Below are 72089 nucleotides of genomic sequence, written 5' to 3' on the forward strand. Positions count from 1 at the left end.
GAAGAACAACTTGCATGTAATTGGAGTCCCAGAACAGGGAGGGATATCAGAAAACAAGGAGAGAACAGTTGAAGATCTGTTGGCAGAAAACTTCCCTGACATCATGAAAGACCAAAGGATATCTATCCAAGATGCTCATCGAACCCGTTTTACAATTGATCCAAAAAGAAAATCACCAAGACATATTCTCCTCAACTTGCCAAAACCAAAGATAAAGAGAAAATTTTAAAAGCAGCCAGGGATAAAGGAAAGGTCTCCTACAAAGGAGAATCAATAAGAATAAGTTCAGACTACTCAGCAGAAACCATGCAGGCAACAAGGCAATAGGATGACATATATAGAGCACTAAAGGTGAAAAACTGCCAGCCAAGGATCATATATCCAGCAAAACTCTCTCTGAAGCATGAAGGCGAAATTAAGACATTTACAGATAAACACAAGATTAGAGAATTTGCAAAAACCAAACCAAAGCTACAAGAAATACTAAAGGAAATTGTTTGGTCAGAAAACCAATAATATCAGATACCAACACAACAAAGTTCACAGAACAGAGCATCCTGATATCAACTCAAATAGGGAAATCACAAAAACAAATTCAGAATAATTGAAAAAAAATGCTCAAAACAGGGAATCATTGAAGTCAATATGTAAAAGATTGCAATAATCAAAAAGAGGGACTAAATACAGGTGGCATAGAACTGCCATATGGAGAGGGATACAGGCGATATAGGACAATACAAGTTAGGTTTTTACTTAGAAAAATAGGGTTAAATATTAAGGTAACCACAAACAGGTATAACAACTCCATAACTCAAAATAAAAACCAAGAAAAACATAACGACTCAGCAAACATAAAGTCAAATACTATGAAAATGAGTAACACACAATCTATAAAGAAAAACGTCTCAGCACAAAAAAGTAAGTGGAAAAATGAAATTGTCAACAACACACACAAAAAGGCATCAAAATGACAACACTAAACACATACTTATCTATAATTATGCTGAATGTAAGTGCACTAAACGCACCAATAAAAAGACAGAGAGTCTCACACTGGATAAAGAAACACGATCTGTCTATATGCTGCCTACCAGAGACACACCTTAGGCTTAGAGACACAAACAAACTAAAACTCAAAGGATGGAAAAAAATATAACAAGCAAACAATAAGCAAAAAAGAGCAGGAGTAGCAATATTAATTTCTGACAAAATAGACTTTAAAGTTAAATCCACCACAAAGGATAAAGAAGGACACTACATAATGATTAAAGGGACAATTGACCAGGAAGATATAAGCATATTAAATATTTACACACCCAATGACAGGGCTGCAAGATACATAAAACAAACTTTAACAGAATTGAAAAGTGAGATAGACACCTCCACAATTATAGTAGGAGACTTCAACACACCACTTTCGGAGAAGGACAGGACGTCCAGTAAGAAGCTCAGTAGAGAGAGACACGGAAGACCTAATTGGTACAATCAACCAACTTGACCTCATTGACTTATACAGAACACTCCACCCAACAGCTGCAAAGTATACTTTTTTTTCTAGCACACATGGACCATTCTCTAGAATAGTCCACATAAAAAATATTAGCTCATAAAACAAACCTTTGCAGAATCCAAAACATCGAAATATTACAAAACATCTTCTCAGACCACAAGGCCATAAAAGTGGAAATCAAAAACAGAAAAATCAGGGAAAAGAAATCAAATACTTGGAAACTGAACAATACCCTGCTGAAAAAAGATTGGGTTGTAGAAGACATTAAGGAGGGAATAAAGAAATTCATAGAATACAACGAGAATGAAAACACTTCCTATCAAAACCTCTGGGACACAGCAAGAGCAGTGCTCAGAGGTCAATTTATATCGATAAATGCACACATATAAAATGAAGAAAGAGCCAAAATCTGAGAACCGTCCCTACAACTTGAACAAATAGAAAGCGAGCAACAAAAGAATCCATCAGGCAGCAGAAGAAAACAAATAATACAAATGAGAGCTGAACTAAATGAATTAGAGAACGGAAAAACAATTGAAAGAATTAACAAAGCCAAAAGCTGGTCCTTTGAAAAAATTAACAAAATTGATAAACCATTGGCCAGACTGATTAAAGAAATACAGGAAAGGAAACAAATCACCCAAATAAGAAACGAGATGGGCCACATCACAACACACCCAACTGAAATTGAAAGAATCATATCAGATTATTACGAAAAACTGTACTCTAACAAATTTGAAAACCTAAAAGAAATGGATGAATTCCTAGAAAAACACTACCTACCTAAACTAACACAATCAGAAGTAGAACAACTAAATAGACCCATAACAAAAAAGGAGATTGAAGCGGTAATCAAAAAACTCCCAACAAAAAAAAAAACCGTGGCCCGGATGGCTTTACTGCAGAGTTCTACCAAACTTTCAGAGAAGAGTTAACACCACTACTACTAAAGGTATTTCAAAGCATAGAAAATGATGGAATACTGCCTAACTCATTCTATGAAGCCACCATATCCCTGATACCAAAACCAGGTAAAGACATCACAAAAAAAGAAAATTACAGACCTATATCCCTCATGAACAGAGATGCAAAAATCCTCCTGAAAATTCTAGCCAATAGAATTCAACAAACATATCAAAAAAATAATCCACCACGACCAAGTGGGATTTATACCAAGTATGCAAGGCTGGTTTAATATTAGAAAAACCATTAACATAATCCACCATAGAAATAAAACAAAAGACACAAACCACAAGATCTTATCAATTGATGCAGAAAAGGCATTTGACAAAGTCCAACACCCATTTATGATAAAAACTCTCAGCAAAATAGGAATTGAAGGAAAATTCCTCAACATAATAAAGGACATCTATACAAAGCCACCAGCCAACATAACTCTAATGGAGAGAGCCTGAAAGCATTTGCCTTGAGAACGGGAACCAGACAAGGATGCCCTTTATCACCACTCTTATTCAACATTGTGCTAGAGGTCCTAGCCAGGGCAATTAGGCTAGACAAAGAAATAAAGGGCATCCGGATTGGCAAGGAGGAAGTAAAATTATCTCTATTTGCAGATGACATGATCTTATACACAGAAAACCCTAAGGAATCCTCCAGAAAACTAATGAAACTAATAGAAGAGTTTGGCAGAGTCTCAGGTTATAAGATAAACATGCAAAAATCACTTGGATTCCTCTACATTAACAAAAAGAACATCAAAGAGGAAATATCCAATTCAATACCATTCACATTAGCCCCCAAGAAGATAAAATACTTAGGAATAAATCTTACCAAAGATGTAAAAGACCTATATAAAGAAAACTACAAAGTACACTACAAGAAACTAAAAAGGACCTACTTAAGTGGAAAAACATACCTTGCTCATGGATAGGAAGACTTAACATAGTAAAAATGTCTATTCTACCAAAAGCCATCTATACATACAATGCACTTTCGATCCAAATTCCAACGACATTTTTTAATGTGATGGAGAAACAAATCACCAACTTCATATGGGAGGGGAAGAAGCCTCGGATAAGTAAAGCATTACTGAAAAAGAAGAAGAAAGTGGGATGCCTCACTCTACCTGATTTTACAACCTATTATACAGCCACAGTAGTCAAAACAGTCTGGTACTAGTACGACAACAGGCACATAGACCAATGGAACAGGATTGAGAACCCAGATATAAAACCATCCACATATGAGCAGCTGATACTTGACAGAGGCCCAGTGTCAGTTAATTGGGGAAAAGATAGTCTTTTTAACAAATGGTGCTGGCATAACTGGATATCCATTTGCAAAAAAGTAAAACAGGACCCATACCTCACACCATGCACAAACACTAACTCCAAGTGGATCAAAGACCTAAACATAAAGACCAAAGCGATAAAGATCATGGAAGAAAAAATAGAGACAACATTAGGAGCCCTAATACAAGGCATAAACAGAATACAAAACATTACCAAAAATGACGAAGAGGAACCAGATAACTGGGAGCTCCTAAAAATCAAACACCTATGCTCATCTAAAGACTTCACCAAAAGAGTAAAAAGACCACCTACAGATTGGGAAAGAATTTTCAGCTATGACACATCCGACCAGTGCCTGATCTCTAAAATCTATATGATTCTGTTAAAACTCAACCACAAAAAGACAAACAACCCAATTAAAAAGTAGGCAAAGGATATGAACACGCACTTCCTAAAGAAGATATTCAGGCGGCTAACAGATACACGAGAAAATGCTCTCGATCATTAGCCATTACAGAAATGCAAATTAAAACTACGATGAGATTCCATCTCACTCCAACAAGGCTGGCATTAATCCAAAAAACACAAAATAATAAATGTTGGAGAGGCTGCAGAGAGATTGGAACTCTTAGACACTGCTGGTGGGAAAGTAAAATGGTACAACCACTGCAGAAATCTATCTGGCGTTTCCTTAGAAAGTTAGAAATAGAACTACCATACAACCCAGAAATCCCACTCCTCGGAATATACCCTAGAGAAATAAGAGCCTTCACACTAACAGATATATGCACACCCATGTATATTGCCGCTCTGTTTACAATAGCAAAAAGCTGGAAGCAACCAAGGTGTCCATCAACGGATGAATGTTTAAATAAATTGTGGTATATTCACACAATGGAATACTACGCATCGATAAAGAACAGTGAGGAATCTGTGAAACATTTTGTAACATGGAGGAACCTGGAAGGCATTATGCTGAGTGAAATTAGTCAGATGCAAAAGGACAAATATTGTATTAGACCACTATTATAAGATCTTGAGAAATAGTATAAACTGAGAAGAACACATACTTTTCTGGTTACGAGGCGGGGGGAGGGAGGGAGGGTGGGAGAGGCTTATTTACTGATTAGGGAGTAGATAAGAACTACTTTAGGTGAAGGAAAGGACAACACTCAATACACGGAAGGTCAGCTCAACTGGACTGGACCAAAAGCAAAGAAGTTTCCGGGGTAAATTGAATGCTTCAAGGGTCAGCGGTGCAAGGGCGGGGGTTTGGCGACTATGGCTTCAGGGGACATCTAAGTCAATTGGCAAAATAATTCTATTATGAAAACATTCTGCATCCCACTTTGAAATGTGGCGTCTGGGGTCTTAAATGCTAACAAGCGGCCATCTAAGATGCATCAGTTGGTCTCTATCCACCTGGACCAAAGGAGAATGAAGAACACCAAGGTCACACGATAACTATGAGCCCAAGAGACAGAAAGGGCCACATGAACCAGAGACTTACATCATCCTGAGACCAGAAGAACTAGTTGGTGCCCGGCCACAACCGATGACTGCCCTGACAGGGAGCACAACAGAGAACCCCCGAGGGAGCAGGAGATCAGTGGGATGGAGACCCCAAATTCTCATAAAAAGACCAGACTTAGTGGTCTGACTGAGGCTAGAGGAATCCCGGCCGTCATGGTCCCCAAACCTTCTGTTGGCCCAGAACAGGAACCATTCCCAAAGACAAATCATCAGACATGGAAGGGACTGAACAATGGGTTGGAGAGAGATGCTGATGAAGAGTGAGCTACTTGTATCAGGTGGACACTTGAGACTGTGTTGGCATCTCTTGTCTGGAGGGGAGATAGGAGGGTAGAGAGGGTTAAAAACTGGCAAAATTCTCACAAAAGGAGAGACTGGAAGGGCTGACTCATTAGGGGGAGAGTAAGTGGGAGTATGGAGTAAGGTATATATAAGCTTATATGTGACAGACTGACTTGATTTGTAAACGTTTACTTAAAGCTCAATAAAAAGTATTAAAAAAAAAAGCTACAATGGGATAACATCTCAACCCAACAAGGCTGGCACTAATCCAAAACACAAAACAATAAATGTTAGAGAGATGTGGAGAGATTGGAACACTTATGCACTCCTGGTGGGAATGCAAAATGGTACAACCGCTTTGGAAAATGATTTGGCACTTCCTTAAAAAGCTTTTTTTAAAAAGCTAGAAATAGAAATATCATACTATCCAGGAATCCCTAGAATATACCCCCAGAGAAATAAGAGCTGTCACACCAATAGACATATGCACACCCACATTCACTGCAACATTGTTCACAACAGCAAAAAGATAGGAACAACCTAGCTGCCCATCGACGGATGAATGGATAAACAAGTTATGGTACATACACAAAATGGAATACCATACAACGAATAAAGAGCAACGATGAATCCTTGAAACATCTCACAGCATGGATGAGTCTGGAGGGCATTGTGCTCAGTGAAATTAGATAGTTACAAAATGAGAGCACTATCATAAGAACACAAGAAAACTTTTAAACACAGAGAAAAGAATTATTTGATGGTTACAAGGGTGGGGAGGGAAGGGGAGGAGAATTCACTAACAAGACGGTAGACAAAGATCAACTTCGGTGAAGAGAAGGACACCACAGAGCAAAAGCTAAGCGGTTTCCTGGACACATCCAAACACTTTGAAGAACAGAGTAGCTGGGCCTGGAGTCTGGGGACCATGGTTTCAGGGCACATCTAGGTCAATTGGCATAACAAACTTTATTAAGAAAATGTTCCACATTCCATTTTGGTGAGTGGCGTCTGGAGTCTTAAAAGTTTGCAAATGGCCATCTAAGATGCATCAAATCGTCCCATCCCACTTGGAGCAAAGGAGAATGAAGAAAACCAAAGACATAAGAGAACTATTAGCCCAAGAGATCACATAAATCAGAGATTCCACCAGCCTGAGACCAGAAGGACCAGATGGTGCCCTGCTACCACCAATAACCGCCCTGACAGGGACCAAAACAGAGTCCCAAACAGAGCAGGAGAAAAGTGTGAAGGGAAACTCAAATTCAAGTAAAAAGATCAGACTTAATGGTTTGACAGAGACTGGAGGAACCTCTGAAACTATGGCCCCCGATGCTCGGTTAACCCAGAAATGAAACCATTCCTGAAGCCCACTCTTCAGACAAAGATTAGACAGGACTATAAAACACAAAACCATACACTTAGGGAGTGTGCTTCTTAGTTCAGGCAGGTACAGGAGACCAGACGGGTGGCTCCTGTCCTGAGGCAGGATGAGGAGGTAGGAAGAGACAGGAACTGGTTGAATGAACACAGAAAACTCGGGCTGGAAAGGGGAAGTGCGCTGTTACACTGGAGGAACTGCAACTACTGTCGCATAACCGTATGTTTATAAATTTTTGTACGAGAAATTAACTTGAGCTGTAAACTTTCACCTAAAGCACAGTAAATAAATACATAAAGAGGAGTTAAAGAAAAAATTAGTGACACATTCCTCATGCATGGCATTAATTTATGTCAAGTTATCCACATCTCCCATTTAGGGAATGATGTCAGATTTCCTTTTGAGTGAGAATATTAAAGTAAAAAAGAGTTAATCCATTTAAAGAAAACTGCTAATACAGATGGTATGCTAACATGGCAAAAAAAAAAAAGGAAAAGTGACATTGATAGGGGAATAGCTGAGGTTTCAGAAACACAGCAGATGTTGAAGCTACACTGGAAAACATCACAGAATTCTAGATTCAGAGAGCATGGGGCCAGGTCGCTTGATGCACCAGAGATCATCCCATCTATAGCCAGCCCCTGCCAATCACTCCCCTCTTTCCAGAAAGGCAAACCGGATGTCACCCAGTGGGTTCCCAGACCTCTGCTCTCCCAGAGCAGTGTTCTCCACCATAAAGGCTGCAGCAGAATAATAAGAGGCAAGGTGGAGTGAACAACATGGGCTCCTACTTGCCCAATGCTGTTCTAGAACATGCTCTCCATGTGTCTGTTCAGTAAATTGATGAAGACGGAAAGGCTTTGGGGGGATAATACGGAGCTCCTAGAGGTGTTTTCTCTCTCAAGTCCTGCCCCCTGCTTAGGAGTTGAGGCAATTTCCTAGAATTTTACCTTCCAGACTGTATAGGTCCACATGGGACAACATAAGAGTTTCCCCAAGGAACAAACAATAATACTAATCAACTGCCATTTAAACAAGAAAAGATGTCTGGCTTCCAGCTGAAATAACACAGAGAAATTTTACCCAACAAGGGAGACTGAGGTCTGGCTTGAGGCTTGGTGTTCTCCAGCCTCACCCATCATCTCTGCAACGTCATCATGAGCAGGAATGGGCTTTAGAGGCTCCGCCAGGCATCAGGCAAGAGCTGGGAGAAGCTGCCTGTGTTTGCAGTATTGATTGGTGTCACCAGCAGGCATGGACTTGAACACCGTGGGACTGGGAGAGTAATTCAGCCCTACCTTGTATATTTTGCTGGGCCAGCATTCTACCGTCTTCATAGGCTGAGAGCCAGGCTGTTTCCCAGGTTGCAAAGATAAGATGGATAGGGCAAAAGGTCATGCCTTAACAGCTCAGTGTGCATGCGTGTGTATGTGTGTGTGTCTGTCTGTCTGTCTGTGTGTGAATGGTGTGCTAAGTGATCGAAAATGGCCTGACTATCTCTTTCGGAGGACCACTCAGACTATCCCCTGTGGACAGAGTTGGGGTGCTCTTTACTGGGAAAAAAACAGTTGCCATAGAATTGACTCCTATTCATGATGAGCTCATGTGTGGCAGAGTAGAACTGCGCTGCTCAGGGTTTTCAATGGCCTATTTTTTGGAAGTAGATTGCCAGGCCTTTCTTCTAAGGTGCCTCGGCTTGGACTCAAGTGCCATCTTTTCAGTTAGCAACTGAGGATATTAACTGTTTGTACCACCCAAGAATGCCAGTCTTTATTAGGGTGCTTTTCCTGACCTGGAGTCCCTGGGTCATAAATTCCAGAATTTTTCCTTTTCAAATAAAGATATATACATTTTTATGAAAATTTTCTTTATTTAATTGAAATACAATTCACATGCCTAAAATCCACCCTTTTAAAGTGTACAGTTTGGTGGGTTTAGGTATATTCACAAAGTTGTACAACCATCACCACTAATTCCAGGGCGTTTACATCACCCTAAAAAGACACCCCAAACCCAATAGCAGTTATTTCCTCCTTGCCCCTTTAAACTCCCTAGCAACCTCTAATCTACTTTCCGCCTCTATGGATTTGCATATTTTGGACATTTCGTATAAATGGAATTCTATAATATGTGGCCTTTTGTGGCTGGCTTCTCTCACTTAGCATAATGTTTTCAAGGTTCACCCGTGTCATAGCACGCATCTGAATTTCATTTCTCTTGATGGTTGAATAACATTCCATGGTCTGGAGAGACCACATTTGCCTTATCCATTCTTCTGTTTGTGGACATTTGGGTTGTTCCACCTTTTGGCTATATGTGTAATGCTGCTATGGACGTTCATGTGAAGTTGTGTGAAACTATGTTTACAATTCTCTTGGGTACACACCTAGGAGTGGAATTGCAGACTTATAGAGAGTAACTCTGTTTAACTTTCTGGGAAACCACCGAATCGTTTTCCAAAGCAGCCAGAACTGTTTTACAACGTTTTTCCCCTTCACAATAGAACATAACCGTCTTTCTCTGTCAATGAGCAGAGCTCTACATCACTAGTTTGAGTAAGTGCATACTACTTGTTGGCCAGCTGTGGTGTTGTTGTTGTTGTAAGGTGCTGACTCATAGTGACCCTGTGTACAACAGAAGGAAACACTGCTGGTCCTCCACCGTCTTCACAATCGTTGTCATGCTTGAGCCCATTGGTACAGCCACTGTGTTACTCCGTCTCACCGAGCGTCTTCCTCATGACCGTTTCTTGATCTACATACGGGTTTCTCATGAGCACGTTTAAGTGTCCTGGAATCCCCATTCCGTGCAATGTTATCCATCCCTTGTTATGATCCACACAGTTGAATCCATTTGCATAGTCAATAAAACATAAACATCTCTCTGTTATTTTCTGCTTTCAGCCAGGATCCATCTGACATAAGCAATGATGTCCCGCCCTCCATGTTCTCCTCTGAATCCAGCTTGAATTTCTAGCAGTTCCCTGTCAATGTACAGCTGCAACCACTTTTGAATGATCTTCAGTAAAATTCTGCTTGTGTGTGATATTAATAATATCGTTTGGTGATTTACACATTCTGTTGGATCACCTTTCTTGGTGATAGGAATAAATATGGATCTCTTCCAGCCAGCTGGCCAGGTAGCTGTCTTCCAAATTTCTTGGCATAGACAAGTGAACACTTCCAGGGCTGCATCCTTTCGTTGGAACATCTCAGCTGGTATTCCATCAATTCCTGGGGCCTTGTTTTCCACCAATGCCTTCAGTGCAGCTTGGGCCTCTTCCTTTGGTACCATCAGTTCCTGACCATATGCTACTCTTGAAATGGTTGAACATCGATTAATTCATTTTAGTATAGCCACTCTGTGTTTTCTTTCCATCTTCTTTTGATGCTTCCTGTGTCATTTAATATTTGCCCCATATAATCCCTTCAATATTGTAACACGAGGCTTGAATTTTTTCATCAATTCTTTCAACCTGACAAATGCCAAGCATGTACTTTTCTTTTGGTTTTCTATCTCCAGATCTTTGCACATTTCATTATACTACTTTACTTTGTCTTCTTGAGCCATCCTTTGAAATATTCTGTTCAGCTCTTTTACTTCATCATTTCTTCCATTAAAGAGCAAGTTTCAGAGTCTCTTCTGACATCTGTTTTGTTTTTTTCTGACTTTTTAATGACCTCTTGCTTTCTTCATGTATGATGTCCTTGATGTCATGCCACAACTCATCTGGTCCTCAGTCATTAGTGTTCAATGAGTCAAATCTATTCTTAAGATGGTCTCTAAATTCAGGTGGGATATATTCAAGGTCATACTTTGGCTCTCTTGGACTTGTTCTAATTTTCTTCAGCTTCAACTTAAACTTACATACGAGCAATTAACGGTCTGTTCCACAATCGGCCCCTGGCCTTGTTCTGACTGATGATATTGAGCTTTTCTATTATCTCTTTCTATACATGCAGTTGATTTGATTCCTGTGTATTCCATCTGGCGAGGTCCACATGGACAAAAATTCGTAAACCCATTGGTGTCCATTTGATTCCAACTTATAGCGACACTATAGGACAGAGTAGAAGTGCCCCATAGGGTTCCCAAGGGGCACCTGGTTGATTCGAACTGCAATCCTTTTGGTTAGCAGCCAAACTCTTAACCATTACGCCACCAGGCTTTCCGATACACATGTATATTCATCATTTATGTTGTTGAAAAAAGGTATCTGCAAAGAAGTCATTGCTGTTGCAAAATTCTATCATTCAATCTCCAGCATCGTTTTTATCACCAAGGCCATATTTCCCAACTGTACCACAGCGCATTTAACTAACCCCTATTTGGGGACATTTAATGATTCTATGAAAGAGGCTTTGAGCAACTTTCTTGTGTCCCCAGCATGTTACTCAGGTGTACCCAGGTATACCAGCACTCTGTATCCACCTATTTTGATGCTTTCATATTGGCTGTAATTTCTCCCCCACATCTGTGTTGTACACTACCCGGTGAACACCAGGAAGAGATGGGATGTGTCTTGAATTCATCTTCTCATATCCATAGCACCTAGCAAAGTGCCAGGCATGCAGTAAATGTTTGAGGAATGAATGAATAAAGTATGGATGAGTGACTACAGTCAGGGGCAAGGGGAGATGGATATCCTTCACTGTAAGAATAGCCCGTCCCAAGACCACTGCCTTGAGAGGAATGGGGCTCTCTGTCTCAGGAGTGTGTAACAGCAGGCTGGGTCAGCTGGCAAAAATATTGTGAAGTTAATTGCGGCATCACATGGGGGATTGGATGAAATTTAAGATATCTTCCAAATTTGAGAGCCTAGAACTCTAGGAAATTTAAGCCCAGGGAAGCTAAGAGATTTGTCCTAAATTACCCAGCAGTTCTGGGGATGGGAGTTTCTCTAACAATTTTAAAGTTTGTTTTGAGTTTCCATGATCAAAGCTTCATCTTGCTCCTGGGCTTCTGCCTGCTTGCCTTTGGAAATTCACAGGGCACTGAGATCAAGGTCCAGCAAAAGTGGCAACCCTTATGTAACAAGTTGTTTAATAAGTTTGTAACTTTGGGAATTAGAGAGTTTGTTCAGGCTGCTTAGATAAGAGGTCATATTCCGGGTGGCCGTGGCTTAGCACCCTCCCCCGCCCCGCCCCAGAGATCCTTACAAGAGGGATAGCTTTTCAAGATATTTCTGTTAAGGCTAACCAGGGGCCTGGCCAGGAGCTTGGGCACTGGGGAGGGACCAGCGAAGCACCTCGACCTGTGAAGCAACTTGGAGCGCGCGGAGACCTCGCTGGTTGCAGATACAGTAACTCTTCCACGATGCGGTTCTTTGCTCTGGTCCTGGCCTCCCTCGCCGCTGCCATGGTTCGGGGTGAGTCATTTTGAAATACAAATATTGGGGGACACAACTGGAAATCCTTGTTTTGGGAGAATTGGACGGAGTTGTATTCAGGGCAAAGTAGAAGTCTCATTCAGTTAACAGGGCGTGCCTTACCAATTGGAGAAACCGGCCAGCCCAACCTGGGTCCTGGAGGTGGTGCAAGAGCGGATAAACACTGGGCAACGACCGCCCTACCTGCAGGGCAGCAAAGAGCTCACCTCATGCCTCACAGATGAGGTCTTTTATTAGTCAAGATATGGCCAAGTCACGGGAAATGGCTTAGCAGAGAATTAAAAGCATGAACTCTAAAGCCAGAGTGCTTGGTTTTGAATCCAGCTCGGCACTTACTAGCTGTGTGCTCTCCTTAACTTTTCCGTGCCTCTGTTTTTCCATCTCTGAAATGGGAATGATAATAGTAACTACCTCACTGGGCTGTTGTGAGGATGAAATAGGTTATCGTTTCCAAAGCACTTAAGATAGTGTAAAATACAGAAAACCATAAACCAAATGCAAACCCTTTGCCATGGAGTTGATTCCCACTCAGAGCAACCCTCTAAGACAGAGTAGAACTGCTCCAGAGTAGAACTGCACCACAGAGTTTCCAAGGAGTGGCTGGTGGATTCAAACTGCCAAGCTCTTAACCACTGTGCCACCAGGGCTCCTCCTGATATAGAGGAAGCATGAAAAAGGAGTCGATACATAAAGGGGTACAGCCAGGGACCTCAGAATGCATCTGTGCCATTTAGAGAAGGAGAAACTGAGGTGCAGAGAGGGAAAGTACTTGCCCAAGGTCAACCAGGCAATCATGCCCTGGGATGCATCACTGGCTTTGGAAACCAGGCCAGCACTCTCCCTGTTGATATGCTGACAGCCCAGATCCCACCTGGATTCTGTCTTCTTTCTGGAACAAAAAGAGTTGGTGGCTGTGACACTGTGAGAGGCTGGGACTGAGTGTGAGGGCACAGTGAGAAAGGAACCGAATTTGCAATGTGATACATTTCCTTATGCTGGTTACTGTATCCAGTCTCCATCTTTACAAAGTCCACACTGGCTGCTTTCACATCCTCAGTTTACTTCTTTGTAAAATGGGTGTATTAACAGCTACCGAGCAGGGTTGTTTTGAGGCTTAATTTAAACGAGCTGGAGTCATAACGTAAGTGGCAACCACTGTTATTACCATTATTGTTTATGCCCCCATTCCATCCACCCACTTTCTAAACCTGGGAAATCTGACTTCTATTCACTGTTGAAGGTTATCATTGAGCTAATAAAGGTCAGGTCGAGTGGGTTCTTCTCAATTTATTCTCCTTGACATCTTTGAAGCACTCTCCTCACTTGGCCAGCCCCTCTTCCTCTTTCCCCATTGTCTGCCATGATGCTGTCTCCCCACCACCCCACTGTGACCCCTACCATCCCTCTGAGGGAGTTTCTCAGGCTCAGCTGTAGCTGTCCCCTGTTCCTTATCCTTAGCTCTCTCTCTTTCCTCTCACACCGGCCTCCTCAGTGAATCCTCACGCACCCATGGCCTCACCCTGCCCCTTTCAAGTCTTGAAGTGCTCACTTCCTGTGGCACCTTCTCACCTGGTTATCTGGCTGAACCTCAGCGAAATGAGTCTGAAACAAAACCCAGGACCACAAGCTAGCCTCTTGGTCTTCTTCCTTTCCCTTCCATGTCCCCCACATCTGGTCAGGTGCCAGGTCCTATCAATACCATCTTCAAAATTCCTTATATACATTAACTGTATTTCTTCATATTTTTCCTTCTAATTATAAAAAGGAATCCATGCTCAGTGCAGAAAACTTGAAAAGCACACACACAAAAAAAAGTCACCTGTAATGACATCACCCATTGGCATTTCGATATATGTACACTCAAGAGAGTCCATCTCACTGTCATTTGTAACAATTTAGCAACAACAACAAAAGAAAGCAATCTGAATGTCCACACTATGGGACTGACTGTTAACAGTATCCGACATGGATACTGCTTTTTAACCTACATTTGCGTGAAGAATGTCCCATATCATTAGATGTTCTTCCATAAGGCCATATCTATGTTGTTCTTTTCTGTTCTGGGCCCGTGCTTTCAGGAGATGTTGACAGTTTGTCTGTACCCAAAGGGAAGCAAGTGGGTGGACAGGAGGCTAGAAATAAGTTCCTATGAGGAATGTTTAAACACATGAAGGCTACTGGGGCTGTAAAAGAGAAGGCTCGAGGGATGGGCATGGCTAAGTGCCTGAAGAGCAGATAGGTTAGTTCAGTGCAATCTCAGAGCAGGTAGAACCAGGACTGATGGTGGAAGCTGCAGGGAGGTGAATATTAGCTCAAGGGGGAAGACTTGTCTGCTCTACAAGGATGGAGTTGGAACAGACAAGAATCTGACCCCCAGACTCTCTCCCTGCTGGGTGCACCTGCTCAGAGCCACCAGAAGAATCTTCTTCCAGCTGCTGGGCCACTTTCCCTTATTCCAGAACTGTTCTGTGCTGCTCATTATTCCACTGACTGAAGCCCAAACCCTTAGGCTGGCATTGGAGGCCCTCCCTGGCATGCACCTCTCCCATTCCAGGGTGACCAACCCCTCCTAGATTCCACCTGGCCCAAGTAGGCCACTCGTCCTTCCCTGGGCAGATTTTGCACTTTGCCGTCTCAGAGCCTCAGCCTATTCTGTCTGCTTTATGGTTTATAGGCCCTCTTCTATCTCCTCTGGTTCAAATCCTCCCCTCCTGCCAGTTCCAGCTCCAGTGCCACCTCCTTCACAATGCCACCAACCAGAAGACATCACTCCACTTCTAACTCCTGTAGCACCTCACTGGTACCTCTCCTAGGACACTGACCACGTTCTTCCCACATTAGGGTCAGGTATTTCCGGGCCTCACTTTCCCTGCAAGGTTCACAACTGCTGAGAATCAGGGCCACCTCTTGCTCATCTTCTCATCTAGCATGCAGCTCAGCATCTACTGGGTGAAATGCTTCCAGAGACTTCTAAGAGAGGAAACCAAATGTCATAGTCAATCCTAGCAGCCTCCTTTTTGCATTTATTTATGTTTATTTTAATAATCTATTGAGGTGAAATTCACATAACATAACATTAACCATCTTAAAGTAACAATCCCGCGGCATTCAGTGCATTCACAGTGCTGTGCTGCCACCGCCTCTATCTGGTTCCCACACATTCCCATCACTCCAAACTAACGCCCCTTACCAGTGAGCTGTTGCTCCCCACTGTCTTCTTTCCCACTCCCCGGCAACCACCAGTCTACTCTGTCTCTATGGATTTCTCAGTCAAGTAGGAATAGAAGGGAAATGGCTCAACATGATAAAAGGTATTTATGAAAAACCCACAGCAAACATCACACTCAGGTAGCCCCTAGAGAGGTCAGAAGAGTCAACTACAATGATTTCTGAATCAGATCTGCTTTGTTCCTCTGGAACCAGGGACCAGGGTCCCACACTTGGAACGCAGCTGCTGGTCTTTAAGATGGTACTTAGCGAGGGACAGGGTGGGGTAAAGGCCAATCAAAGCACCATAAAGTATCTCTAAAGCATTTTTTGAGTTGCTCTTTTTGATCTCTGATGTGTCTTCGTGTCCTCCCGATGTCCAGCAGGGCACCCATCCTCGCCACCTGTGGTGGACACCGTCCATGGCAAAGTCCTGGGGAAGTTTGTCAGCTTAGAAGGATTTGCACAGCCTGTGGCTGTTTTCCTGGGAATCCCCTTTGCCAAGCCCCCTCTTGGATCCCTGAGATTCGCTCCTCCACAGCCTGCGGAGTCCTGGAGCTTCGTGAAGGATGCCACCTCTTACCCTCCAATGTAAGTCGCTGGGATGTGGCTTCGGCATCTTTTGGTGGGGATGATGGCTTCCAAGTGACGCAGAAAAGAGTCAAGGCAATCATCTGGCTGGCTTCTAGTTTGTTCTGGGATTCATTAAGTGAACAAAACAACAACTTCTCTGTTCATTGCACTTGCATTCTAGGAGGGGGAGACAGATAAAAAAAATAAAACCCAAACCAAACCCACAGCCATCAAGTCGATTCTGACTCATAGCGACCCTATACGACAGAGTAGAACTTCCCCATGGAGTTTCAAAGGAGCACCTAGTGCATTTGAACTGCTGACCTCTTGGTTAGCAGCCGTAGCACTTAACCCCTACACGACCAGGGTTTCTCTGAAAAAAATATATATATATATTACTTAATAAATTATGTAATATGTTTAGAAAACGAAAACCAAACCCATTGCCACCGAGTTGACTCCAACTCATGTCGACCCCCAGTGTTACAGGGTTGACATTTTCTGTAGACTTTTTGGCCATACTTTTGAAGGAAGCAGCTCACCAGGACTTTCTTCCATGGAATGGCTGGGTGGGTCTGAACCTCCAACCATTAGGTTAGCAGCTGATTGCAAACTGCTTGCCGCGCCTCCCGGGCGCCTATGACAGAGTAGAATTGACTCCAAGTTGTTGTTGTTGTTAGGTGCCATCGAGTCATTTTCCACTCAAAGCAACCCTATAGGACAGAGTAGAAGTGCCCCATAGGGTTTCCAAGGAGCAGCTGGTGAATTTGAAGAGCAACCTTTTGGTTCGCAGCCTGAGCTCTTAACCCGTTGTACCACCAGGGCTCCAGAATTGCCCCATAGGGTTATGTTATATGTTAGATTATGATAAATGCTTTGGGAAAAATAAACAATTGACTGGGAGAAGGGATCAGAAGTAATGATCCTATTTATTATCATGCCTTGAACCTTGGCGTGGTTGGGGAGTGGGCAGGTGAGGAGAATGTGACTACTAGGTGAATTACCACCTCCTGGGTATGTCCAGCTGACCCTTCATGAGCAGAGAATGGTTCATGGGTCCCCATCCCCCTGGCCAAGCTGGGCAAAAGGTCAAAGCTTTCCTGGCTGGCCCGTGCCTCCCGTTGGGGACCTGGGGCACCTGCCTCCACCCATTCAGACCTTATTCTCCCCAGCAAGACATTTTTTGGGGCTTCCAAAGCCCAGACTTTTGCTACTTTCCTTTTTTTTTTTTTAAATACACTACTCACAGTTTTCATTTCTCGATTGCACATGTAATATTATTCATTACAGAAAAGTTAAAAAAAAAAACACAGATGTAAGAACTTTAAAATCATACACAACGCTACCACCCATAGAGAACGGCTGTGAATATTTCAGAATTTTTTTTAGTTTTTTTTTTTTTCCTTCCTATTGTATAACTATACTTTCTCCTTTTGAGATGGAATCATACTCTACAGATAGTTTGGCTGCCTGTTTTGTTCACTTAGAAGTATATCCTGAACATTGTCCTATGGCACTAAATATCATAGTCTGACATTTCATAGCTGCATTGCTTTGGGTGCTTAAACCATAATTTATTTATCCAGTCTCCTATTTTGGGTACTGAACTTTTTTTGATGTTTTTTTGATAATATAAGTAACACTACAGTGAACACCCTGTAGCTAAACCTTTCTGCAGAGCCATCAACATTTCTTTAGGGTTAAGTTCCAAGAAATGACATTCTGAGTGGCATACCTTAGTGAGTCCCAGCTTCCCCACCTCCGGCCCCTCTTAGGTCCCCTCCACCCCCAGGTAACCCCTTACTGTTCCAATGTGTTGGCGTCTGATAGTAAAGACTCCACGCAGAGGCTTAATCCTCTCAATCCACGTCCTGTCCCAACCCCTGGAGACACTGCCTCCCTCGCTTAGACCTGGTTGAAGCTCAGCAGTTCTTTCTTCCCTCTGTCCCCAGGTGCTCCCAAGATGCATTTTCAGAAGAGATGACCTGGCAATTCATTACCAACAGAAATGAGACCATTCCTCACAAGTTTTCTGAAGACTGCCTCTACCTAAACATCTACACCCCCGCTGACTTGAGGAGGAAAAGCAGACTACCGGTGAGTAGTGGTAACCATCGGTCATGGCTTGTGAGATCTAGCTGTCTAGGGTTTTCTGGCAGAGACAAGGAGGAGGTGAAGGCAGCTTTGGTGAGGGCCTCAGGGGTCAAGGCTGTTATTTCAGGGGTCCCAGAAGGTGGGTCCTTGTCCAGCTTGCTCAGACTTGCCGATTACCTGAACACCCAATAGAGAATGTATCTCTATTGCAATGCGCAGAGCAAGGAGCTAGGAGGCAGTTCCTCAGATCTGGCTTCCTGAGTGACAGGGAAGCAGGGCTTATATGTAATTTGGGCAGCAAGATGGCAGCCGCACAGGTGTACTGGGGCGGGAAAATTCGAGAAGGTGGTAAGGAAACAGGAGGTGATGTGATTCTTGTCAGACCTCTTGCTTTAGAATAGGGTCTGGGTGATGATTGTCCTTCTGATTCCTTCCTCCTGTCGCTATGTCCTCTGTTGAGGTCAATTAGTGATCACAGTTGGCCCTTCTGTGCATGGGGGGTGGGCCAGATCTGGCTTGGGCTAGTTTAAGGACTCCTGGAAATTTACTGGTATTTGTAAGGTCAGGTTACAGAGTCCCTGAATGGTGCAAATGGTTAACACACTTGGCTGCTAACTGAAAAGTTGAAGGTTTGAATCCCCTTAGAAACTCCTTGGGAGAAAGGCCTGGAGATCTACTTCAGAAAAAATCAGCCACAGATGGAGGGAAGATGAGAGGGCAGAGGGGGTCAGAAGCAGGTGGAATGGACACAAAACAGAGAGTGGAGGGGAAGAGCAGCTTGTCTCATTAGGCTGAGAGCAATTAGGAGTATATAGCAAGGTGTATATAAATTTTTGTATGAGAGACTCACTTGACTTGTAAATTTTCACTTAAAGCACAATAAAAATTAAAAAAATAATAATAGCAGTAAAAAATCAGCCACAGAAAACAATGGAACACAGTTCTACTCTGACACACATGGGTCACCATGAATTGGGAGTCGATTCCGTAACAACTGAGGTTTCTTTACCCAACAGGGTCAGAGAGCGTGACTGTGGGAAACCCAACAAGTTTTCCAGTATCTCAGTTTCCTCCTGGTGACACAGGGCATCTGGGGGAGTTTGCTGTACAACTGTCATGCACATTGTCATTTTTCCAAGTTCTCGCCTGCTGATAGACAGACAAGACTGATCACTCTTGGTTGCTGCATTAGGAATCTGATACCCAGAGCAGCTCAGACATCGTTTCAGATAAACCTAGAGCTGGAAGGAATCTTAGAGATAAGTGAAGATTCTAACTCTTCCTTTAGAGACAGGGAAACTGAGGTCCAAGGATGGGAGGAGAGGTCATGCAGCGAGTTGGCAGGCAAGAACTTGGGTCTCCTGGTTTTCAGAACAGTGCATGTGGAGCAGTGGTTAAGCATTCAGCTACTAAACAAAAGGGATAGGTGGTTCAAGCCTACCCACCGCTCGACGGGTAACAAACGTGGCAATCTGCTTCCATAAAGATTTACCAGGTTTTTTTTTTAGGGGGAGGCTCTTCTACCCAGACTAGGACAGAGAGGATGTGTGTGGCCTTTCCTCAGCCCACGAACACCTGTCTGCAACAACTCTCAGTGCCTCATACAGAGAAGAGGGTTTGGGGGTGTAGGGCATGGGACAGTCCAAAAAGTGCTTTCCTTTGCACTTGGCCTGCTTCCTGGGATTTTCTTGTAGCTGATTTCCTTGGCTAAGTCTTTTGGCACAAGCTGTTGGGCCAGTGAGTCAGCATTTCTGAAATAAACAGAGGCCCAGAGGTGGGGCACGCTGCCAGACACAGGCTGGAGCGGGGAGGGGCTGATGCTGCTGGGGGCCCAGATTACAATGACTACTTTGGGCACGGAGGTGACCCCTGGGATGGAGGAGGGAGGAGTCTTAGCACCCAGCCACCCTCCCAGAAGCACCCCGGTCATGGTCTCAGGTATGGGGGAGGGTGTCTGTGAACTTGTGCCTGGAATTTGACTCCACATGGGCTTTGTAAGGCCCAAGGAGGTGGGGGGAAAGGCTCTCCCATTCATTTTTTTATTATGAACATATGGAGTCCTGAATGGTGCAAGTGATTAACGTGCTCGGCTGCTAACCAAAGGTTAGAGATTAGAGTCCACCCAGAGATGCCTCAGAGGAAGGGCCTGGTGCTCTATTTTCAAAAAAACCAGCCATTAAAAACCCTGAGGGGCACAGTTCTCCTCTGATACACATAGGGTCCCCATGAGTTGGAGTGGACTCAACAGCAACTGGTTGGTTGGCCCTCCATATACATACTACCGCTTGGGGGTTAGGGGGAAGGAAGAACATAAAAGCATTACCATCCAGCCCCTACCTTCAAGGACCTTACCATCTGGGCTGGGCAGAGGTATACTTCTTCAGCAAATTATTGCTGACCAGCTCTGGCGTTCAGTCTTCCCTCAGAGATGGCTGTAATTCAGTCCCTACCCCTGGAGGGGAGCAGTGACCAGAGGTATGGGAGAAACAGGGGCTCTGGGAACCTGAAGGCAGGAAATGCTCTAGTTACAGACACAGGTTCTGGAGCCACAGGATCTGGGTTCAAATCCTAGTTCTGTCTCTTACTAGCTGAGAGACTTGGCAATTACTTAATTTCTCCAAACCTCAGTTTCTCCCAAATGGGAATAATCACAGATTGTTGTTATTGTTGTTAGGTGCCATCGAGTCAGGTCTGACTCATAGCAACCCTATGCACAACAGAACGAAACACTACCCAGTCCTGAGCCATACTTACAATCGTTGTTATGCTGGAGCTCATTGTTTTAGCCACCGCATCAATCCACCTTGTTGAGGATCTTCCTCTTTTCTGCTGATCCTGCACCCTGCCAAGCATGATGTCCTTCTCCAGGGACTCATCCCTCCTGACAACATGTCCAAAGTATGTAAGATGCAGTCTCGCCATCCTTGCTTCTGAGGAGCATTCTGATTGTACTTCTGCCAAGGCAGATCTGTTTGTTCTTTTGGCAGTCCATATTCAGTATTCTTCACCAACACCACAATTCAAAGGGGTCAATTATTCTTTGGTCTTCCTTATTCATTGTCCAGCTTTCACATGCATATGATGCGATTGAAAATACCATGGCTTGGGTCAGGCACACCTTAGTCTTCAAGGTGACTTCTTTGCTCTCAAACAATTTAAAGACGTCTTTTACCAAACGCAATGCATCTTTTGATTTCTTGACTGCTGCTTCCATGGCTGTTGATTGTGGATCCAAGTAAAATGAAATCCTCGACAACTTCAGTCTTTTCTCCATTTATCATGATGTTGCTCATTGGTCTAGTTGTGAGGACTTTTGTTTTCTTTATGTTGAGGTGCAATCCAAACTGAAGGCTGTGGTCTTTGATCTTCATTAGTAAGTGCTTCAAGTCCTCTTCACTTTGAGCAAGCAAGGTTGTGTCATCTGCATGACACAGGTTGTTAACGAGTCTTCCTCCAATCCTGATACCTCGTTTTTCTTCATATAGTCCAGCTTCTCAGATTATTTGTTCAGCACACAGATTGAATAGGTATGGTGAAAGAATACCACCCTGATGCACACCTTTCCTGACTTTAAACCAATCAGTATCCCCTTGTTCTTTCCGAACAACTGCCTCTTGATCTATGTCAAGATTCCTCAAGAGCACAATTAAGTGTTCTGGAATTCCCATTCTTTGCAATATTATCCACAATTTGTTATGATCCGTGCAGTGAAATGCCTAGTCAATAAAATACAGGTAACCATCCTTCTGGTATTCTGTGCTTCCAGCCAGGATCCACCTGACATCAGCAATGATATCCCTGGTTCCACGTCCTCTTCTGAAACTGGTGTGAATTTTTGGCAGTTCCCTGTCGATATACTGCTGCAGCAGTTTTTGAATGATCTTCAGCAGAATTTTGCTTGCGTGTGATATTAATGATATTGTTCTATAATTTCCACATTCGGTTGGATCACCTTGCTTGGGAATAGGCATAAATATGGATCTCTTCCAGTCAGCTGGCCAGGAAGCTGTCTTCCATATTTCTTGGCATAGACGAGCGAGCACTTCCTGTGGTGCATCTGTTTGTTTGAAATATCTCGATTGATATTCCATCAATTCCTGGAGCCTTGTTTTTCCCCAAACTTTAGTGCATCTTGGACTTCTTCCTTCAGTACCATTGGTTCCTGACCATATGCTACCTCTTGAAATGGTTGAACATCAAGTAATTCTTTTTGGTATGATGACTGTGTATTCCTTCCATCTTCTTTTGATGCTTCCTGCATCATTTAGTATTTTCCCCATAAAATCCTTCACTATGGCAACTCAAGCCTTCAATTTTTTTTTTCAGTTCTTTCAGTTTGAGTACTGCCGAGCGTGTTCTTCCCTTTTGGTTTTCCATCTCCAGCTCTTTGCACGTGTCATTATAATACTTTACTGTGTCTTCTCGAGACGCCCTTGAAATCTTCTGTTCCATTCTTTTACTTCATCAATTCTTCCTTTTGCTTTAGCTGCTCGACATTCGAGAGCAAGTTTCAGAGTCTCCTCTGACATCCATTTGGACTTTTCTTTCTTTCCTGTCTTTTCAATGACCTCTTGTTTTCTTCATGGACGATGTCCTTGATGTCATTCCACAACTCATCTGGTCTTCGGTCACTAGTGCACAATGCATCAAATCTTTTTTTCAGATGGCCTCTAAATTCAGGTGGGATATACCCAAGGTCATATTTTGGCTCTCGTGGACTTGCTCTGATTTTCTTCAGTTTCAGCTTGAACTTACATATGAGCAATTGATGGTCTCTTCCACAGTCGGCCCCTGGCCTTGTTCTGACTGATGATATTGAGCTTTTCCATCGTCTCTTTCCACAGATGTAGTCAATTTGATTTCTATGTGTTCCATCTGGCGAGGTCCATGTGTATAGTCGCCGTTTATGCTGGCAAAAGAAGGTATTTGCAATGAAGAAGTCTTTGGTCTTGCAAAATTCTATCATTCAGTCTCTGGCATTGTTTCTATCACCAAGGCCTTATTTTCCAACTACTGATCCTTCTTCTTTGTTTCCAGTTTTTACATTCCAATTGCCAGTAATTATCAATGCATCTTGATTGCATGTTCCATCAATTTCAGAGTGCAGGGGCTGATAAAAACTTTTGTTTCTTCATCTTTGGCCCTAGTGGTTGGTGCATAAATTTGAATAATAGTCACATTAACTGGTCTTCCTTATAGGTGTGTGTATATTATCTTATCACTGACAGCGTAGTACTTCAGGATAGATCTTGAAACGCTCTTTTTGACGATGAATGCAACATCATCCCTCTTCAAGTTGTCATTCCCAGCAGAGTAGACTATATGATTGTTTGATTCAAAATGGCCAATACCATGCATTTCAACTCACTAATGCCTAGGATATCAATGTTTATGCGTTCCATTTCATTTTTGACGATTTCCAATTTTCCTAGATTCATCCTTCATACATTCCAGGTTCCGATTATTAATGGATGTTTGCAGCTATTTCTTCTCACTTGGAGTCATGCCACATCAGCAAATGAAGGTCCTGAAAGGTTTACTCCATCCATGTCATTAAGGTCGACTCTACTTTGAGGAGGCAGCTCTTCCCCAGTCATCTTTTGAGTGTTTTCCAGTCTGGTGGGCTCATCTTCCAGCACTACATCAGACAATGTTCTGCTGCTATTCATAAAGATTTCACTGGCTAATGCTTTTCAGAAGTAGAATGCCGAGTCCTTCCTCCTAGTGTGTCTTAGTCTGGAAGCTCAGTTGAAATCTATCCTCCATGGGTGACCCAGCTGGTATCTGAATATCGGCGGCATAGCTTCAAGCATCACAGTAACACGCAAGCCCCCACACTATAGCAAACTCACAGACACGAGGGGGAAATAATCACATAGGAATATTAAATGACCCACATACAGCCTTTATCTCAGCATCAGGGTAAGAACACAAAGCAAGTGCTCATTAAACATCAGTTAGAGTTGAAAGGAAGATCTCACTCCTATCCAAACAGTGGGCTTACTGCACCATGGTCATTGGCTACATTGTACTGGGGAGCTCAGCATCTGAACTCTGGAGCCAGACTGCCTCAGGTCAAGTCCTGCTTCTGTCACTTACTAGCTGTGTGACATTGAACAAGTTACATGTCTCAGTTTTCCTATCTGTTAAATGGGATAATATTAGTACCTACCTCATGGATGGCTTTTTTTTTTATTGTGCTTTAAGTGAAAGTTTACAAATCAAGTCAGTCTCTCATACAAAAATTTATACACATCTTGCTATATACTCCTAATTGCTCTCCCCCTAATGAGACAGTACACTTATTCCCTCCTCTCTCTATTTTGTAGTCCATTCGGCCAGCTTCTGACCCCTTCCGCCCTCCCATCTCCCCTCCAGACAGGAGATGCCAACATAGTCTCTTTTGTCTACTTGATCCAAGAAGCTCACTCTTCACCACTATCATTTTCTATCCCATTGTCCAGTCCAATCCCTGTCTGAAGAGCTGGCTTTGGGAATGGTTCCTGTCTTGGGCTAACAGAAGGTCTGGGGTCCATGACCTCTGGGGTCCCTCTAGTCTCAGTCACACCATTAAGTCTGGTCTTTTTATGAGAATTTGAGGTCTGCATCCCACTGCTCTCCTGCTCCCTCAGGGGTTCTCTGTTGTGTTCCCTGTCAGAGCAGTCATCGGTTGTAGCCGGACACTATCAAGTTCTTCTGGTCTCAGGCTGATGTAGTCTCTGGTTTATGTGGCCCTTCCTGTCTCCTGGGCTCATAATTATCTTGTGTCTTTGGTGTTCTTCATTCTCCTCTGTTCCTGGTGGGTTGAGACTAATTGACGCCACTTAGATGGCCGCTTGCTAGCATTTAAGACCCCAGATGCCACTCCCCATCTGGGGTCTTAAATGCAGAATGTTATCTTAATAGATTTTATTTTGCCAATTGATTTAGATATCCCCTGAAACCATGGCCCCCAAACCTCTGCCCCTGCTACACTGGCCTTCAAAGAGTTCAGTTTATTCAAGAGACTTCTATGCTTTTGGTTTAGTCCAGTTGTGCCGACTTCTCCTGTATTGTGTGTTGTCTTTCCATTTACCTAAAATAGTTCTTATCTACTATCTAATTAGTAAAATCCTCTCTCCCTCCCTCCCTCCCCCCTCTAGAACCATCAGAGAATATTTTCTTCTCTGTTTAAACTATTTCTTGAGTTCTTATAATAGTGGTCTTATACAATATTTGTCCTTTTGCAACTGACTGATTTCACTCACCATCATGCCTTCCAGATTCCTCCATGTTTAGGAAATGTTTCGTGGATTCATCATTGTTCTCCATCAATGCATAGTATTCCATTGTGTGAATATACCGTAATTTATTTATCTGTTCACTCATTGATGAGCACCTTGGCTGCTCCCATCTTTTTGCTATTCTAAACAGAGCTGCAGTGAACATGGGTATGCATATATCTGTTCGTGTAGAGGCTCTTATTTCTCTAGGATATATTCCGAGGAGTGGGATTGCTGGCAGTACCATTTCTAGCCTTTCAAGGAAGCGCCAAATTGATTTCCAAAGTGGTTGTACCATGTTACATTCCCACCAGCAGTGTATAAGTGTACCAGTCTCTCCACAGCCTCTCCAACATTTATTATTTTGTGTTTTTTGGATTAATGCCAGCCTTGTTAGAGTGAGATGGAATCTCATTGTAGTTTTGATTTGCATTTCTCTAATGGCTAATGATCATCAGCATTTCCTCGTGTTTCTGTTTGCCACCTGAGTGTCTTCTTTAGTGAAGTGACTGTTCATATCCTTTGCCCATTTTTTAATTGGTTTATTTGTCTTTTTGTAGTTGAGTTTTTGCAGTATCATGTAGATTTTAGAGATCAGGCGCTGATCGGAAATGTCATAGCTAGAAACTTTTTCCCAGTCTGCAGGCAATCTTTTTACTCTTGGTGAAGTCTTTGGATGAGGTTAGGTGTTTGATTTTTAGGAGCTCCCAGTTTTCTAGTTTCTCTTCAGTGTTGTTATAATGTTTTGTATAATGTTTATGCCATGTGTTAGGGCTCCTGGCATTGTCCCTCTTTTTTCTTCCATAATCTTTATTGTTTTAGATTTTATATTTAGGCCTTTGATCCATTTAGAATTAGTTTTTGTGGATGGTGTGAGTCATGGGTCTTGTTTCATTTTTTTGCAGAAGGATGTCCAGTTATGCCAGCACCATTTGTTAAAGAGACTGTCTTTTCCCCATTTAACTGACTTTGGGCCTTTGTCAAATATCAGGTGCTCATATGTGGATGGATTTATGTCTGGAGTCTCAATTCTGTTCCATTGGTCTATGTATCTGTTGTTGTAGCAGTACCAGGATGTTTTGACTACTGTGGTGGTGTAATAGGTTCTAAAATCAGGTAGAGTGAGGCCTCCCACTTTGTTCTTCCTTTTCAGTTATGCTTTACTCATTCGGGGCCTCTTTCCTTTCTGTATGAAGTTGGTGATTTGTTTCTCCATCTCATTAAAAAATGTCGTTGGAATTTGTATCAGAATTGCATTGTATCTATAGATGGTTTTCGGTAGAATAGACATTTTTGTAATGGTATGTTTTTCCAGTTATGTAGGTCTCTTTTGGTTTCTTGCATTAGTGTCTTGTACTTTTCTATGTATGGGTATTTTACTTCTCGGGTCAGATTTATTCCTAAGTGTTTTATCTTCTTGGGAGCTTCTGTAAATGGTATTGATTTGATGATTTCCTCCTATATGTTCTTTTTGTTGGTGTAGAGGAATCCAACTGATTTTTGGATGTTTATCTTATATCCTGATACTCTGCTGAACTCTACTATTACTCAGTAGTTTTCTTGAGGATTCTTTAAGGTTTTCTGTGTATAAGATCATGTCATCTGCAAATAGAGATACTTCTTCCTTACCAATCTGGATGCCCTTTAATTTCTTCATCTAGTCTAATTGCTCTGACTAGGACCTCTAGCACAATGTTGAATAAGAGTGGTGATAGGGCCTCCGTGTCTGGTTCCAAAACTCCAGGAGAATGCTTTCAGACTCTCTTCATTCAGGATGACATTGGCTGTTGGCTTTGTATAAATGCCCTTTATTATCTTGAGGAATTTTCCTTCTATTCCTCTTTTACTAAGAGTTTCGATGTTGAACTTTGTCAAATGCCTTTTCTGCATTGATTGATAAAATCATGTGATTCTTGTCTTTTGTTTTATTTGTATGATGGATTACATCATTTCTTTTCTAATGTTGAACCATCCCTGTATACCTGGTATGAATCCCACTTGATCATGGTGATACGTTGTTGAATTCTATTGGCTAGAATTTCGTTAAAGATTTTTGCATCTAAGTTCATGATGGGTATAGGTCCACAATTCTCTTTTTTTGTGGTGTCTTTACCACGTTTTGGTATCAGGGTTATGCTGGCTTCATAGAATGAGTTTGGGAGTATTCTATCCTTTTCTATGTTCTGAAATACCTTTAGTAGTAATGGTGTTAATTCTTCCCTGAAAGTTTGGTAGAACTCTGCAGTGAAACCATCCAGGTCAAGGCTTTTTTTTGTTGGGAGTTTTTTGATTACCTTTTCAATCTCTTCTTTCGTTATGAGTCTATTTAATTGATCTACCTCTGTTTGTGTTAGTTTAGGTAGGTAGTGTGTTTCTAGGAGTTCATTCGTTTCATCTTGGTTTTCCAATTTGTTAGAGTACAATTTTTCCTTGTAATCTGATATGATTCTTTTCATTTCGCTTGAGTCTGTTGTAATATCGCCCATCTCATTTCTTGTTTTGTTTACTTGCTTCCTCTTCTGTTTCTCTTTTGTCAGTTTGGCCAATGACTTATCAATTTTGTTAATTTTTTCAGAGAACCAGCTTTTGGTCTTCTTAACTCTTTCAGTTGTTTTTCTGTTTTCTATTTCATTTAATTCAGCTGTAATTTTTATTGTTTGCTTTCTTCTTGTGCCTGAAGGTTTCTTTTGATGATCTCTTTCTATCTGTTCAAGTTGTTGGGATAATTCTTTGATTTGGGCCGTTTCTTCTTTTTGTACATGTGCATTTATTGATATAAATTGACCTCTGAGCACTGCTTTTGCTGTGTCCCAAAGGTTCTGACAGGAAGTATTTTCATTCTCATTGGATTCTATGAATTTCTTTATTCCATCCTTAACATCTTCTAAAACCTAGTCTTTTTGAGCAGGGTATTGTTCAGTTTTCAAGAGTTTGATTTCTTTTCCCTGCTTTTTTCTTTTATTGTTTTCTACTTTTATGGCCTTATGGTCAGAGAAGATGCTTTGCAATGTTTCAATGTTTTGGTTTCTGCTAAGGCTTGTTTATGACCTCATATATGGTCTATTCTAGTGAATGCTCCATGTGCACTAGGAAACAAAGTATACTTGGCTGCTGTTGGGAGGAGTGTTCTGTACACGTCTATAAGTTCATGTTGATTGCTTGTGGTATTTAGATCTTCTGTGTCTTTATTGAGCTTCTTTCTGGATGTTCTGTCCTTCACCAAAAGTGGTGTGTTGAAGTCTCCTACTATAATTGTGGAGCTATCTATCTCACTTTCCAATGCTGTTAGAGTTTGTTTTATGTATCTTGCAGCCCTGTCATTGGCAACGTACGTATTTAATATGGTTATATCCTCCTGGTATATTGTCCCTTTAATCCTTATATAGTGTCCTGTCTTATCCTTTGTGGTGGATTTAACTTTAAAGACTATTTTGTCAGAAATTAATATTGTCACTCCTGCTCTTTTTGGTTATTGTTTGCTTGATATATTTTTTTCCATCCTTTGAGTTTTAGTTTGTTTATGTCTCTAAGCCTAAGGCGTGTCTCTTGTAGGCAACATATAGACAGATCATGTTTTTTTGTCCATTCTGCCACTCTGTCTCTTTATTGGGGCATTTAGTCCTTTAACATTCAGAGTAATTATGTATAGGTATGAGTTTAGTGCTGTCATTTTGATGTCTTTTTTTGTGTGTTGTTGACAGATTCTATTTCCCACTTAATTTTTTGTGGTGAGCAGTTTTTATACTGCCCTTTCCTCTTCTTCATTGTTGCTTTTTTTTTTCTGCCAAGTCTGTATTTTTTTCTTGTATTTTATTTTGGTGAGTAGGATAGTTAGTCTCCTTTGTGGTTACCTTAATATTTACCCCTATTTTTCTAAGTTTAAACCTATCTTTTATTTCTTTATATTGCCTTGTCTTCCTCCCCATATGAAAGACCTATGACCACATTCCTTAGTCACTCTTTGTTATTTTAATGTTGTCTTTTTTTACATAATGACATCACTGTTTCCCTGTCTTGAGCATTTTTTTTGGTCTTGATTTATTTTTGTGATTTCCCTTTCTGGATTAACATCTGATTGCTCTGTCCGGTGTTCTAGCCTTGGAATGATACTGATATTATTGATTTTCTAACCAAAGAACTCCATTTAGTATTTCTTGTAGATTTGATTTGCTTTTTACAAATTCCCTAAACATTTGTTTATCTGGAAATGTCCTAATTTCACCTTCATATTTGAGAGACAGTTTTGCTGGATATATGATTCTTGGCTGGCAATTTTTTTCCCTCAATGCTTTATATAGGCCATCCCATTGCCTTCTTGCCTGCATGGGTTCTGCCGAGTAGTCTGAGCTTATTCCTATCGACTGTCCTTTGTAGGTGATTTTTCATTTATCACTAGCTGCTCTTGAAATTCTCTTTATCTTTGGTTTTGGCAAATTTGACTATAATATGCCTTGGTGACTTTCTTTTAACATCTACCTTATATGGAGTTCGATAAGCATCTTGGATTGATATCTTTTCATCTTTCACGATATCAGGGAAGTTTTCTGACAACAATTATTCAACAATTTTCTCTGTATTTTCTGTTATCCTTCCCTGTTCTGGCATTCCAATCACTCGTAGGTTATTTCTCTTGATAGAGTCCCTCATGATTCCTATGTTTCCTTCATTTAAAAAAATTCTTTTATCTGAATTTTCTTCAAATATATTGGTAAATTGTCTTCAAGGTCACCAATTCTGCCTTCCACTTGCTTGATTCTGCTCCTCCGACTTTCTATTAAGTTGTCTAATTCTGTAATTTTATCATTAATCTTCTGAATTTCTGATTGCTGTCTCTCTATGGATTCTTGGAGCTTATTAAATTTTTCATGTCCTCAAATAACCTTTTTAATTTCTTCAACTCTTTTATCTGTGTGTTCCTCGGCTTGTTCTGCATATTGCCTGATCTTCTTCCTAATGTCTTGAAGAGTTCTGTATATTAATCTTTTGAATTCTGCATCTGCTAATTCCAGGAAGCCACCTTCATCCAGAAGATCCTTTGAGTCTCTGTTTTGAGAGCTTGTTGAAGCAATCATGGTCTGTTTCTTTATGTGATTTGATATTGACTTGTCTCTGAGCCATCTGTAAGTCATTGTATTAGTTTATTTTATGTTTGTGTACTCTGTCATAGTTTCTTGGTTTGTTTTCTTTTGTTTTGATATGTCCAAATGGGTTGCTTGAGTGAGCTAGCTTGATTATTTTCACCTTTTGAGCTCTGACGTCCTGTCACCAGATGGCTAGAGCTGTTATCAGGTGTATGAGCTTATGAGTCCACTCACTCGTGTGGATTCAGCTGGTGTCCCGGTGGCTGGTTATCAATGTGTGTTACAGTCTCTGTCCTACAGTCTTAGAGGGGCAGGGGTGTTTGGTGTAGGTACCAGTATCTGGTTGCAGCAGGGGCTCACACTCTGAACAGGGCAGGGGGTTGAGAATTTTCCCCTGAGTGTCTCTGAGGAAAGCACATTCCCTAGATCGTACAGGTGGGTGGGTTCTGCAGACAGACCATGGGCACCCAAGGCTTTTGTTTGTAAGGACTGGGAGGTACCAGTTATTCTAAGAACCCTGTTGTGGGTGGCTGGGTGACCTGAGTGGAGCCACCAGTCCTTAGACCCCTGATGTGGGTAAGTGAGGAGCCTGCTTAATAGGCAAAGCAGTGTCAAATATCAAACATGCACCTCTCCACCACACAGCTTAAGCAGTTGCAGTCTCCCAGGAAGGGCCTATTCTCCTGAAATAGGCCCACAGAGGTCCATGCAGGGGGGAAGTTATTCAAAGTCCATGGAGTGTTTATGCCTGGACAGGAGCCGCTTTTGTCCTGATCTCCCCATGTTAGTGGAGCTGGCAAATTATCTTTTCCCCTGGTGTGAATGTATTCCTTCTCCAAGCCCAGGAGCATGGCTCGGGGTGCTCAAATGGGCCTATCTCAGCCCTAGGGAAATCAACAGCCCTGAAGCTGGCTTGAGCTCTGGGGGCGTGATTAAATATACACAAATACTTAGCTTTTGCCGAGAGTGCTGTTCTTCTCTGGTTCTAGTGGTGTTAGTAGGCTGTGCAGCTGGCTGCTTCTCCCTGAGGAAGCTGCGGCTGAACGCTACCACCAGCCCACCACATCCTCTCCTGTGAGTGGTGCCTGAGGGATTCCAGTGATTCAACTCCGGCAAGTCTTCTCCACTTCTGAACCGTCTTTTTCTCCCCATGCTGCTCAGCCGGTTTTCTAACTTTGCCATTGATGTTCAGGGCCCCTAGCTTGTCATAAAAATAATTGTTTCACTTGATTTTTCAGGCCTTTGTTGTAAGCGGGATCACTGGAATCACCTGGCTATTCAGCCATCTTGGCCCCACCTCATGGGTGGTTTAATGAGCATGAAATGATTTGAAGTGCTTAGAACAGTACCTGGCACATAGTGTGTGTTATAAAAGTGTGTCTTCTTTTTATGGACAATAGTATTATTTTAGCCACTCCCACTTCTCCCCAATTATGTGAATTCTTTTAATTCAAGAACCATGAGCTGTGAATGGTTATGTCCACTTTCATCCTCAATTCTTAGCACAGTCCCTGGCACATGGCAGGGTCTCAACTTGGAAGAGGCTGATTTTGGGCTGGGCTTTGGAGGGTTGCTGGGGTTTGGGGATTCAGAGGATGCAGAGGGAAGGAGGCAAGGCATGTTAGGAAGAGATATCATCAGGGACATGTGCTACTCTTGGGATAATCATTTGCTCTGGGGGAGAAGTTCCATTCCTCACAGAAGAGCTAGGTCAGGCAAAGCTGAAATACAAAAGCTGCTCCATGCAGTGTTTGCTGAGCTGGTTGTGAGGTCCAGGCATGAGGACAATGAAAGTGTTGGGGAAAACATGACACCCTTGGCCTGTGCTGCTCCCACTGAAAGCATGAGGAGCCTTGAAGTTCAGGTGAGATTTGATGTGCTAGGGAGGACAGTGGGGGCAGCCAGGATACACTGAGTGGGGTGGTGGCTTCAACTTCATTGGGATAATCGGAGATAAGGCTCCAACCTTGCTGGGGACTGCGGGCTTTGGGCAATGGCCTCCTTTGTTTGTGACCAAGAGGTTGATGGCCAATCCAAACAACCTCTAGAGGTTCCTTCTAGTTCTGCTTCCTATAACCAACATGGTTGCTTCCTCCTGTCCAGGTAATGGTATGGATCCATGGAGGTGGTCTGATGATGGGTGGCGCATCAATGTACGATGGGCTAGCCTTGTCTGCCCATGAAGATGTGGTGGTGGTGACCATTCAGTATCGCCTGGGGATCTGGGGATTCTTCAGGTAAGAGATTGGATTCTCCCATCTGCACCCTGGGACCTAGCTCTGACGGGGTCAGCCTCCAAGGTGACCTTTGCTAAGCTCCATAGTAAGACATTCAAGTTCCTCCTCCCTTCACCTTCTCATTCCTTGGAGCCACCTATGCTGTCCTCTCTGCCTGGAGCACCTACTATACCTACCAAGTGTCTGTTCATCCTACAAGACCCACCCAAATGTTACCTCCTCTTTAATATTCAGATCAGTACTTTGTACATTCCTCTGTTATGACAGTTAACATGCAGCACAGCAGTTAAGGGTTGACAAATAAATGTTTGCCAAATGAATGAATGTAGAGCCCCAAACGGAACGATGTGACAGAAGGGGAAGGTGGTTAAAGACCCCTGTGTCAGGGATGTGGAAGCCCAGTCTTATACTGGAAGGCCCAGCTGGAGCCCCCCACCCCATCTACAGTTCTGAGAGCTTTTGCTGTGACATCTCTGTCCCCACCCCCACCCTCTTCTCTCACTCACAGCACCGGGGATGAGCACAGCCCGGGGAACTGGGGTCTCTTGGACCAAGTGGCTGCACTGCACTGGGTCCAGGAGAACATTGCCAACTTTGGAGGGAACCCAGGCTCAGTAACCATCTTTGGAGAATCTGCAGGAGGTGCAAGTGTCTCTGTTCTTGTAAGTGACCCCAGCACCAGGCCTGACACCCAGCCGTGATGCTCATGAGTCCCTTGGAAACCAGCCAGTTGAGCCAAGGCCACCTGTTATTAAGGCCTGGATTCAGAGCTAACCCTACTCAAGGCCAAACATCATAGGGTAAAGAGCTAATAAGCAAACTCTCCTCGGCCTCGAGGGAGCTTAAAGCTCAGCTTTGCACAGTGGGACCATATGAGTAAATCTCCAGATATAGCCTATAGCCATGACATTCTCTTTGTCTAGCCTGGTCGAGCTCTTTCTCTCTTTCCTAACCATTGTAATGTTAAGACTTGCCTCACTTTTCTTGGGAAGCAGTGGCGGGTATAAATTAGGCATAAGAGGAGGCGAGGACAAGAGTAAGGTGGAGTTTCACGGTTTGGCTTGAAACAGATCCACATACACATCAAGGGGAAGCAGAGCTAGAAAGGGTGGAACCTCCTCTGAGATGGTCTGATGGCTTTACCATGCCAGAAAGGGTGGACAGCTGTCTCTGGTCTGAGGGATGGAAGTGTGCTGGGGGAGGAAACCTGGGGGAGGTGTGCAAGAGAGACGAGGGATGTGAAGAGGGAACAGGGTGGGATGGGCCAGGGTTGTGAGACATAGAGAAAATCTGGAGACACAAGCTGTGATGGTTAAGATTGTGTGTCAACTTGGCTGGGCTCTGATTCTCAGTGTTTTGGCAGTGGAATAATGTTGTGATCATTTCCCTATTGAGATTTGATACATGATCACCTCCATGATGGAATCTGCTGCGAGTAGCCAATCAGCTGAAAGGGAGTTTCCTTGAGCTGTGTCCTGCATGGAATATAAGTGGACATTCTGGCAAGGCTTGGGTGCTTTTTGCTCATGCTGGATCCTGTAGCTGGCTCCTGTTCATCTGACCTCTGGTTCTTGGGACATGAGCTAGCAGCTTACCTGTAGTTTTGCCTGCTGATCTTAGGATTCATCGATCTTCGCAGCCAGTGAGCAAGAGCCCTGTCCTCTTACCTGCCGATCTTGGGTTCTCCAGCCCCTGTGGCTACATGAATTAGGAGAAGCCTCTATCTTGGCACATGGACTTGGGACACTCCAGCCTCTACAACCTCATGAGCCATTTCCTTGACATAAATCTCTGTATATATATTTATACACTTTACTGGTCTTGTTTCTCTAGAGAACCCAGCCTGAGACGTTTGGTACTGAGAGCGAGTCTAGGGAAACAAAATTGAAAGGAAGAGTTTTAAATTGATTCTCAAGTCTGGTTAGTTGTAAAGATATTGATGACTCTGTTTCCAGTAGTAAAGAGGGCACTACTAATCCACGGCATAAGGTGGCAATCCAAATATGCAATCCAAATAGATCAGATATCAGTGAAAGATGAGGCTCTGAGTGACTGTGTGTGTGACACCTTTCTACAATTTAGTCAGAATGAGAAGTATAAGGAAGCTAGTTGGTTGGTCCTACTTTCACTAGGCATACTGGTGAAAGAGATGCTCTCAGGGCATCAGGTCCAGAGCTCAAGTGCTGCATAAACGACCTGAAAGTTTTCACTTGTGTTTTGAAAGAAACTCTTATTTCTTGTAGTAACAGAGCTGATATTGATGAAAACCAAACCCACAGTCTTATTGTAAGAATGGCTGAATTACAACACCAGCTCAACTGCCAACCTTGAGAAGTGTCTAAAGTTAAAGTGAGGGCAGTGATTGGGAAGCAATGGGATCCTGAAACTTGGGATGGGTACATATCTGCAGATAATCAGCAAGCTGGAGACATCGATCCCCTAAATTCTGTCAAATCACTCCCGGCAACAGAACCAGCCCTGTCACTCTCATCTGAGGAGATTACTACATGTTTGTCTGCTAAACCGCCTTGCCCAGTAAAACCATTAGCCCCTCCAGCCCGATCTAATGATATTAGCTCAGCTGCCTCTAAAGAGCCGTTATCTGAGTCATTGCCTGGGGCATTGCCTGAGGCACATGCTTTACAAGATGATTCTGAATATCCTCAAAACACTTCCCACCACCAATTTTGGCTTCTGGACATATACTAGACTTAAGTCCCAGTGAGCCTTAAAAGGTGAAGTAAGAAGTGTGACCCAGGAGGAGGTATGCTACAGTCCAAGAGAACTGCTGGACTTTTCTAATATGTACAAACAGAAACCTGGGTAATATGTGTGGGAATGGGTAACAAGGGTGTAATATAATTGTGTAAGGAACATAAAGATAGATCAGTCTGAGTTTATTGATATGGGTCCACTAAGCACAATATTTCAACTCAAGAAGTTAGGAAAGTATCTAATAGTTTATTTGGTTGGGTTGCTGAAGCATGGATTATGTGGTGGCCTACAATAAATCAGCTTGAAGTACCACACCTGCCTTGGTATACTAGTGGACAATGAATTCAGTCAGAGTAGTCTGACTTATACGGACTTATCATGTTGACTACTTAGTCATGGTGTTCCTAGGAGTGAAATAGATAGGAAATCTACTAAATATTTATTTGACCTGTATAAACAGATGAATTCTAGGTCAGGTGAACACCAGTCTAACTTGCATCACCCGAAAGAGAGTCAGGGTCCCTCAATCAATTCCCAGACATGTGTGAGTTTAAAGACCCACAACCCCTTGAGTGAAAGGGAGGCCAGGTCCCCTTGAGGAAGCACTCCAATACACTGCCAAAAATTTATACTCGCAATCTCTCTCCCAGCCTTCCAAAGGGATCTATGACCTTTTACAAGAGTGACTGTTCATTGGGGAAAAGAAAATATTCAGACTTTTGGGGGATTACTGGATATAGACACTAATTCCAGGAAACCCAAAACATCACTGTGGCCCACCAGTTGGTGTGGGGGCATGTGGAAGTCAGGTTGTTAATGGAGTCTTGGCTCACATCCATCTCACAGTAGGTCCAGCGTGTCCCTGAACCCATCCCATAGTGATTTCCCAAGTTCCAGAATGCATAATTGGAATAGATATACTCGGCAACTGCTTGAATCCCCACATTGGATCCCTGACAAATGGAGTAAGGGTTATAATGGTGGGAAAAGCCAAGTGGAAGCCATTAGAACTGCCCTTACCTAGTAAAATAGTAAACTGAAAGCAATACTGCATTTCTGGAGGGATTACAGAGATTGCTGCCACCATGAAGGACTTGAAGGATGCAAAGCTGGTGATCCCTACCACATCCCCATTCAACTCACTTATTTGGCCTGTACAAAAAACAGATAGATCTTGGAGAATGACAGTGGATTATCGAAAACCTAACCAGGTGGTGACTCCAATTGCAGCTGCTGCTCCAGATTAATTTTCTCATGGCTTGAGCAAATAAATGCATCTCCTGGTACCTGGTATGCAGCTATTGATCTGGCTAATGCCTTTTTCTCCATACTTGCTTTTGAGGGACCATTAGAAGCAGTTGGCCTTCAGCTGGCAAAGCCAGCAATACACCTTCAGTTGCCTACCTCAGGGTTGCATTGCCTCTCCTGCCTTATGTCATAATTTAGTCTGAAGGGACCTTGAGTGCCTTTCCCTTCCAGAAAACATCACACTGGTCCATTACATTGATGACAGTATGCTGATTCAACCTATTAAGGAAGAAGTGTCAAAGACTCTGGACTTACTGGTAAAACATTTGCATGCTAGATTGTGGGAAATTAATCCCACAAAGATTCAGGCACTTTCCACCTCAGTGAAGTTTCTAGGGGTCCAGTGGTGTGAAGCACGTCGAGGTATTCCTTCTAAAGCGAAGGATAAGTTATTGCAGCTGGCTCCTCCCACAACTAAAAAGGAGGCGCAACATCTAGTGGACCTCTTTGGATTTCAGAGGTAACATATTCCTAACCTGAGTGTGCTACTCTGGCCTATATACCAAGTGACTCGAAAAATTGCTAGTTTTGAGTGGGGTCCAGAACAAAGAAGGCTCTACGAAAAGTTCAGGCTGCTGTGCAAGCTGCTCTGCCACTTGGACCATATGACCCACCTGATCCAATGGTGCTTAAGTATCAGTGGCAGATAGTGCCATCTCTTGAGGTGATCATCCAGGAACCTAGTGGCCGTTGATTACATTGGACCACTTCAGTTATAGAAAGTGTAGTGTTTTGTTCTTACTAAAATAGACACTTACTCTGGATATGGATTTGCCTTCCCTGCACACAATGCTTCTGCCAAAACTACAAGCCATGGACTTCAAAATGCCTTATCCACTGTCATGGTATCCCACACAGCATTGCCTTGGATTAAGGGACTCACTTCACAGCAAAAGAAGTGTGACAGTGGGTCTGTGCTCATGGAATTCAGTGGTCCTACTATGTTCCCCATCACCTTGAAGCAGCTGCCTTGATAGAATGATGGATTGGCCTTCAAAAGATGCAATTATGGTTCCAGCTAGGTGGCAATACCTTGCAAGGTTGGGGCAGTGTTCTCCAGGAGGCTATATATGGTCTAAACCAGCATCCAATATATGGTGCTGTTTCTCCCATAGCCAGATTCATAGGTCCAGGAATCAAGGGGTAGTAATGGGAATGACACCACTCGCTATTACCCTAGTGACCCATTCACAAGATTTTTGCTTCCTGTTCCCCGACCTTGCTCTCTGCAGGTCTAGTGGTCTTAGTTCCAAAAGGAGGAATGCTTCCACCTAGAGACACATCATTTGATTCCATTGAACTGGAAGCTAAGAATGCCACCTGGCCACTTTGATCTCCTTATGACTCTGGTCCAACAGGCAAAGAAGTTACCATACTGGCTGGTGTAATTGATCTTGATTGCCAAGAGGAAATTGGGTGGATATTAGGTAATGGAGGTAAAGAAGGGTTATGTCTGGAATGCAGGAGATCCCTTAGGGTGTCTGTCGGTACTACCATGTCCTATGATTTTAAAGTCAATGGAAAACTACAGCAACTGAATTCTGACATGACTACTAATAGTCCAGACCATTCAGGAATGAAGGTTTGGGTCACTCCACCAAGCACAGAAGCACAACCAGCTAAGGTACTTGCTGAGGCCAAGGGAATACAGGATGGGTGATGGAAGAAGGTAGTTCTAAATATCAGTTACAGCCACATGACCAGTTGCAGAAATGAGGACTGTAATTGTTATGAGTATTTGTGCTTTGTATATGTGCATCAAATATTTTTGTTTTCTTCACTTATAAAATATAAGATGTAAACAGGGCCAGTGCATTTTTGGGTGTATGTGTGTTCATTGTATTATCTTAGGTGCAAATATGACTTTATAATTGTCTTTATTCATAGATTATGTATGGTTTAAGGAGATGTGTACAGGTGTCATGGTGACAAGGGGTTGAATGTGATGTTAAGATTGTGTGTCAACTTGGCTGGGCCATGATTCTCAATGTTTTGGGACCTGCATAATGTTGTGACCACTTCCCTGTTGAGATGTGATATGTGGTCACCCCCATGATAGGATCTGCTGTGAGTAACCAAACAATTGAAAGGGAGTTTCCTTGAGCCTGTGGCCTGCATCGAATATAAGTGGACATTCTGGCAAGGCTTGGGGGCTTTTTGGCCATGCTGGATCCTGCCACTGGCTCCTGTTCATGTGACCTCATGTTCTGGGGACTTGAGCTAGCAGCTTACCTGTGGTTTTGCCTGCCGATCTTGGGATTCATCGATCTTCGCAGACTGTGAGCAGGAGCCCTGCTCTCTGAAATGCTGATCTTGGATTTCCCAGTCCCTGTGGCTGTGTGAATCAGGAGAAGCCTCTATCTTGGCACACGGACTTGGGACATTCCAGCCTCTACATGGTGTGAGCCATATCCTTGATATATATCTCTCTGGAATGTATATTTATACACTTTACTGGTTTTGCTTCTCTAGAGAGCCCACCCTAAGACACAAGGTGTCTGCTGGTGTGGGAATATGGCTGGGGAGACACTGAGAGAAGCTAAGGTGGAAAACCAGATCAGAAGGTGCTGGGAGCTGTGAGAAACCTTCCAGCTGCTTGACAGTTGAGCAGAGGGTCAGTGCTATTACCATGTTTTTAAAATGTGCATTGGCTTCATAGATGAATGCAGTGAGGGAAATCTTTATATTTTTAAAGTGGAGAAAAAGGAAAAGTATAAGTAAGTCCAAAGAATAAAAAAGACATCCACAGTTGCACTACCCAGGGATACTCAACATTAACATTTTGACATGTATTTTTCTAGTGTTTTCTCCATGATTCATTTAATCACTCTGTCTGTCCATCTATCTATCCATCTATCTGAAAGAGTCCCTGGAGTACACAAACGGGTAATGTGCTTCATTGCTATCTGAAAGGTTGACAGTTTGAGTGAGTCCACTCAGAGTTACCTCAGAAGAAAGGACTGGTGATCTACTTTTGAAAAATCAACCACTGAAAACCCTACAGAGGACAGTTCTGCTCTGACACACGTGGGATCTCCATGAGTCAGAACTGACTTGGTGGCAGCTGGTACTGGTGTCTGTCAAAAAACCTTCCTTAACATGTCAATATAAGTACCTCCCTTAGCATTAAATATTCCACCATAATGTTATTCTTAAGGGGCCCTGGTGACACAGTGGCTAAGCACTTGGCTGCTAACTGAAAGGTCAGTGGTTCGAACCCGCCAGCCGTGCTGCGGGAGAAAGATGTGGTCATCTGCTTTGGTAAAGATCACAGCCTTGGAAACCCTGTGGGGCAATTCTATTCTGTTCTATAGGATCGTTATGAGTCAGAATCAACTTGACGGCACACAAAAACAGCATTAAATATTCTTCCACAATATCGTTTTTGTGTTTGCATAGTCATTCATGGTAATAATGCAAATTAATTTACTTAACCAATGTCATAATATTGGACACTTGGGTTATTTCCAATGTTGGGTAAAAATATCCTCATACAACTTTTTATGCCTCTTTGATCATTTAGCTTAACACAAATTCTGAGTTACGGAAATGCTAACTAAGAAATGTGTATTTAAAGTTTGTTGGGGATATGCCAAGGTGTTCTTCAGAGTACTTTCGGTTGTTGATAATAAAGATGTACCATACACTTCCTATTCCAGCCCTCACCCTGTGTTCCTGATCCACCCCCCTAAGCTTGTCTTGTGGAAGCCAGGCCCCTGGGTCAGTCTAGGGGAAGAGCCCAGGGCAGATGAGGAGCTATTATGTCCACTGAGTCCTCTTACATGCTCCTGAAGTCCTTGAGTTGTCCCCAGAGCAATGTGCCAGAGCAGAGCTGTGAATGGAAGTAGCTCTGGAAGAACAGATGTGTCATTGACCCCTCCCTGTGAGCATAAACTCTCCTCCTCTTCACTCCCCTCACAGGTTTTATCTCCTCTGGCCAAGAACCTCTTCCACCGGGCCATTTCTGAGAGTGGCGTGGCCCTCTCTATTGTTTTAGTCAAGAATGAAAGCAGGTCAGCAGCTGAGGTAGGTCTCACTTTGGACATCTGCCTGAACCTGCCTGGTCTCCTGGAATCTCAGGGGTCTTTCTTGCCAAGGACTCAACTTACGTTGTCGAAGAATTATGGAAGCGAGAACGGCTAAGTAGGACAGACAACAAGACACCTTACTCAAGGTATTAGTTTGCTAGTGCTGCCTTAACAAAACATGCCACAAAAAAAAAACAGGTGATATTAAGGAACATGCGTTTACTGTCTGACAGCTTTGGAGACCAGAAGTCTGAATTCAGGGCATTGGCAGGGCCAGCTGTTCTCTGCCAAGTCTAAGGGAAGATTCTTGTCTCTTTCTGCTTTGGTAGTTGTTGGCTATCCTTGACATTCCTGGGTTTGGACATGCAGCTATCTGTGTTGTAGTTCTCTCTTTGTCATCTACTTCTCCCTGTGCCATTTAACTTATTCAACAAATCCATACTGAGTGCTGAGTATGTACCAGGCACTGTACCAGGCTCTGAGGAGCCAGTGCACACTCACCATGGCCCCACCATCATAGAGTCTGCCTTCTATCCAACTGCTTCTTCTCCTCTGGTTACATTTTGCTTCCAGTTCGCACGACCACTCCACCTGCTCTTCAGTTTTAAGAATTTCCTTTTGATTTCAGAAAGTAGTCAGGCTTTCTCTTCCGCTTTAGAGCTTTTATCATTTTCATACTAGAAGTGCTCAGCCCCAATTCCAGATCATTTACAAAAGAAATTCTCTGTCCCAGGTTTGCTTGGATGCCTATTCTTGGTCCCATTCATTGTAGTTAGGAGGGTGGGCAACTTATATGAGCGTGGCTTTCAGGAGCTGTTATGGGAGCTCTGTGGCCCAGAAGAAGGAACCATTCTCAGACAAGTTGGGGACAAAGATGTGCTGGATGGACCAGTCCAACTCCAAGATAGGCTGAAGCAAGCCTCTCCTTCAGCGGAATCTTTTTTTTACCTTTTTTTACTTTTAAAGAGGGCAAAAGGTCCTGGGCTTGTGTCACTAGCTCTCCAAGCAGTGATCTGAGCCCCTCAGCTTGTCTTAGAATCTTGCCCATTGTTTGTTTATTTTTTATGACCCATGAGCTAAGAATGATTTTTATATTTTTAAGTAATTGAAAAAAATCAAAAGAAGAACAGTATTTCACAACCTGTGAAAATTATATGAAATTCAAATTTCAGTGTCCATAAATAAAGTTTTATTGGAACACCACCACATCCATTCATTTGCATATTGTCTTGTTTAACTTTGAAGCAACTTCTGCTATGCATTGGGACAGATGCCAGGCTATTTTCCTTTAGGCCTCAGAGTTACATGATATTCTGTAGTTTCTGAAGTGCCTTCATGTGAGTCATCTTAACTGGACCTCCCGTAGTTCTGCACATGTTTTAATATGTGTTGGTGCCCTTCTAAGCCCTTTCAGGTATTAAGATAGGCCAGTCATTATCCCCATCTATGGGTGGAGAAGCTGAGGAGCCTTCGTGGCACATAGGTTAAGTGCTTGGCTGCTAACTGAAATGTCGTCACTTTGAACCCACCAGCCACTCCATCAACAAAGACCTGGCAATCAGCTCCCATAAAGATTACACCCTAAAAAACCTTATAGAGCAGTTCTACTCTGTCACGTAAGGCGACTATGTGTCAGAATCAGCTGAATGGCACACAACAACAACACCACCATAGTTGTAGAAACTGACAACAGAGAAGTTAAGTGACTTGCCCAAGGTCAAATGTAAGTCAAATGTAAGTGGAAGAGCTGAAATAGGAATTCAGGCAATGTTATTGAGAGTTGGTGCTCTTAACCACCACTCCACACTGACTCTCTTTAGACATTCAGCTTTGAGATCATTATGCCCTTTTAAACAGACATAAGGTAACTGAGGAGCCCTCGGGTGGTGGAAACGGTTAAGCACTCAGAAGAAGGCCTGGTGATCTACTTTTGAAAGATCAGAGCCATTGAAAACCCTATGAAGCACAGTCTTACTCTGAAACACATGGAGTTGCCATGAGTTGTAATTGGCTTGAGGACAACTGGTTCTGGTTAAGGTAACCGACAAAGAGAATGCGTAATTGGCGCAAATCACAATTCAAATTAGTAATAGAGGCAAGACTAGGACCCAGGGCCCACACCTTCTGTTTTTTTTCTACTATCATATGCTACCTTAAGAAATAGGGTAGGGGTAAAACATTCTGTCTACATTGTTTGAGGGAAGGGATATCACTCTTGGATTCTGCTGTAACCTGTTATCGCCACAGAAATTTGCTATCTTGGCTGGGTGTAAAACCACCACCTCTGCTGTCATGGTTCACTGCCTGCGCCAGAAGACAGAGGAGGAACTCTTGGAGACATCGCTGAAGATGGTAGGTGCATTCATTCTAGTGGCCACATAAGTCCCACCCTTTAAACTTGGCCCCAGGCTTTATCATTTCAGCTGCCACCTTTACCTGAAAAATCTACCTGGGTAGTTCCTTTTCTCTCAGGAGCAGCGTTAGCCTAAGGATCTCAATAAGTAATTTCTTCTATCCTTTTTTATTGTGAAATATATCAAATGTCAGAAAAGTAAAATAATATTAATGAGGAATTCTGTGGTAATCCCCCAGTTCTATCAAAACTTGTTATTTTGCCATCCTCGATTTCAGATATATTTTTAAGAAATTAACCATTACAGATTTGGCTAAAAATCCCTGGACATCCCTTACTAGTTCCCTTCTGCCCCTTCCTTCTCAGAGGAAACCACCATCCTGAATTTTTCGGGCAAGGTTTTTAAGAACAAAGTTTGTCACAATTTATCTGGGTTAATTTAGAAACTACCTAAATTATAACTCAGTAGTAGCCCAGTTTTCTAGATTTCCTGAGACCCTGCCTCAACTGAGATTTTAGGGTAGCCATCCATCCACCCATCCATCTATCCATTTATCATTTTACCATCTATCTACTCAACTACAAATCTATCCAATCCATCAATATCGCTTCACCAATCTAATATCAGTCAATCCACTAATCCATCAATAATATTACTTCCATCTGTTATCAATCCATCCAGCATCCATTCATCATCCAACCACCATATATCTTCACTCCAAAAACCAATGATTCCTCTGTCCGCCAGTTACCGTCCATCTATCCAGTTATTTGTTCAACTCATCCATGCTCCATTTATTGACCAACCCCATCCATTCATGTATGCATCCATTCATCTATCCATGCATGCTAACTCTATGGGGGGTGTCAGAGTCGATGATGCAGACAAGGAACTGTCCAAGGAAAAACACACCCATCTTTAACTGTGGTGAGAGTACAAAGGAGGAAGCCTTCATTTTAACCAGCAGGGATGCTTCACATAGAAGGTGGCATTTGCAGATTGGTGGATGGCTATGGCATCTGTCATCTCAGAGAAGCTACAGCAGGTCGCACACCTCATAGAATACTGGACTTAAAGCCAAGCTATTCCCTTTGTGGGGGAAGGGTGTGAATGTGAGCTCCGAAGTAGCCTGAGCCTTGGGACTCTCAGTCTGGACCCTGGCCTTCTGAGGATTCTTCCAGGGTTTCCCAGGGGCAGGCATAGAGCACTGGACTCTGCATGTATCCCCATGGGTTGAGCCCAGTGTGGTTTCTGGGCTTGGATCCTGGTGTCTCAACCCCTAATAAGGTGACCAAAGTGTTCAAAGAATTAACACACAAGTATTTTCTGATGCCTGGAAAGAGGCAAATATTTTAACAATTCTTTATGAGACACAAAGGACCCTACTTATAAGGGGAGAGTTGGTGAATTTGGGAAAACCCAGAGTACCTAAGAGTCCTAAAATCTCCTTTTGGGACTTTCTGTGATCATTTGGAAGCGCTTTCCATGATTATTCACTATCCCCAATACACACACACACACCCTTGGCTGCTGAGTCACTTCCTGCATACTTGTCAGGCATATTCGCTGCAGTGTAATGTAACATTCAGCGCAATTTTGATGACCACACACCAAGGACAGCCGTGGCGAGGCCGGGGTAGAGTGAGTTTCAGTGAGCTTGTATGAGTCAGGAATTTTTCGTGCAAGGTGAAAAAACTCATCTCAACGTGTCTCAAGCCAAAAAAAAAAAGGAACGTGTTGTAACAGAATCTTCAGGTAACTGAAAAGAGTAGGTAGTTTCAGACACAGCTGGATCCTGGTGCTCAAATGATATTACGGGGAGTCTCTCTGTCTCTGGAGGTGCAGAGGTTCAGAGTTCGGCTGCTAACCAAAAAGGACTGCAGTTCAAATCCACTAACCGCTTCTTGGGAACTTATGGGACAATTCTTCTCTGTCCTACAGGGTCACTGTGAGTCAGGATCGACTCAACGGCAGTGGGTTTCGTTTGTTTTTTTTTTATGTCTCTACCTCTCAGCTTCCTATGCTCAGTGCTGGCTTCACTCTGAGGCAGTTTTGTCCCCTGGGGGATTAAAGAAAACGATGGCACTCTAAACGTACATTTTACCAGTTTAGAAACCCTACTGGAAAGAGATGACCATTTCCCAATAATTTCCTCAAAAGTTTTGGGGTAAAATGACATGAGCAAGTACCATTCCTGAAATAATCATTGTGATCAGGGAGACAGAGCACCTCAGGTCAAACATACATTTCTGACCAAAGGGGTGAGAGTGGGGAAGAGGAAAGTCCCCAAAGGAAAATTGGGGTGCTAGTTTTGTTTTTTTTTTTTAGATAGTCAACCCTGGTGGCACAGTTGTTAAGAACTACAACTGCTAACCAAAAGGTCAACAGTTCAAATCCATCAGTCACTCCTTGGAAACCTTATAGGGCAGTTTTACTCTGTCCTATACGGTGAGTATGGGTCAGAAATGACTCGACTGCAACAGGTTTGGTTTTGGTCTCCAAGAGAAGAGGAAATAGATGCAGGGCAGGGTGGCACAAACAAGAGATGTCCAGCGACTCTAGATTGGGGACCCCAGATGTTGTCCTTGCTTTGTTCCTGCCGTCCCCTCCCCCGTCCTATACCAGGGGAGCCAGGGTCCGGCCCACTTCCTCTCGGCCCAGCCAGGGTGGCACCTGGAAGGACAGCCCATTACCTCCAGGGCTGAGCTAACAAAAGATCAGCTTCTTTCCCAGGAAGGCTTCTCATTCACAGCCTCTGCCTTTGTCTACGCAGAAATTCCTCAGTCTTGATTTACTTGGAGACCCCAGAGAGGTAAGGGCCTTCGTTATTTTAACTACAACTTTCAAGCCTGGCACTTTAAGCTCCAGTGAAATGTGGATGAAAGAATCCTCCTTTCTGTGGAATCACAGTAACTCCTTGTGTTTATATTACCAAGGCCCAGAGAGGGGCAGTGACTGGCCTGGGTAACACAGCCAGGAGGGCCAGAGGCAGGACTGGAGCCCATTTCCCAGACTCCCAGTCCAGTGCTCCCAGTCATCAGTTCTGTGCCATATGGACCCAGTCTAACCTTCTCTTGCTTATATTTCCTGCTCCCCAAAATGCCCCTTTGGGTGGAGGCTGGGCTAGAATCTTCTTCCATGGGGTGGCAGAGATGTTACCTGGATAAAGAGTTTCTTCAGGAACCTTCACTGAGGAGCCCAAATCTTCTCCTGAGAGGCCAGGGTTGGTTGACTGTGCAAGCTGCACTCTTTACAGGGCCTCAGGGAGGGAGCCAAGGGTCTCAGTCCTGGGTGCACCCTCCTCCCAGCCACACAGGCTGGATACTTTAGCCGCATCCTCCCCATCTCCCTCTTCATCTGCCACCTTCCAACAGGTTACTAGCTTCTGGTGACATTGCCTCTGTACCATCTTACACTCCTGTCCTCTCTGCCCCCTCCCTGGGAAGTGATGCCCTGAAGAATCAATTGGATTTATTCAGTCTCTCACTGATTATTTAATAAGCACTTACTATGTGCCAGGATCTGATTTAGAAACTGGGGCCAGAGCACCGAAACAGACCAAAAAAGACAAAATTCCCTACTCTCTTAGAACCTAACATTCTGGTTGGGGGGGTTACAATAAACAAAGTGTGTGATGTGCTTGATGGAAGTCAGTGTTATGGAGAAAAATAAAGCAAGAAATTGGGGTAGAACCTGCCAGTGTGTATGTCCGTGGTTTGAATTTTAAGTAGAAGGATCAGGGAATGGCTCAGTGAGAAGGTGATATTTGAGCCAAGTTCTGGAGGAGGTGAGGAAGCCAGTTCTCAGGAAAACTGGAGGAACAGTGCTCAAGGCATAGGGAATAGCTTCCGCAAAGGCCCAGGGCACAGGGTCAGTGTAACTTGAGTGGATCAGTGAGGGGATAGACTAGGCTTCAGGATAAAGAGGTAATGGGAGGTGGGGGCGTGGCCATTTAAAGCATTTAGATTTTGATTCAAATCAAGATGAGAACCCATTGGAGGGTTTTGAACAGAGGGGTAACATAACCTTAGATTTCACAAAGGGTCTCTTTGGCTGCTGTGTTGAAAATGAACTGTAGGGAAGGGACAAGGGCAGATGAGGTGAGCCCAATGGGAGGCTGTTACATTGCTGTACATAATTCAGGCAAGGCAAGATGGCGGCTTGACCTAGGGTAGTAGTAGTGCAGTGTGGTGAGAAGGGATGGGAGTGTGGATATTTTTGAAGGAATAGCATACAGGATTTGCTGACAGACTGCATGTAGGTGTGAGAAAAAGAGGAGTGTGCCTGAGCTTTGTTTGTTTGTTTTAACCTCAGCAAGGCAATGCACATAGCCCACACAGCACAACCACGTGCACCCACTCTGGGCAGCAGCAATTATGTCATCCTAACAGAAGCTGAAGTTGGTCACCCCCTCCCCACCACTGACTCCGCCCAGCTCTGGCCTCACTACTCTGTTCTCTTCCAGAGCTATCCCTTCCTGCCCATTGTGGTTGATGGGATGCTGTTGCCAAAGACACCTGAAGAGATTATGGCAGAAAAGAAATTCAACACCGTCCCCTACATTGTTGGAATCAACAAGCAAGAATTTGGCTGGATTATTCCAAAAGTGAGAAAGTGGACGCATCTTAGACTCTACCCCACGACCATCTCAAGTTAGGATGAGCTCTTCATTCTCCAAGGCCCTCTTTGAGTGGAGGGTGCCGGTTGCCTTCAGAATGAGTTGATGTTTCCATGAAAATCTTCTCTGAGATGGTCAAATGGGTGGTGCTGCCCATGGCAACCCCTCCCCCAAACACTGTGTCCTTCCAATCAATGAACCCTGAAACGTCAATGCTGGGAGGGCCTGTAGAGATAATAATGGTTCATGTGGGAAAACCAAAGGCTGGAATGGGGATGGAGCTCGGGAGTTAAGAAGAGCTAAGCCTCAGGTCCAGGGCCCCCTACCTCAGGTTTGGTGCTTTCATATTTTCTCTGTAAGTCTCTGCATATGCTCTTAGTAATCTAATTGGAAAGATTCAGAGAAACATGCTGTCTTGTGAGTTAAAATTGACTTCTAAAAGGGAAGAAGGACTTTCCCCTCAGAGGGATTTCAGAGGTTATCCTAAAGGACCAAAGCCCTAAAGGCAGGAGTCGGGGCTTCCTCAGACATCTGAGGCAGGCCTGTGTCATCTGCTCCACAGCCCTCTACTTTAACACTACCTGGCTTCAGCCTTCCCTTCTGACTCACTGAGCACTGGGGGGATTCTAGCCTGATAAATGTCACAGTAGGCTGCAAAGAATTGGGGCAGCTTCTGCAAAACATTTTTCATCCTCCTATACTCCTTGAGTCCCTGAATATAAGTCCATTTGATTCATTGATTTTGTCCAACTTAACAAAGCCCATGCTCATCAGAGCATGGCAAAGTAAGAGCCTCTTTGGTCTGTGTTTGTTTCCTTGGTTGTTTCATCCTATTAATTCTCAATGACTCACAGGTGTGTAATCCTTTTTTTTTTTTTTAACAGTTTCTGGGCTATCCAGTCTCTGAAGGTAAACTGGACCAGAAGACAGCTGCATCGCTCTTGTGGAAGTCCTACCCCCTTTTTGTAAGAGTCCAGTGAATCATGGGAAGTGGTTGAGGCCCCAAAAGGGAAGGAACTTGCCCAAAACCATATAGCACTTAAATGGCAGATCAAAGACTAAGACCTGAGGGTTCTGCCCCCATTTTCGTGCCTTTCCCACCTTGCTGCCCTGGATGAGAGCTGCAAAGGGCTTGATTGGTGTCCTATTAATGCAAGTTTTCCTCACTGGGTGGAGAAGCCACTTCGGCTCACCTGGGGGTGGGCAGCTGGTGGTCACTTTTCACTCTTGATCCATTCAGGCCATCCCTGAGGAACTGACTCCGGTGATCACTGAGAAGTACTTAGGTGGGACAGATGACCCTGTCAAAAAGAAAGACCTGTTCCTGGACATGCTTGGAGATGCAGCATTTGGTGTTCCATCTGTGATTGTGGCACGTCGTCACAGGGGTGAGTGCCAGAGGCTGGACAGGAGAGGGGATGCTGTCCACCTCCAGATCCTTTGTCTGTCCTTCCCAGCCCCCACGCCCCCCTGCATAGACAGATATGTTGAAACTGCCGAGAGTCCAATCTTCAAGTTCGATTCCATTTGACCTGGAGTGAGGTACTGTTCTGTTTTGGTTTCTGCCAGAAGCCAACTCTAAGAAAAGAATCTGAGTGCTAGTAGTTTATGTGAGAGGTGATCCCAGAAAACACCAGTAGGAATGTGAGGAGGCGACCAAGGAGAAGAAAGGAAGCCAATCAATGATGCATTGTTCAGCAGTATCCACTGTGGACAACTGGCACTGGGAACTCTGGGAAACAAGAAGAGGACTTGCCTTAGGGTCATCCCATCTCAGCAAGGGAGCTTGGGTACTTACTACAAACTCCCACTAGCCATTGGCTGTTCCCAATGGGTTTTTAATTTCCTGGCACTTTGACCTGTTGCATGAAGGGACAGAGTAGTCTCCAGTGGCCAAAGACCCCAGGCAAATAGTTATGGATGCTAGAGGTAGGTGTCAGGCTGGCATGTCCAGAAATGGAGGATATGGGTGGGAGTATGGACAGCATCTGCTCCAGGTGTTCCTTACCGGAAGTCATGATGATACGGGAGCTGGAGAGCAAATATTGGAAGGTACATCTTGGTCAGAGCTACCTGAAAACTACTTTGTTAATTGATGGAGCCGGGGGAAGATTGGGAGCCAAGCATAGTGTCAGGGATGTTGTCAGAGACCAAGAAAACCAAAAGGAATGAGCAGTGTGATGTGCAGGAGGAGGCAGGATGCAGGATGTCAGGATCAGTGGCAGGATTTTGTCCATTCCAGCTTGTGCCTGTGACACGCTGAGGGTCAGGGCAGGGTCTTCCATGGGATCTTCCAACCTCACCTTCCCCAAAGCTGAGTAGGTGGGATGTGAGGTTAACGATGGAGGAGCTCACCTAGATAGTAGATGGATGTTTCCTCCTAGATGCCATTTTGAGGTCCTTACTGGACTTCACCTTTTCCACAAACTCCATTAACTCGTTCTCCTCATGTGCAAGCTAAGAAATGTTTCCTTGGTCCCTCTTTCTCTAACCCTGCTGGAAGGGTTTTTCAATTCAGGACTTTATAAGCATGATCAAAACTACCTGTAGCATGGAATAGGCTACTTAATACTGAACTACTTTGTGTCCAAGCACACCTCACAGCCATAAGGTACAGGTGCTAATTACCTACCCTTTTTTCCTCACTAGAGTTCTGATGAAACCCTTTAGCTGGGAGCCACCTGGGATCAAATCTATTTTTTTCATAAGTTTGGTTTTGCCTCCTGTAAGTTGTCTGACCTGTGGTATCCCCTTCTGCATCTTCTGCTAGTCTCATCCATCCCAGGATATTACATGACATTGAGTTTAGGGGCTTTTTATCATTTCATTCCTATATTTATGTCACTGTCTTCTTAATTAAAGACCTTTAAATAAAAAGAACTTTTCTGAATATAAAATTAATTTGTTAGAATTGTAAAAAGTTTTGAAAATATAGGAACGCATATAGAAGAAATGAGGTATCACTCATAGTTCTTCTGCCTGGAGACTTTGCTGTCAATGTTTTTGGTTTTTGTTTTCCTAATAATTGTTTCATGTCTTACCTATAATTAAAAGATCAATGTTACCATTTTTGTTTATTACAGGCATTTCCCAATGTCATTGAAAATCCATTGAAAAACATATATATCTTTGGTTGCATGTGATTCCGTGCAATGAATACATTATAACGGGCTTTAACATCCCTTCTTACTGGCTACTTAGGCTGGTTGCTCCTATTTTGACGCCACAAATAACATTATACTCATCCTTATGTGCATAAATCTTTGACCACATCTCTAATAATTTTCTTAGGACTGCTTTTTAGAAGCAAAATTACTGGGCTGAACTGTAAGAGTTTATTTTTTTAATAATTTTTATTGAGCTTTAAGTGAACATTTACAAATCAAGTCAGTCTGTAACATATAAGCTTATATACACCTTACTCCATACTCCCACTTACTCTCCCCGTAGTGTGTCAGCCCACTCCCTCCTTCCAGTCTCTCCTTTCATGAACAACTTTGCCAAGAACTGTAAGAGTGTTTTAAAGCTCTTGATACTTATTGCAAAATTGCTATTCAGTGTATAAGACTGTGGATTTCTTAACTCTCTTGCGCACTTGAGATACTGAGATTAAAAAATATTGCCAATTTCACAAGCCCTACCCCAACCAAAGAAAAAAAAGAGAGAGAGAGAGAGAACAGCACACTCTGTTTTAATTTGCAAATATTTGATTATCAGTCTCCGCGTCTTTTGTTCTAATTGCTGTCACCCAAATCTGTGCCCTGTTTTCCTCTGTAGACCTGTGTTGTAATCATAGGAGTGTTATATATCCTACGCAGTAACTTTAAAAAAAAAAAAAAGAATTTCCTTTGGGCAAGATACTGCTTAAAATAACTTCTCTTGTTCACAAAAGGCCTTTCCTCTATGGCTGGGTTCTGTTTCTTTTCTAAAACTTTTGAGTGGCAGGGGCAAGGCTAAACCACCTCCTTCAGCAGATTCAGCTTGGCCTTGAAACACCTGTTTAACAAGTAGATTTCAGAGCTACAGAAGGTCAGATTGTTCCAAACAACACTTCTTTTTTTTTAATCCAAGGGCACGATGAGGAAGTGAGGGGAAGGATTAATTGAATTGTGCTGAGTCCTCATGTTTTCAGGTTACTAGTTGTCGTCAAGCTGACTGTAACTCATGGCAACCGCATGTGTGTCAGAGTATAACTGTGCTCTCTAGGGTTTTCAGTGGCTGATTTTTCAGAAGTAGATTCCCAGGCCTGTCTTCTCAGGTACCTCTGGTTAGACTTGAACCTCCAACCTCTCAGTTGGCAGCTGAGCACATTAACCATTTGTACAGCGCAGAGACAAATCTTCGTGTTGGTATGACATATATTGTTAAATCTTTTTATGGATGATATTTAATGGTGTGAAGAAATGATTCTAGTATATTCCAAAATAGCAAATATGATATTATCTCAATTATATATATATTAAAGGCATATGTGCTAAAATACCAAAAAAGGCTTCCTTTGAGTGCTGAGATTGTAAGTGATCCTTTTGTTCATTTCTCTGCATTTTGTAAATTTCTTACTATGCTTAGGGGGAAAAGTTGTAAAATTTCTATACCAGTGGAAATGTTCAAAACTAGGGAAAATTGAAGACATCTATTGGACTGTAGATATTCTCCAAAGGAATGAAAACTAGTCTTTTATCAATGAAATACAATAGCGTACACTGGATGTATATAGATTTTTGTGTGTATGAAGGCATCAGTAGGCAAAGGGGTTTATATGAATTGACCTAGGGCCCTATAATGATAGTCATTTTGAATGGATTGATGTAGGAATTTCAACATTCATTCATTCATTCTTTCAACAAATACTAGGCCCAAATTCCTGCCCCACCTCAATCAACTATGCAGTCTTAAGTGAGTTAATGAGCTTGCCTGAAACTCCATTTTTGAACTGAGATGATAACCAGGGGCTTCCTGCAGGGCCACACAGCTCCCAACACACAGTTGGCACTCACAGAGCTCAGCCACTATTAATATTGTTGGTGTTGTGTACTCAGTACCCAGATGTGTGACCAATTCCCTGAACGCTCAGGGCCCCCTGGAGACCTTGGTATCATCCAGGTGCACATCTGGTAAAATGAACTGAGCATGGATTCTTGCTTTCTCAGATGCCGGAGGCCCCACCTACATGTACGAGTTTCAGTATCGCCCAAGCTTCTCACCAGAGATGAAACCCAAGACGGTGATAGGAGATCACGGGGACGAGCTCTTCTCGGTCTTCGGGGCCCCGTTTTTAAAAGGTGATGGCTCTTTGCTGGCTATGAGCTTGTAGTTAGGAGACCTAGGCTCAAGTCTCAGTTCGTTGGCCTTGAGCAATTTCCTTCTTCTTTCCTGGCCTTAGTTTCCTGATTTCACCATAATAGGGTTGAACTACATTGGGCAGTTCCCAGCCTTTCTCCTGCTCTAACATGCATGATGGGGGATGCGCATTCACATGCTCTCAGCTGTGGTCACTCTCAGAATCCGGACCTGTGGCATCAAAAAGACAGGTAGTAGGTCGCCTGTAGGGCTAGAATGCCATCCCTACATTTCCCACTCCTAAGAGCATAACAGAATGCGAGTGAGAGTAAGGCTAGACTTGTTGTGAACTTTGAATCACTTCTTATGTGTGTGTGTCTCTCTACGTGTCTGCTCATCTATTATCTAGCATATATCTCTCTACCATCTATCTATCTGCTATATATCTACCATCTATTTTAACATTTATCTAAAACTCACATCTTTTAAAATTTGATCTATTTAATAACACAATATTTTAAAGAAAATCCTTTACCAATGTCTACAATACCTAACTACTATGTATTACAGATAACTTGTGACCCACCTATTGGTTCTCTCTGACACACCAATGCCTCTGGGCATCTCCCGGTTGTATAACCCCATAGGACCATTTCAGCTCTGTTTTTTTCAGACTATCAAAATGGGGGTGGGTAAAGGAGATTGAGAAAATACCCAAGGGAGAGCAGTCTTGGAGTTGAAGCTGCTGTGAAGGAAGCTATGGGGTGTGACATTGTGATTCTGAAAGGGAAGGAGGGTCATGTGGGCACAAAAAGATAAATGCAGCCAGCTCACAGATTGACTAGAGGCCCATCACTGACTCCCAGATCAGTAATTCTCAAACCTGAAGTGCACACAAATTACCCAGGATCTTGTTAAAATGCAGATTTTCTATCAGTAGGTCTGGGATAAGAACTAATATTCTGATGCTGGTGGTCCATGAAGCATACTTTGAGTATCAAAGGCTTTTTTTCTTTTCCCTTCTCCACAGAGAGTGGCACAGAAGAGGAGGTCAAACTCAGCAAGATGGTGATGAAACTGTGGGCCAACTTTGCTCGGAATGGGTGAGATTGGTGGCAGAGAGGAGCAGAGTCGGGGACAGGGGTTGCAGGGCATACCTATTTGGGAAGTTTAAGTGGTAAAGCTCTTGACTCTATGACCAAAGTACTCTAACAATGGGAGCTTTTTAAAAGGGAACAAGCTCCCTCCAGAGATGGTGAGCTCCCTGTCTTGGAGGCAAGTGAGCCTCTTGGCAGAGATGAAGTCAATGGATCCCTGCATGTCTCAGAAGGTTGCTTCAGACCACACTGTAACTTTGGGAATTTCTATTTGATTCTGTTCCCAGGGACCCCAATGGAGAGGGGCTGCCCCATTGGCCAGCATATGACCAGAAGGAAGGGTACTTGGAGATTGGCATCACCACTAAGGCAGCCCAGAAGCTGAAAGACAAGGAGGTGGCTTTCTGGACTGAGGTCCTGGCCAAGAAGGCAGCAGAGAAGCCAGCGCAGACAGAGCACATTGAGCTATGAACAGAGGGCCAACTGGGTACTCTACATGGGCATTCTACAGAAGGCACTTATAGCTCAAAGAGGCTTCTTATTGTGGAGGCTGAAGAATTGTCTGGTGGGATGGAGAATTTTGTACTGATTGCCTCAATTTGGGGAATAAATGTTCTGGAGATGAAGCCAGTGTCTGTGTCTTGGTCTGGAGATTAAACTTTCCTCCTTAGAGAGAATGAGGTCCCTGGATGGTGCAAATGGTTTGTGTTTGACTACTAACTGAAAGGTTGGCAGTTCAAACCCACCCAGCAGTGCTGCTGAAGAAAGAAGAATGGCGTGGTGATCTGCTTCCGTAAATATTACAGTCAAGAAAACCCTATAGAGCTTGGGCCTACACTGTAACAAATGAGGTCCCCATGAGTTGGAGTCAAAGGCAATGGGTTTGTTTTGGGTTTTTTCCTTAGAGTGACTGCACCATGAGCAGGAAGATGGTCTACTGGGGATGGCTGGGCCTCTGGGCAAGCAGGAAGCAGCAGGCCGAGTTCTGGGAGCTGCTGAGGGGGCCCTAGGTCTGCACCATCTCTCTGGGTCCTCAACAACTTCCAACAGCTGGATTTGGGATGGTCCGAGTAGAGCACCCCTCTTTTCAGTGTGGAGCTACCCATGGAGGTGGAGGTGACACAGACTGAGTGTGTCCCTGGAGTGAGGTGGGAGGGAGAGGTGCCGTGGTGACCCTGTGGCACTGCTGCACGGCCTTACTGACCATTCCACAGGCCTGTGCCACCTTCAATATGCACGGTACTCTCCCAGGCCCTCCCCAAGGCTACCTCCTCCAGCAGCTGATCTGTAGCCTGAACTACTTCTGGGTGGTGACCACCTTGGAGTAAGTCCCTCAAGCATCATCCTAAAACTGCCTTAGAGGTTAGTTTTGCCTTCTGCTCAGAGGCAGAAAGCTATAAGGAGTGTCATTCTTACCCTAACTGCAGGAAAACACTGGATTTTTCTCAAAATTATAACTTTTCCTTAACACACCAAAAAGCTGGGGTTGAAATCCAAACAAACAGCCTTAAAGACAGATGACAGGCACTTTGGAGGAGAGATGGGATGTGAACACTGGCTCACCTGTGGCAGAACCCAGGGGGCAGACGGGGCCACCATACAGTGAGTGAGAAGCATGAATCTACAATTTGTGATGACATGCGGAAGGCCAAGTGTATGCTAGTGTGAGAGTGTAAAACTACTGGGAGGCCAGACCCAGAATTTCTTTGGTGATTGGAGACTTGTGGTAACAATGTGAGGAGGTGTGAGGAAAGGCAAAGTCAGCCAGTCCTTGTGCAGGCCTGAATGTTGTCTGGGCAATGGGCCCAAGAGAGCTACAGCAACTGGGCCATTTTTGTCAACCTCCTGCTTTTCACCACTCTCCTGCATAGGTGTCCCCTATCCACTAAGCTGGGTATCCACCTTTATTGGCACTCAGGTCCTCTCAGCCTCTGCAGTCCCAGCTCCTGCCAAGACCCTATCAGTCGGTTTACTCAGGGTTTCTGCTCACTGTTATCTCGCGTTCTCCTCTGTCCCTTCTCCTGTGCTCTGGCTTTCTCTGTACTTTCAAACTTACGTTCACAACAGAACGAAACACTGCCGGGTCCCCCGCCATCCCTACAATCGTTGTTATGCTTGAGCTCAGTGTTGCAGCCACTGTGTCAATCCACCTCGTTGAGGGTCTTCCTCTTTTCCACTGACCCTGTACTCTGCCAAGCATGATGTCCTTCTCCAGGGACTCATCCCTCCTGACAACATGTCCAAAGTATGTAAGAGGCAGTCTCTCCATCCTTGCTTCTAAGAAGCTTTCTGGCCGCACTTCTTCCAAGGCAGACTTGTTCGTTCTTTTGGCAGTCCATGGTATATCCAATATTCCTCGCCAACACCACAATTCAAAGGCGTCAACTCTTCTTCAGTCTTCCTTAGTCATTGTCCAGCTTTCACATGCATATGATGCGATTGAAAATACCATGGCTTGGGTCAGGCGCACCATAGTCTTCAGGGTGACATCTTTGCTCTTCAACACATTGAAGAGGTCCTTTGCAGCAGATTTGCCCAATGTGATGCGTCTTTTGATTTCTTGGCTCCTGCTTCCATGGCTGTTGATTGTGGATCCAAGTAAAATGAAATCCTTGACAACATCAATCTTTTCTCTGTTTATCATGATGTTGCTCCTTGGCCCAGTTGTGAGGATTTTTGTTTTCTTTATGTTGAGGTGCAATCCATACTGAAGGCTGTGGTCTTTGATCTCCATTAGTAAGTGCTTCAAGTCCCCTTCGCTTTCAGCAACCAAGTTTCTGTCATCTGCATAACGCAGGTTGTTAATGAGTCTTCCTCCAATCCTGATGCCCCGTTCTTCTTCATAAAGTCCAGCTTCTCGTGTTATTTGTTCAGCATACAGATTAAATAGGTATGGTGAAAGAATACAACCCTTACGCACTCCTTTCCTGACTTTAAACCAATCACTATCCCCTTGTTCTGTCCAAACAAGTATAGTCAACTAGTAAGTGACAGAAAGGACAAGCTACATAATTTGCAGGGCCTGGTACAAAATTAAAATGTGGGACCCTTGTTAAAAATTACTCAGAATTTCAAGACAGCTACAGCAGAGGATTAAAGCAAGTATGGGGTCTTTCTTCTGAGAGCAGGGTCCCATGCGACTGCACAGGTCACACGCCATGCAGCTAACCCTGGTGACAGAGCTGGGACATGAATCTCGGCAGTTTCACGCCAGAGCCTGCGTCCTTAAGTGCAAAGCAATCCTGCCTTTTACCGAGGAAATGGTTTTAAAATCCTTAACCTGGGCTTGACCTGATCTCTAACTTCAGACAAATCTGGTCACTTGATTTTGACCAAGGGCAACCATTCCAGCTGATGGTTCTCTGCTGCCCTCTTGTGGTTGGTATCCATATACCACAACACTTGCTGATGAAAATCAAAGACAATAGCCTTCAGTATGGATTACACCTCAGGAAGCCCCTCTTGCCTAGCCTTTCTCTGCAATGATATATCCTTTGTCTCTCACGTGGGCTGGTCTCACAGACTCCCGCCTGGCCTGCCTGTCACCTTCCTCACCCTACAGGGCCAGAGGGATCCACCTGAACGGCCACAATTTTCCTCACCTCTCTATATCCATGCCCTTTGCTATGTGACTTTGTGGATCCACTCATTCAGTCTGGGCTGGTCTCCTAACTTGCTTTAAGAATAAAATGAGGCAGGAGTGACAGTGTTCCAGTTCCCAGCCCAGGCCTCAAAAAGCCTTGTACATCCTCACGCATTCTCTTTAACCCATGTGATCGCTGTGTGAACTATTGCAGGCTGGTCTGCTGGATACTGAGACACCACATGGAGGGGAGCCACCCCAGTGAGGCTGTCCAGAACCAGCCAGCCCCTGCTGACCCACCAGCTGACTGCAGAGCCAAGAGGGAGCCCAGTGGAGATCAGCTGAGCCTGGTCCCGAATAGCAGAACTTCGTGTGTGGCCCACAGATTCATGAGCTAAATACCTAGTGGTTGTTTTAAGCTTTGGGGTAATTTGTTACCCAGCAATTGCTCACTGATACACCATCTAACACCCACGAATACACTCCGCCAATCTAAAACTCTTCAATTTCTCCCTATTAGCCTCTGGAAAAAGTTCCAGAGCCTTATCCCAGCACAGCAGCCCCTCATTTTCTGGATTTTGCTCTTCTCTAGCTACTCCACTTGCACCTTGCACAGCTTTGCAGACCCTCGTACTCCGTGTGCTGCTTCAGGCCTCTGTGCTGTCCCTTTTGCTAGTCTCATGTTCTGGAATTTCCTTCAAGGCTCAGCTCAAGTGTCACCTATTTGGGGGAATCCTCTCTGATATCTGTAGATGGGATCCAGGGCCTGATTTCCCTGCCAGGTTGTGAGATGGGCCTTGATTCCCTCACCTCTGTAAGACTACCCATCCATGGAGCACCTCACCCCCGCCAACCACTGAGCACCCCACCCCCACCCATCCACTGAGCACCCCACCCCCACCAACCTACTGAGAACCCTACCCCACCCATCCAATGAGAACCCTACTGTGTGCTAAACACTTGTCTAAGCACTGGGGACACACATACGAGTATGTTGTAGTTGCTACCTCTTGTCGCAAAACTTACTCGTCCCTTAAAAGATCATCTGAATAAATGCTGACAAGTGCAATGATGGGGGTAGGTCAAGAAAGGCTTTTTTTAGGAGGTGACTCCTTCAGAGACATAGTGGAGGTAGCCAGTTTCAGAAAGATGGGGAAAGGCTGAGGGTGAGGCCCAGGGCATAGGGGCGTGCTGGAGAACTGCAGCTAGTCTAGCATGGTTGGAGCAGGGAGGTAGGGTGAGATGAGGAGAGAAAGGCTGCGAACCTTGGATTTAGCTTGAAGCTAATGGGGAGTCACTAAAAGGGTTTTAAATGAGCGTTCAGTAGGTGCTTAATAAATGTTTCTTTATCAGTACATTATCTGCTTCCCCCTTGAGACTTTGAGTTACTTGAGGAGAGGTTATTCATTCTTCATATTCTCTAGTTCCTTCTTGGTGCATAGTAGAACTGGGTATGATGCTGATGAATGAATCCCTTCAAGAAATGCAATAAAAAACCAAATGGATCTTTTCATCTAGACCAGGACCACTTTTCACTCCTCTGGCTTAGGGAGGTGTTCAGGCTCTAAGAAGGGTCCAGAGAACAAAGGTCCTCCATCCTCTCTTCCCTCAGCCCCTGCTTAGCAGCGGAAGTGTGTGTTGGTGCCACCTGGTGGCCACAGAGCCCATGTTATATTTTAATCAGCTTCCTTCATTGCGAAGGTGTCTTATTAGCCAGGGAAGTGGAGAGGGAACCTGGAGTGGGCAGAACGCATTACTCAGCAGACATGTTCACTTGCCAGCTCAGAGATGCCTCTATGAATGCTGACCCCAAGGCTGTCTGCCTTCAGCCTGCAAGACCTGAGGCTTGAGTCCACATAACTTGGGCTCAAGAGAAATTTTATTCTAGACCACAGGATGGAATCCAGGGTGAGGAAGCCACAGAAAGGAAGCAATGGCCCGTGTTGAACCAATAATCTTCTCACCCTCTTCCTTAGAGCATTGTATCCTGTTAAAAATGTCTCACCTCCCCAGACAACCTGACATGAATTTAGGAGAGACCTGGGGATGGCTCTTGCTGGGGAACAAGCCGTAGGCAGCAGGCAGGTGCCTATTGCAGGACCTTCAAGTCCACAACAGGCCTACTGTGGCCAGAGGCTCAGGCTTATTCAGACCTCTGCTTCTGACTCTGATCTGCCCATCCGAGATTGTGACTCTCGAGCTACAGAGGAGATAGACTGAGGCTGCCCAGGCGGAGGCTGCCACACTCAACAGCCATTCTCTGCTGCTGAGACAATGGATACTCAGCTTCGGAGTGTGTCCAGGCCAAATCCTTGGTGGGGCCTTCTCTGGAGACAGGGGTGCCTTTCCTGGTTTCCTGCAGCCCACCCCTTCCTCTCATGCCCTGATAGTCTGACCCAGCTCAGCCCTCCCAACACCTTGGGCCAACAAAGCTTTTAGCTGATAAGCAGATCCCCAGAGTCCTGTGAGTTACTAGGTCTTTGAGGAGTTGTCTGGCCACTATGTAGTTGTCTCCCCACCCCCTCTGGTTCACAGCTGAGGTCACACAGAGCATCTCCTTTGACAGCAGTCCATGTGGGCTAACAGTGAAGGGTTTTCAGGACAACTGGGTCCTGCAGGTGGTTGGATGTTGCCTGGCACAGAAAATTAAGTGGAACAAAGAAACTGTCAGCACCAAACACACACACACAAATACATCAAAATGACAGCACTATAATCATAAACCCATTAATAATTACACTGAATGTAAATGGACTAAATGCAACAATAAAGAGACAGAGAGTGGCAGAATGCATAAAAAATACAATCAGTCCATATGTTGCCTACAAGAGACATGCCTTAGACTTAAAGACACAAACTAAACCTGAAATGATGGAAGAAAATATATCAAGCAGACAACAACCAAAAAAGAGCAGGAGTGGCAATATTAATACCTGACAAAATATACTTTAAAGCAAAATCCACCACAAAGGATAAGGAAAGACACTGTATAATGATTAAAGCATCAGTACGGCAGGAAGACATAACCAGAGTAAATATATACACACCCAATGACAGGGCTCCAAAATACATAAAACATATCCTAACAGCATTGAAAAGAGAAATAGATAGCTCCACAATAATAGTAGGAGACCTCAATATACCACTTTCGGTGAAGGACAGAACATCTAGGAAGAAACTCAATAAAGACACGGAAGATCTAAATGCCACAATCAACCAACTTGACCTCATAGATATATACAGAACACTCCACCCAACAGCAGCCAAGTACACATTCTTTTCCCACACACATGGAACATTCTCCAGAAGAGACCACATTTTAGACCACAAAGCAAGCCTTAACAGAATCCAAAACATCAAAATATTACAAAGCATCTTTTCTGACCATAAAACTATAAAAGTAGAAATCAGTAACAGAAACACCAAGGAAAAAAGTCAAATACATGGAAGCTAAAGAAGACTTTACTCAAAAACCTCTGGGTTATAGAAGAAATCAAGGACGGAATAAAGAAATTCATAGACTCAAGTGAGAAAGAAAACACATTCTGGCAGAACTTTTGGGAGACAGCAAAACCAGAGCTCAGAGTTCAATTTATAGCAATAAACGCACTCATTCGAAAGGAGAAAGGATCAACATCAAAACATTAAGCCTACAGCTCAAAGAAATAGAGAACAGCAAAGAAGCCGAAGGCACCAGAAGAAAAGAAATAATAGGGTTTAGAGCAGAAATAAATGAAATAGAGAAAAGAAAAACAGTTGGGTCAACAAGACCAAAAGTTGATTCTTTGAAAAGATCAACAAAGTCAGCAAAACACTGGTCAAACTGACAAAAGAAAATCATGAGAGGAAGCAAATAACTTCAGTATGATATGAGATGAGCGGTATCACAACAGACGCAACTGAAATAAAAGGATCGTAGCAGAATACTATGAAAAATTACACTTCAACAAATATGAAAACCTAGAGGAAATGGAAAAATTTGTAGAAACACTTTATCTACCTAAACTAACAGGAACCAAGGTAGAAAAATGAAATTAACCCATAACAAAAGAACAGATGGAAGAGGTAATTAGATAAAAAAAAAAAACTCCCAACAAAAAAGACCCTGGCCCTGAGAGCTTCACTGGAGAAATCAACCAAAGTTTCAGAGAAGAGTTAGCACCAGTACTACTAAAGGTATTTCAGAGCACAGAAAAAGAAGGAATACTCCCAAACTCATTCTTTGAAGCCAGCATAACCCTGATACAAAGTCATGTAAAGACACCACAAAAAAAGAAAATTACAGACCCATGTCCCTCAGGAACACAGACACAGAAATCCTCAACAAAATTCTAGGCAGTAGAATTTAACAGTATAACAAAAAAAATAATAATAATTCATCCTCACCAACGGGGATTCATCCCAGCTATACAGGGAAGTTTCAACACTAGAAAATCATTCAGTGTAACCCATCACATAAATAAAACAAAAGATAAGAACCACAGGATCTTATCAATTGATGCAGAAAAGGCATTTGACTAAGTCCAACACCCATTGCTGATAAAAACTCTCAGCAAAATAGGAATAGAAGGGAAATTTCTTGACATAATAAAGGGCATTTACACAAAGCCAACAGCCAGCATCACCCTAAATGGAGAGAGACTGAAAGCATTCCTCCTGAGGATGGGAACCAGACAAGGATGCCCTTTATCACCACTCTTATTCAACATTGTACTGAAGGTCCTAGCCAGAGCGATAAGGCAAGAAAAAGAAATAAAGGGCATCCAAATTGGTAAGGAAGAAGTAAAAGTATCCCTATGCCCAGATGATACAATCTTATGCCTAGACAACCCCAGAGAATCCACAAGGAAACTACTGGAACTAAGAGAAGATTTCAGCAAAGTATTAGGATACAAGATAACCATACAAAAATCAGTTGGGTTCCTCTACACTAATGAAGAGAACTTTGAAAAGCAAATCAATAACATGTACAATATCCCCAAGATAGTAAAGTACTTATGACTAAGTCTAACCTGACCATAAAAGACCTATACAAAGAAAAAAAAACTACAAAACATTACTGCAAGAAAACAAAAGAGGCCTACATAAGTGGAAAGACATACCATGCTCATGGATAGGAAGACTCAACATTGTGAAAATGTCAGTTCTATCCAAAGCGATCTACAGATACAATGCAATCCAGACCCAAATTCCACGGCATTTTTTAACAACATAGAGAAACAAATCACCTACTTCATACGGAAAGAGAAGAGTCCTCGGATAAGTAAAGCATTAGTAAAGAAGAAGAACAAAGTGGGAGGCCTCACACTACCTGATTTTAGAAACTATTATACTGCCAAGGTAGTCAAAACAGCCTGGTACTGGTACAACAACACATACATAGACCAATGGAACAGAGTTGAGAACCCGGATGTACCAGATCGCCTATGAGCAGCTGATATTTGACAAAGGCCAGATGTCCATTAAATGGGGAAAAGACAGTCTCTTTAACAAATGGTGCTGGCATAACTGCATATCCATCTGCAAAAAATTGAAACAGGATCCATATCTCACGCCATAGGCAAAAACCCACTCAAAATGGATCAGAGACCTAAATATAAAATCTAAAATGATAAAGATCATGGAAGAAAAAATAAGGACAATGCTACAAGCATTGGCATAAATGTATACAAACCATAGCTAACAATGCACAAATACCAGAAGAGAAACTAGATAACTGGGAACTCCTAAAAATCAAACACTTATGCTCATCAAAAGACTTCACCAAAAGAGTAAAAAGAGAAACTACAGACTGGGACAAAATGTTTGGGGTCTAATCTCCAAAATCTACAAGATAATGCAACATCTCAACAACAAAAATCAAATAATCCAATTAAAAAATGAACAGACGCTTCACCAAAGAAGACATTCAGGTAGCTAACAGACACTTGAAGAAATGCTCACAATCATTAGCCATTAGAGAAATGCAAATCAAAACTACAACGAGATAACATTTCAACCCAACAAGGCAGGCACTAGTCCAAAACACAACACAATAAATGTTGGAGAGGTTGCGGAGAGACTGGAACACTTATGCACTCCTAGTGGGAATGCAAAATGGTACAAACGCTTTGGAAAATGATTTGGCACTTCCTTAAAAAGCTAGAAATAGAAATATCATATGATCCAGCAATCCCACTCCTAGGAATATATCCTAGAGAAATAAGAGCTGTCACACGAATAGACATATGCACACCCACATTCACTGCAACATTGTTCACAACAGCAAAAAGATAGGAACAACCTAGCTGCCCATCGACGGATGAATGGATAAACAAGTTATGGTACATACACAAAATGGAATACCACACAACGATAAAGAACAATGATGAATCCTCGAAACATCTCACAGCATGGATGAATCTGGATGGCATTGTGCTGAGTGAAATTAGACAGTAACAAAAGGACAAATATTGTATGAGAGCACTATCATAAGAACACAAGAAAACGTTTAAACACAGAGAAAAGAATTGTTTGATGGTTACAAGGGTGGGGAGGGAAGGGGAGGAGAATTCACTAACTAGATGGTAGGCAAAGATCAACTTCGGTGAAGAGAAGGACACCACAGAGCAAAAGCTAAGCGGTTTCCTGGACACATCCAAACACTTTGAAGAACAGAGTAGCTGGGCCTGGAGTCTGGGGACCATGGTTTCAGGGCACATCTAGGTCAATTGGCATAACAAACTTTATTAAGAAAATGTTCCACATTCCATTTTGGTGAGTGGCGTCTGGAGTCTTAAAAGCTTGCAAATGGCCATCTAAGATGCATCAAATTGCCCCATCCCACTTGGAGCAAAGGAGAATGAAGAAAACCAAAGACATAAGAGAACTATTAGCCCAAAAGATCACATAAATCAGAGATTCCACCAGCTTGAGACCAGAAGGACCAGATGATGCCCTGCTACCACCAATAACTGCCCTGACAGGGACCAAAACAGAGTCCCAAACAGAGCAGGAGAAAAGTGTGAATGGAAACTCAAATTCAAGTAAAAAGATCAGACTTAATGGTTTGACAGAGACTGGAGGAATCTCTGAAACTATGGCCCCTAATGCTCGGTTAACCCAGAAATGAAACCATTCCTGAAGCCCACTCTTCAGACAAAGGTGCTGACTCATAGTGACCCTGTGTACAACAGAAGGAAATACTGCTGGTCCTGCACCGTCTTCACAATCGTTGTCATGCTTGAGCCCATTGGTACAGCCACTGTGTTAATCCATCTCACCGAGGGTCTTCCTCATGACTGTCTCTTGATCTACGTACGGGTTTCTCATGAGCACGTTTAAGTGTCCTGGAATTCCCATTCCGTGCAAAGTTACCCATCCTTTGTTATGATCCACACAACTGAATGCATTTGTATAGTCAAGAAAACACAAATGAACATCTCTCTGTTATTTTCTCTTTCAGCCAGGATCCATCTGACATGAGCAATGATGTCCCTCCCTCCATGTCCTCCTCTGAATCCAGCTTGAATTTCTAGCAGTTCCCTGTCAATGTACAGCTGCAACCACTTTTGAATGATCTTCAGTAAAATTTTGCTTGTGTGTGATATTAATAATACCGTTTGATAATTTACATATGCTGTTGGATCACCTTTCTTGGCGATTGGAATAAATATGGATCTCTTTCAGCCAGCTGGCCAGGTAGCTGTCTTCCAAATTTCTTGGCATAGACAAGTGAACACTTCCAGGGCTGCATCCTTTTGTTGGAACATCTCAACTGATATTCCATCAATTCCTGGGGCCTTGTTTTCCACCAATGCCTTCAGTGCAGTTTGGGCCTCTTCCTTTGGTACCATCAGTTCCTGACCATATGCTACCCTTGAAATGGTTGAACATCGATTAATTCATTTTAGTATAGTGACTCTGTGTTTTCTTTCCATCTTCTTCTTTTTTTTTTTAATAATTTTTATTGTGCTTTAAGTGAAAGTTTACAAATCAAGTCAGTCTCTCACATATACAATTATATACGCCTTACTACATACTCCCATCTACTCTCCCCCTAATGAGTCAGCCCACTCCCTCCCCCCAGTCTCTCCTTTTGTGACTGTTTTGCCAGTTTCTAATCTTCTCTACCCTCCCATCTCCCCTCTAGACAGGTCATGCCAACACAGTCTCAAGTGTCCACCTGATACAAGTAGCTCACTCCTTATCAGCATCTCTCTCCAACCCATTGTCCAGTCCAATACCTGTCTGAAGAGCTGGCTTTGAAATGGTTCCTGTCTTGGGCTAACAGAAGGTCTGGGGTCCATGACCTCTGGGGTCCTTCTAGTCTCAGTCACACTATTAAGTCTGGTCTTTTTACGAGAATTTGGGGTCTGCATCCCACTGCTCTCCTGCTCCCTCAGGGGTTCTCTGTTGTGTTCCCTGTCAGAGCAGTCATCGGTTGTAGCCAGGCACTATCAAGTTCTTCTCTTCTCAGGCTGTATGTAGTCTCTGGTTTATGTGGCCCTTTCTGTCTCTTGGGCTCATAATTATCTTGTGACCTTGGTGTTCTTTATTCTCCTTTGATCCAGGTGGTTTGAGACCAATTGATGCATCTTAGATGGCCGCTTGTTAGCATTTAAGACCCCAGACGCCTCACTTCCAAGTGGGATGCAGAATGTTTTCTTAATAGAATTTATTTTGCCAATTGACTTAGATGTCCCCTGAAGCCATAGTCCCCAAACCCCCACCCTTGCTCCCCTGACCTTCGAAGCATTCAGTTTATTCTGGAAACTTCTTTGCTTTTGGTCCAGTCCAGTTGAGCTGACCTTCTGTGTATTGAGTGTTGTCCTTCCCTTCACCTGAAGTAGTTCTTATCCACTATCTAATCAGTAAATAACCCTCTCCTACCTTCCCTCCCTCCCCCGTCTCATAACCACGAAACGACGTATTCTTCTCATTTAAAACTATTTCTCAAGATCTTATAACAGTGGTCTAATACAATATTTGTCCTTTTGCATCTGACTAATTTCACTCAGCATAATGCCTTCCAGGTTCCTCCATGTTATGAAATGTTTCACAGATTCCTCACTGTTCTTTATCGATGCGTAGTATTCCATTGTGTGAATATACCACAATTTATTTAACCATTCATCTGTCGATGGACACCTTGGTTGCTTCCAGCTTTTTGCTATTGTAAACAGAGCTGCAATAAACATGGGTGTGCATATATCTGTTCGCGTGAAGGCTCTTATTTCTCTAGGGTATATTCCGAGGAGTGGGATTTCTGGGTTGTATGGTAGTTCTATTTCTAACTGTTTAAGAAAACGCCAGATAGATTTCCAAAGTGGTTGTACCATTTTACATTCCCACCAGCAGTGTCTAAGAGTTCCAATCTCTCTGCAGCCTCTCCAACATTTATTATTTTGAGTTTTTTGGATTAATGCCAGCCTTGTTGGAGTGAGATGGAATCCCATCATAGTTTTAATTTGCATTTCTCTAATGGCTAATGATCGAGAGCATTTTCTCACGTATCTGTTAGCTGCCTGAATATCTTCTTTAGTGAAGTGCGTATTCATATCCTTTGCCCACTTCTTGACTGAGTTGTTTGTCTTTTTGTGGTTGAGTTTTATCAGAATCATATAGATTTTAGAGATCAGGCGCTGGCCGGAGATGTCATCGCTGAAAATTCTTTCCCAATCTGTAGGTGGTCTTTTTACTCTTTTGGTGAAGTCTTTAGATGAGCATAGGTGTTTGATTTTTAGGAGCTCCCAGTTATCTGGTTTCTCTTCGTCATTTTTGGTAAAGTTTTGTATTCTGTTTATGCCTTGTATTAGGGCTCCTAACGTTGTCCCTATTTTTTTCTTCCATGATCTTTATCGTTTTAGTCTTCATGTTGAGGTCTTTGATCCACTTGGCGTTAGTTTTTGTGCATGGTGTGAGGTATGGGTCCTGTTTCACTTGTTTGCAAATGGATATCCAGTTATGCCAGCACCATTTGTTAAAAAGACTATCTTTTCCCCAATTAACTGACACTGGGCCTTTGTCAAATATCAGCTGCTCATATGTGGATGGTTTTATATCTGGGTTCTCAATTCTGTTCCATGGGTCTATGTGCCTGTTGTTTTACCAGTACCAGGCTGTTTTGACTACTGTGGCTGTATAATAGGTTGTAAAATCAGGTAGAGTGAGGCCTCCCACTTTCTTCTTCTTTTTTAGTAATGCTTTACTTATCCAAGGCTTCGTCCCCTTCCATATGAAGTAGGTGATTTGTTTCTCCATCACCTTAAATAATGTCATTGGAATTTGGATCGGAAGTGCATTGTATGTACAGACGGCTTTTGGTAGAATAGACATTTTTACTATGTTAAGTCTTCGTATCCGTGAGCTAGGTATGTTTTTCCACTTAAGTAGGTCCTTTTTAGTTTCTTAGAGTAGTACTTTGTAGTTTTCTTTATGTAGGTCTTTTACATCTTTGGTAAGATTTATTCCTAAGTATTTTATCTTCTTGGGGGTTACTGTGAATGGTATTGATTTGGTGATTTCATCTTCGATGTTCTTTTTGTTGATGTAGTGGAATCCAAGTGATTTTTGTATGTTTATCTTATGACCTGAGACTCTGCCAAACTCTTCTACTAGTTTCAGTAGTTTTCTGGAGGATTCCTTAGGGTTTTCTGTGTAGAAGATCATGTCATCTAAAAATAGAGATAATTTTACTTCTTCCTTGCCAATCCGGATGCCCTTTATTTCTTTGTCTAGCCTAATTGCCCTGGCTAGGACCTCTAGCACAATGTTGAATAAGAGTGGTGATAAAGGGCATCCTTGTCTGGTTCCCGTTCTCAAAAGAAATGCTTTTAGGCTCTCTGCATTTAGAGTGATGTGGGCTGTTGGCTTTGTATAATTATAAAAATTATACAAATTATTGTATAATTTTTATAATTATAGATGCCCTTTGTTATATTGAGGAATTTTCCTTCAATTCCTATTTTGCTGAGAGTTTTTATCATGAGTGGGTCTTGGACTTTGTCAAATGCCTTTTCTGCATCAATTGATAAGACCATGTGGTTTCTGTCTTTTGTTTTATTTATATGGTGGATTACATTAATGGTTTTTCTAATATTGAACCAACCTTGCATTCCTGGTATAAATCCCACTTGGTCGTGGTGGATTATTTTTTTGATATGTTGTTGAATTCTATTGGCTAGAATTTGTTGAGGATTTTTGCACCTATGTTCATGAGGGATATAGGTCTGTAATTTTCTTTTTTTGTGGTGTCTTTACCTGGTTTTGGTATCAGGGATATGGCGGCTTCATAGAGTGAGTTAGTTAGTATTCCATCATCTTCTATGCTTTGAAATACCTTTAGTAGTAGTGGTGTTAACTGTTCTCTGAAAGTTTGGTAGAACTCTGCAGTGAAGCCCTTCGGGCCAAGGCTTTTTTTTGTTGGGAGTTTTTTGATTATCTTTTCAATCTCTTTTTTTTGTTATGGGTCTATTTAGTTGTTCTAATTCTGATTGTGTTAGTTTAGGTAGGTAGTATTTTTCTAGGAATTCATCCATTTCTTCTAGGTTTGCAAATGTTAGAGTACAATTTTTTGTCATAATCTGATATGATTGTTTTAATTTCAGTTGGGTCTGTTGTGATATGGCCCATCTCATTTCTTATTTGGGTTATTTGTTTCCTTTCCTCTATTTCTTTAGTCAGTCTGGCCAATGGTTTATCAATTTTGTTAATTTTTTCAAAGGACCAGCTTTTGGCTTTGTTAATTCTTTCAATTGTTTTTCCGTTCTCTAATTCATTTAGTTCGGCTCTAATTTTTATTATTTGTTTTCTTCTGGTGCCTGATGGATTCTTTTGTTGCTCGCTTTCCATTTGTTCAAGTTGTAGACACAGTTCTCTGATTTTTGGCTCTTTCTCCTTTATGTGTTTGTGCATTTATCGATATAAATTGACTTCTGAGCACTGCTATTGCTGTGTCCCAGAGGTTTTGATAGGAAGTGTTTTCATTCTCGTTGCATTCTATGAATTTCTTTATTCCCGCCTTGATGTCTTCTATAACCCAGTCTTTTTTGAGCAGGGTATTGTTCAGTTTCCAAGTATTTGATTTCTTTTCCCTAATTTTTCTGTTATTGATTTCTACTTTTATGGCCTTGTGGTCTGAGAAGATGCTTTGTAATATTTCGATGTTTTGGATTCTGCAAAGGTTTGTTTTATGACCTAATATGTGATCTAGAGAATGTTCCATGTGCACTAGAAAAAAAGTATACTTTGCAGCTGTTGGGTGGATTGTCCTGTATAAGTCTATGAGGTCAAGTGGGTTGATTGTAGCGATTAGATCTTACGTGTCTGTATTGAGCTTCTTATTGGAAGTCCTATCCTTCTCTGAACGTGGTGCGTTGAAGTCTCCTACTATAATTGTGGAGGTGTCTATCTCACTTTTCAATTCTCGTAAAGTTTGTTTTATGTATCTTGCAGCCCTGTCATTGGGTGCATAAATATTTAATATGGTTATATCATCCCGGTAAATTGTCCCTTTTATCGTTATGTAGTGTCCATCTTTATCCTTTGTGGTGGATTTAACTTTAAAGTCTATTTTGTCAGAAATTAATATTGCTACTCCTGTTCTTTTTTGCTTATTGTTTGCTCGATATATTTTTTTCCATCCTTTAAGTTTTAGTTTGTGTCTCTAAGTCTAAGGTGTGTCTCTGGTAGGCAGCATATAGATGGAACGTGTTTCTTTATCCAGTCTGAGACTCTCTGTGTCTTTATTGGTGCGTTTAGTCCATTTACATTCAGTGTAATTATAGATAAGTATGTGTTTAAAAAATTTTTTTTTACTTATGTGTTTAGTGCTGTCATTTTGATGCCTTTTTATGTGTGTTGTTGACAATTTCATTTTTCCACTTACTTTTTTGTGCTGAGATGTTCTTCTTTGCAAGTCGTGTGTTCCTCATTTTCATAGCATTTGACTTTATGTTTGCTGAGTCGTTATGTTTTTCTTGGTTTTTATTTTGAGTTATGGAGTTGTTATACCTCTTTGTGGTTACCTTAATATTTACCCCTATTTTTCTAAGTAAAAACCTAACTTGTATTGTCCTATATTGCCTTGTATCCCTTTCCATATGGCACTTGTATGTCACCTGTATTTAGTCCCTCTTTTTGATTATTGCAATCTTTTACATATTGATTTCAATGATTCCCTGTTTTGAGCATTTTTTTTTTAATTAATCTTAATTTGTTTTTGTGATTTCCCTATTTGAGCTGATACCAGGATGCTCTGTTCTGTGAACTTGTGTTGTGCTGGTATCTGATATTATTGGTTTTCTGACCAAACAATTTCCTTTAGTATTTCTTGTAGCTTTGGTTTGGTTTTTGCAAATTCTCTAAGCTTGTGTTTATCTGTAAATGTCTTAATTTCGCCTTCATATTTCAGAGAGAGTTTTGCTGGATATATGATCCTTGGCTGGCAGTTTTTCTCCTTCAGTGCTCTATATATGTCATCCCATTGCCTTCTTGCCTGCATGGTTTCTGCTGAGTAGTCTTAACTTATTCTTATTTATTCTCCTTTGTAGGAGACCTTTCTTTTATCCCTGGCTGCTTTTAAAATTTTCTCTGTATCTTTGGTTTTGGCAAATTTGATGAGAATATGTCTTGGTGATTTTCTTTTTGGATCAGTCTTAAATGGGGTTCGATGAGCATCTTGGATAGATATCCTTTCATCTTTCATGATGTCAGGGAAGTTTTCTGCCAACAGATCTTCAACCGTTCTGTCTGTGTTTTCTGTTATCCCTCCCTGTTCTGGGACTCCAATCACACGCAAGTTGTTCTTCTTGATAGATTCCCACCTGATTCTTAGGGATTCTTCGTTTTTTTAAATTCTTTTATCTGATTTTTTTTTCAGCTATATTGGTGTCAATTCCCTGGTCCTCCAGATCTTCTACTCTGCATTCTAATTGCTCGAGTCTGCTCCTCTGACTTCCTATTGCGTTGTCTAATACTGTAATTTTATTGTTAATCTTTTGGATTTCTGAATGCTGTCTCTCTATGGATTCTTGCAACTTATTAATTTTTCCACTATGTTCTTGAATAATCTTTTTGAGTTCTTCAACTGCTTTATCAGTGTGTTCCTTGGCTTTTTCTGTACATTGCCCTATTTCATTTCTGAGGTCATCCCTGATGTCTTGAAGCTTTCTGTAAATTAGTTTTTTATATTCTGTATCTGGCAATTCTAGGATTGTATCTTCATTTGGGAAAGATTTTGATTCTTTAATTTGGGGAGTTGTAGAAGCAATCATGGTGTGCTTCTTTATGTGGTTTGATATCGACTGCTGTCTCTGAGCCATCA

The 72089-nt window shown here is 42.8% G+C and overlaps 2 protein-coding genes across 2 annotated transcripts; both read left to right on the forward strand.

The window, feature by feature from the left end:
• The first annotated feature begins 12274 nt into the window (after window positions 1-12274).
• On the forward strand, window positions 12275-41072 carry LOC135228375 (putative inactive carboxylesterase 4). The gene is made up of 6 exons (XM_064274019.1): window positions 12275-12326; window positions 15938-16145; window positions 18080-18224; window positions 32668-32801; window positions 33310-33463; window positions 40746-41072. Exons 1-6 carry the CDS (start codon window positions 12275-12277, stop codon window positions 40965-40967), a joined length of 915 nt encoding a protein of 304 aa, XP_064130089.1. The 3' UTR covers window positions 40968-41072.
• A 2072-nt stretch (window positions 41073-43144) lies between these two features.
• LOC100674078 (liver carboxylesterase 1-like) lies at window positions 43145-55158 on the forward strand. The gene is made up of 8 exons (XM_064273515.1): window positions 43145-43204; window positions 45959-46018; window positions 47672-47812; window positions 48709-48789; window positions 49065-49212; window positions 52975-53106; window positions 54135-54207; window positions 54489-55158. The coding sequence occupies exons 1-8, from the start codon at window positions 43145-43147 to the stop codon at window positions 54670-54672; spliced, it is 879 nt and encodes a 292-aa protein (XP_064129585.1). The 3' UTR covers window positions 54673-55158.
• The last annotated feature ends 16931 nt before the right edge of the window (window positions 55159-72089 follow it).

Source organism: Loxodonta africana, chromosome 21 (assembly GCF_030014295.1).
Source record: "Loxodonta africana isolate mLoxAfr1 chromosome 21, mLoxAfr1.hap2, whole genome shotgun sequence".
Lineage (NCBI taxonomy): Eukaryota > Metazoa > Chordata > Mammalia > Proboscidea > Elephantidae > Loxodonta > Loxodonta africana.

Bases quoted from the DNA above. Each gene is read 5' to 3' on its own strand.
- LOC135228375 (XM_064274019.1), top strand. From the start codon at position 12,275: ATGCGGTTCTTTGCTCTGGTCCTGGCCTCCCTCGCCGCTGCCATGGTT. The intron at 16,146-18,079 runs GTAAGTCGCTGG...CTCTGTCCCCAG, and splicing joins GCCACCTCTTACCCTCCAAT to GTGCTCCCAAGATGCATTTT. The intron at 18,225-32,667 runs GTGAGTAGTGGT...CCTCCTGTCCAG, and splicing joins GGAGGAAAAGCAGACTACCG to GTAATGGTATGGATCCATGG.
- LOC100674078 (XM_064273515.1), top strand. From the start codon at position 43,145: ATGGTTCACTGCCTGCGCCAGAAGACAGAGGAGGAACTCTTGGAGACA. The intron at 43,205-45,958 runs GTAGGTGCATTC...TCTCATTCACAG, and splicing joins TGGAGACATCGCTGAAGATG to CCTCTGCCTTTGTCTACGCA. The intron at 48,790-49,064 runs GTAAGAGTCCAG...TGATCCATTCAG, and splicing joins GGAAGTCCTACCCCCTTTTT to GCCATCCCTGAGGAACTGAC.